The following is a 72,089-nucleotide window of genomic DNA, read 5'->3' on the forward strand; positions in this document are numbered from 1 at the left end:
TAATTATTTAAAATTTTAATTAAATAAATTGAAATGTAAGTTATAAAGTCATTATAAAAATCTAAAGACTTAGTGCTTGTTTGTTTTTATTTTTCGAAACTGCTTTTTGTCTTTTAATACTAAACAGGAGATAGAAAGTGTTTGGTAAAATTTCGAAACTGTTGTTTTTTTTTTTTGTAGAAAAACAATTAATATCTACTACCTATCAGCAACCAGGGGCATAGACGGGGGCCTGGGGGCCCGGGCCCCTCCGGCTGCTGGAACCACCTTGACCCTGGGTAGTTTCGGCCCCCTGTCTCAAAAAAAATATATCGAGTATTGAATTAGCCCCCTTAAAATGGCCCATTACGTGTTATGCTTGTTCAAAATTCAAAATTTCAATATTTTGGACCTATTAGGTACTCCCTAAATCCAAATTTCTATTTTTTTGGCCTGTTAGTCCTTCCTAAATCCAAATTTCTATTTTTTTTACTAGTTAGGTTTTCCTAAATCCAAATTTCTAATTTTTTTTCGGCCTCTTAAGGTTCCTTAAATCCAAATTATTAATTTTTTTGGTCAGGCCATCTGAAATCAAAATTTTAAAATTTTTTACCTGTTCATCCCTCCTTAAATCCAATTTTTTTTTACATGTTAGGACTATTAAACGAAATCTAGTTTAATTTTGAGAAATTATACATTAATATTAAAAAATTGGTTATTGATCATTCAAATTATAACACGCATATATATATATATATAAATAAATTGAGCAAGTTCGATTTAGCAAAAAGTTTTTTTTTTTTTTGCAAACGCACGAGTAAAATTGGCCCCCCAACCGAGTAATCTTGTATTCGCCACTGTCATCAACAACAAACAACTAATAATAACAGCAAACAGTTGAAATAAACGGTCACTTAGAAGTTGTTTTTTTTTCTTTTTTGGGTATATTTAGAAAAATAATTCATTATTTCTAATGTGTATATATATATATATATTGGTCACTGAAATTTATTATAAAATAAAAAAGGCAAAGTTAGTAAAACAAAATGTGAGTTAAGATTCAGAACTTTTTTTGTTCTTTTTATTATATAAGTACTTTTTTTTAGAGAAGAAAGATAAGGATGAAAAAAAAGGAGGGATGGTGCATTGGTTTGCATGATGTTGAAGGAGTATGGGTATGACTATGCCCCCTAACGTAGAGAAAGGGCAAAGTCATAGTGTGAAAGATAGAATGTTACATGACAACACAAAACTTAATGCTCTCAACATTCTTTCTCTCTCATTTCTATTCACATTCTTACTCAAATTTACTTTCCCCTTAATAGGCATTTGTCACGGGGTCAGTCCGAAGCCCGAGCCGAAGCCCCGTGTGGCGCCGAGGTTTCCCCAAGACTTAGCTAGCCAACACCATCCGAAGAAGTCCATCTCCTTTTAACATCAGACATCCCATCAATTTATATATCCGTAATCTATTCTGGAGGGATATACCATGGTTAAACCTCGATATAAGAATATTTCGCACTATGGCCCACCCAAAGTGTCCGTCGGGATTCCACCCGAACAGATGACATCCGTCTCCCTTCCCGAAGGCCGGACGCCCGACTTTCTTAATCCCTAGTGGACTAGAGTGGATCGCTTAAGCCAATCCTGACAACTGACCCAGGTGCTGGCGGAGATCCGACACCAGAGACCATGTAAGATTTATTTGTTGGACTCTTATATTAAAATTTGAAGAGTGGAAATTAAATGGTATGTATATGATTTTTTTTTTCCGATTAGGAGAATGATCGTTAACGTCCTCAAAATGAAAATTTTGAACAACTAAAATTGTTAGTATCATTGCTTCAAAAAAAAAAAAAAATTGTTAGTATCACATTTACTAATCAATCAGGTTTTTTTATTTTCCAAAATCATAATTTTTGAAGTTTTCTTTTTTTAAATATTCACTTTCTCTATTCTTACTAAACAACACCTAAATGACATTAAAATTAAAAAGTCAAAAATTTAAAATTATTTAAAATATAACCAATTCTTGAAATTTTTCATTTTTGAAACTATCTTTAATGTAATTTTTGAAACCATCTTTAATTTTAACATTGTCAACCTAAAACATCCATCTAAAGGAAAAAAAAAACTAAACGCTTGCAATGCAATTGACAAAAAGCAATGTTATTAGGTTCGGATCTGATCGGCCGGTCGAACCAGGAATCGGCTAGGCAACCAGTCCAAACCTATCCGATTATATGATTATTCAAAAACTCGGAGAGACCTGGGCTTGAACCGGGACCCGACAGTCTGGTCGGGAACCGATGTGACTCCGAGCCTTTGACAGTTTAAAAAAAAGGAATAAGGTACCAAAATAGGCCTAAGGTTTTTGGGGAAGTACCAATTTAGGCTCAACGTTCAAAATAGCACCAATATAAGCTTAACATTTACAACATAATATCAATTTAGACTTAATGTTTACAATATAGCATCAATTTAGGCATCACATACAAAATAGCACAAATATAGGCTTAACGTTTACAAAATAATATGAATTTAAACTTAACGTTTTACAAAATATATACAATTTAAGCTAAACGTCGTAATTAAATTAATCATATTATATTCTTTCCCTATTAACTTTATATGTTATCTTTTTATTTAGTTCTATATTCTTATTTATTATAATACAATTAATTAGTTTTTTTTTGAATAAGTACAATTATTTAATTAGTTTTCTTGCATATTAAAACCTTATATTTGTTTTTCATCAACCATTCTATGACTCCTAAATTTCATTGCTCATGTAATATATGCAAACTAAAAGTAATTGAATATCCACAATATTTTAATATTATGAATATTCAATTACTTTTAGTTTGCATATATTACATGAGCAATGAAATTTAGCAGTCATGGAATCATTTATGAAAAACGAATATAAGATTTTAATGGGCAATAATACTAATTAATTGTATTATAATAAATAAGAATATAGGACTAAATAAAAAGATAACATATAAATTTAATAGGGAAAAAATATAATATAATTAATTTAATTATGACGTTTAGCTTAAATTGTATATATTTTGTAAAACGTTAAGCTTAAATTCGTATTATTTTATAAACATTAAGCCTATATTGGTGTCATTTTGTACGTGAGACCTAAATTGATGCTATATTGTAAACGTTAAGCCTAAATTGATATTATGTTGTAAACGTTAAGCCTATATTGATGTTATTTTGAACGTTGAGACTAGACCTGTTCATGGGCTGGGCCGGGCCGGGCTTGAACCGGACCTAACTGGGCTTATGACATAATTACTTTGTCCAAGCCCAACCAAGCCCGCACTATATTTATATCGGGTTTGGGCGGGGCTGGGCCAAGCTAAAAAAACTAATTCACAAGCCCAACCCGGCTCAACTAATATCTTTGTATTTTTTAAAAATTAAAATTAAGCTAAAAAATTATACTATAAATATAAATAATAAAATACAATAAACTAAATTTTAGAGGATTATTTCAATAAAAATCAATTAATGCAATCCTAAATAAAAAAAATACTTTTTTGATAATAATAAATAAAATGGTAACAAAAATATATATATGTTCCCAATTCTAAAAAATATATGGTCTGGAAATTTTAGGTTGAAGAAATTTAAATTTTTTATTGTTGGAATATAAAGTTTATAAAACTATAAAAGTTATTAAATTAAAATTAGAATTATTATCAAAATTTCGGGCCGGACTGGATTGGGCTTGGGTTTTGAGACAAATCCCAAACCCAACCTACTCTATGTACGGGCCTAAGCGGGTTTGGACCGGACCGGACCTATTACGAAACATAAATATCCAAACCCAGTCTTTGAAGAGTGGGCTTGAACGGGTTGGACGGGCCAGTGGACTTTTGAACAGGTCTAGTTGAGACTAAATTGATACTTTTTAAAAAACCTTAGACCTATTTTAGTACCTCATCCAACAAAATAACTGCAGAAAATGTTTTTGTACAAAATATTAACTAAATAAAAACTTAATAAAAAAAAACAAAATACGGTGTCGTTGTAGCAATCGATGTGCCGGGGAGTAGACGGAAGGTGAGAAGTGAGAAGCGAAGGAAAGAGAAGATGGCGGGAGCTGGGCAATTCATAGAAGCAGACAATGCAGAGGCCATAATCACCAGAATCGAACACAAATCTCGCAAGATCGAGAGCTTACTTAAACAGTATTCTTACCTTCCTCCTCACCTCTTTCTCTCTCTGTCTAATTTCTAACCAATTAACGATTTGGGTGTTCCTTTCAGGTTCAAGCCTGTTGAAGCTCTTAAAACTGCCCTCGAAGGATCGCCACCGAGTACTGGAGATGAGCGATGCAAGGTTTTTCATGTCTTCAATTTACATTTTCATTTTTTTCTTTCAATTATCATGAGAGTCTCAGGTTCTATTCATGCGTACATCAATTTTTTTTTTCCGGTCAGCGGAAATTGACCTAGAGTTCTTGCAGTCTGCGAATTGGATTGTGGTGCATAGAGCGATTATGGCTATTAAAGATGTGGATGGGATGTTATCTTCCTTGGATCCCGAGTACCACGATATGCTCATGAAGTAACTACATTCTCTTCTCACTTATTTTCAATATTAATCTTGATTTTTGTTATCTGATCTAGTTTTTTTAATTCCCTACTGCATCAATTGACGATGGCTTTATTTGTTGCTTGATTTTTTTTTTTTCAAATGTCAACTCAACTAATTCTTCCATTGGAGTATCCAAAATTTCTCATCGTATGCATATTAAAATAGCATATTCAGTGAAAACAGTGGAGGTAGAATTAGTAGACGACAATGGTTTCAGTTGAACTTTACACAATCTATTTTGATGCAAATGCATTGTGCTATGATGTTTATTGATTCTTCTAATTGTGATTTTAGTTTTTTTTTTTTTTTTTTTTTTTTGATTAATGCCCTATAGAACTTATAACTTTCTTAAATATGAGAGGTTGAATCTGGTGAGCTCCCATTTCTAGCTAGAGAACTGAGTAGCAATAGAATATTTTATTCCTGTATTTAAAGGCCCTAATAATGCTCCTAAATTTAATATATGTTCTAAAACATCTCTACCTGGGGAAAGAAGCTTATTTGACTGGCCTTGGTTTGGACATTGTTTCTTCATTTGAAGTTAGTATGCCTCGTGTAATTAAAAATGTTATTGACTTGAGTATCACTCTGCCATCCTACAAACTAGAAAACCATAGGCAATATAACTTTAGCTTTAACAGAAATCGTTGTACATCTGCACCCTATGCTACATACATTCTATGCCAATCTTTATTGGTTGGAGGGGATACTTTTTACAGGGATACTTTTTACAAGTGTCATGCTAAACATACATTCTGTGCCAATCTTTATTGGTTGGAGGGGATACTGTCTTACAAGTGTCATGCTAATTGCCTATGGACAGTTCTTCAGGCAAATTATTCTGACTTGTCTGGAAAAAGTTTCTCTTTTTAAAGCATGCCCATTTTGAACCTTTAAAATTGTAGATGCATAGACTCTAATAGGTGCAAGACAAGGCAAAGGAGAGAAAACTTAGAACTCTTTCCAGTTTTTGGGTTCAAAATGGTTAGGATGATCTTCAAGCTATACTGTAATTGCCTACGGACATTTCTTAGCTCTATTGTAATTTCATGTCATTGGTGTGTATTCTAAGTTACCATCCTTAGGATGATCTTCAAGCTATACTGACCATTAATTTTGTATTCCTGTGAAGGAACCAAAAGTAAAACAACCTCAATAATTTATTCAAGATGCATATGAAAATTTACATTGAATAATGATTTAAGCTGTGAGAAAAATAACATACACCAACAGAAGCTGATTGAAGAAAACCAGATAATAGTTCCATTGTTTGCAACTGATAATACAGAGCAATCTGTTTTGTATCAAAAGAATCAGATAGTGAGTACAAAGTATGTGAACATTAAACATATAAGGGGTAGACTAGATAATAAGTCGACTAATTCCAGTGCTATGCTAAATGCATATTTTGCGTCCTATGATGCCCCTATAATGATAGAACTGTTGGAGTAGGCATCCCCTTTGCACCATCGTAACTTCGCAAACATCAATGGATCCAAAAATCAATTTAGGTGTTATTGACTGGAGTGGAAAATAAGACAGTCAGCAACATCATTTTCTCTTTGGCAGAAAAGTGAATTGGTTATATTATTGAGTTGAGAAGTGGAAATTGAACACAGTCAACAACATCATTTTCTCTTCGGCATGAAGCATTCGTTTAATGGCATATTGTTTCAGTTTTACTGTTGTTATGCTTTCTGCTTATGTGCAAGTTCTTGAGGCATATTATGCTAACCTATCTAAGAAGTTGTTAAAAGCATTCCACTTTGAGTTTTTAAAATTGTAGCTACATGACCTGAAGTATTACCTAAACCATTGGGAACAATATTACCTTATGAAATATTCTTTTTGCTCAATTTTCTTATCAGGTAATATAGATTTCTTAATCATAGAAGGATCTACATTATTTGAGCCACGAGATCCTGTACCATTGTTAGACCTTGTTGTTGTGGTATTCTTTGCACTTTGACAATTGTTAGATCTTTACCATTATTTAGTACTGCCTGATTTTTGGAATCTCAAAATGGTTTAATTTGTTGAAAATATAATTAGTTATATCTATTATGATAATCTGCAGGTACTTGTATAGAGGATTGTCTACTGGAGATCGGCCCACATGTGATCAATGCCTACGAATACATGAAAAGTTGACGGAAAAAGCTGGCTTTGGTTGCATATTGCGTGCCCTAGCTGACACTGTTAATACTGTTTGACTCCGATCCATTGCTCTGTACGTACTAATATTTTGTTTGAAAGACTTGACTACTTGCTTGTTTATATTATAGTTCAAAGCTAGGATTGCAAATAGGACAGGGTTGGGATAGGTACTAGGTGGGGAATTCCCATTTCCATTTCCATTTATAAAATGGGGGAATATATAGTCCTCATTCCCGTTGCCATGGGGGAGGGGATATCCCCATTTCCTATTTTTTGAATTCTCAATAATATTTTTTTGATTAGAAAGTAATAAATCAATCTACAAAATATAAAAAAAATCAATCTAATTACAAATTGTTTAAGGCAAAAAGTACATTAATCAATTAATCCACTAAAATAGTATTAATTTCTCGTGGTTACGGGGATAGGGATTCATGTGGGGTTGAGAGAAGTCTCCATCCCCGCCTCTGGAGATTTTTTTCCCCTAATAAAGGGGGATTGTTCTTCTTAATTGGGTGAATTCCCATCGAGAATGGATAATTTCCGGCTCATTTGCAACTTCACAGCGGAATCCTTGACTTGATCTGACATGCTTGTTTTTGTTATAAATTTTGGAATCCTTAACTTGATCTGACATGCTTATCTTTGTTATAAATTCCATGTTTCGTGTTGCCACTGGACCATATAATTTTCAGGGATGTAATGAAGCTTTTGATGTGTTTATATGGGCCTATTATTTATTGTTCCTGCAAAAGTTAGTTCCCATTTTGGATTTTGCTTGAAAACTCTATTTTTGCAGTAATTAATTCATAAACAGACTGGTTGTGGTTCTTATTCAAAGGTTATTGTTAACCAATAAAAAATCAAGTAATTTTCCAACAAATTAGTTCCCGAGATCGTGGAATCCTCTCTCAGTCAGCTCTATACAATTTTGCGATCGTGGAGTTCTTTCTTAACGAACTCCACTGTTTCAGCAAGGTAGGTGAGGGAAGACTTACTTCTAAACATTCTTTTCTAGAAGATTATGAGGTATAAGGTTCCGTAACAAGATCCTAAACCCGTGTTCATAATAACATGGTATTAGAGCTTGATTTTATGGGAGATCTCCTTGCCATACAACAACAAATTAAGAACTTCATGGCCATGTACAAGTCTGATTGGGAACATGACAAGTTTGACAGTGAAGCAATACAACAAGAAATTTCAGCACGACTACATGATTTTTCTCAAAAGATTAATATCAGTTTACCAATGACAGGTTTGAAAACAGAGAGTATTAGCCGTGATCGTCGTGGAAATTCAGCTCATACCAATGATAGTGGCGCTTTTGGTTTAAGGTATGCAAAACTTGACTGTCCATAGTATAATGGACCTGTCATTAGGTGGTTGAGTCGATGCGAGTTGATGCGAACATTTTTTTCGGTATTGTTTCACTTGGAAGAAAATGCACAATCATGGTTTATCAAATTGAAGGAAGATAAGCCTCCATCTTCCTCGGGACGATTTGAAATAGCCTCGCAATTTGCGGCATTTGGTCCTCCAACATGTAGCAACAAGTTCCATCTGTCTCAGCATGCTCAATATTTTTAGCAAGTTCCATTTGTCTGGGTATTATCAAGTTCCTGGGAGTCCAAAATCTATTCCTAAAAGGGTATTCAGAATTCATCATGGCCACTTCAAGTTCTTAGTTATGCCCTTTGGGCTCACGGATGCACCATCAGCCTTAATTAATGGCGTTTTTAAGCATCGATTACTACTCGACTTGATGATAAAGTTGGCTCTGATCGGAAGGCGGAAATTACAGAAAGGTTAGTGGCAAAAGGGTTTTGTTAAAGGCAGTGATTTGATTACGAAAATTGATTTGAACTAAAAAGAAATGGCAAAGGTCCGATTTCAATCTCCAACAACAACAAAGAAAATAACTCCGTTTGTTCAATTGCGACAAAACAAAATTCTTGTAAACTAAAGTTGCCAAGATCAAATTACATTCTCCACAAACAAGGCTTCCATTTCAATTTGTTCAATCATTTGAACATCTAAAGAAGTTTCAAATTTAATTTCAATGATATTCGAAGTCCATTTAACCATTTATTACCTAGTAAAACTAATGTTGGACAATTATGGTCCTTATTTAGGGATACGGTCCAAATTTATTTTTTTAATATTTTTGAAAAAGTGCAGATTTATTTTTAGCCATACAATTTTACCTATAATATCGTCAAGCAAGTTCAATTTTATCAATATACAACATAATTTGGCAATTATTTGGATTTTCTAAACAAGTTTATCGATAATGTGTATTTTGACGGGTTGTTTGTACTTGTTTTAATAACATAGTAAGAGCTTTATGCAGTTTTTACAATTAACTTATATCTGGCAGACTTAAATATTTATTTCGGGATGTTATTTGTAACTGTGTTAGTAATAGAATAAATATTTTAGACATAATTGATATTTGCAAAGTTTGATGTGATAATTAAACGAGTTAAAAAATAGTAACACAGTTTGTTTAAATTTTTAGTTGGCTAAGGGTAAAATTGATCTTGCTTGACAACGTTAGGGGTAAAATTGCATTATTTTATACATTAGAGGTAAATCTGTATTTTTAAAAAATGTTAAGGGAAAATTTGCAAACGTAAATAAAAAGTAAAGGATGGATTTATAATTAAGCATTCAAATAAAACAAAACCTTTTTTTTTTGAAACAGTAATCTTATATTAATGAATAGTAAGTCTGACATCGTTACATATAAGGTTCCAAATTGGGGTAGGACAGTCCTCCATAAATACAATCGGTTCATTTATATCAACAACCCATGCAGCAAGGGAATGAGCTACTCTATTGCCTTCTGTATGCACAAAAGAGAAAGTACAACTACGAAAAATATAACTCTATTTATGAACATCTTCGTAGAGGAAAAAGAGATAGGACTTCGGGAAATCATCTTTATGTAGAGCTTGCACGTCAATTTGACTCAGATTCAACAATGATATCATTAAAGCAACAATCCCTTGCAAGGAGTAATCCTTCATTGAAGCTCTGCCTCCTCCACTGAAGTGCAACCACCAAGAGGAACTCTAACAGTCGCCATAATCTCACCTGCTGCATTTCTAATGACCAACCCCGCCCTACACGCATGGCTATTCATTCCAATTTTGGCATCACAATTGATTTTCATAACGCCACTCAGAGGAGGGTTCCATACTCTTGCAGGTCCATGGGTTAGTAAATTAAAAAAGCGGGTCATTTGTCGGCTTAGTAGAAGTAGCATTCATACCAGTTCCGTATTCTTGAATAAAAGCATCAACCTTGTTAATTAATATCCTTGATTCAATTCACTTGTGCTCATAAAGAAATTTATTCTGTCGATACCACATCCATTAGAGAATGACCACCACGCGTCTGATTTCCGCCGCAGGCAGCCCCTTTCCACAAATGTCCAGCCAACTCCGAACATTTTCAGATAGGATCTTGTCTACCCGTATAGACAAGTCCGCCATCTTCCACAATGGAAATTAAATGGCCTTCCCCATGTTTCTCCGTGGAATTATCAACCCGACCAAGTTGTGCAAAAACTGGGCTGGTTGTTCCTCTTGGGTTTGTTTCTGCCCATGACCTGCTTAGGGTCGGTTCCTACAACCTAAGCTGGTTATGACTGGTTGAAATAGCTCCATAACCAGTCCTTAACCGCCCTCATTGTTAGGTCCGTTTGATCTCCCGTAGCTCTAATTGGTCCGTTTAGGACTCGATTTTCGTATCTATACTCCGTGCAACTCGAAAGTGACTGGATTGTTTCATTTTGAATTTTGCACTCTTCATAGGATTATCAAGCAAAAGACTAAATTCTTTAATGCTGAACTTCACATGCTTAGTTGGTTTGTCGAACAAATAAATTGGACTAGTAACAGTGATCTTATTTTCATTATGGATCTCATATCATTTCCCATATCTTTAAGATGACTGGTCATCGAAATGTATTGTTTATCTTCAATTGACATGAACACATGTACATTAGAAAATAAATAACTAAACAAACATGTGTCGAATTTATTATTGTAAGTACATATCGCTTCAACAACCACAAATCCAACAATAATTTTCTTTTGAAAGACACATGAAACTAACATCTTTAAAATAGGGGATTGGCCGAACTCAGATACTCGTTGAGCCTTAACCTTGTCTTCACCAATCTCAACTCAACTTCCCATTTCGACTATGTCGTATTATGGTATTTTTTTCCTCCGTCACCTCTTCACTTGTAGGAAGACCATCTTCTTTATTCTCTACCATGCTCTCACTCTCTTCCTCTGCTTCATTTATCTCATCAACAACTTCTCTAGTTTCTTCATTGTCAGACGAAAGATTTTTATTGGCATGAATAAGGTTTCTGTTCTCACTTCTACCAACATCCTCCACAAATTGCAATAACTCATTATAAAATCGTTAAGTCAACAAACCAGCAAGCATCACTTTCTTACCATTCGCGAGGAATGAATATCGACCTTCTTTAATTCCATTATACTTAATTTATCGATATAGTTGTCAAGAATTCCCCGAAAGAACATGTGTAGAATGCATATGCACAATATCGAGTAAATTACACCAATGGTACCTGAACTTACTCTAGTTTACATTTTGGTACCTAGATTACATTTTGTCCTAAAAATATACCTGAAGTAACGATGACCGGACAATTTAGTATATTTTACCGGTGAATGGCCAGTCAATGCGAGTGTGACGAGTAAATTACACTGATAGTACCTGAACTTTATCCTAATTCACGTTTTGGTACTTAAATTTTATTTTGTCCAAAAATACACCTCAAGTAAAGATCACTCAATATTTTAGTACATTTGACCGATCAGTGATCAGTCAATGCGAGTTTGACCATTTTAAATTAAAAATTAAGACCCATCAAACACATAACTAATATAAAATTACAATACTACCATTTATCTCTCTCTATATATATATTGTAAGTTTATGTTAATTGAGTGTATGGTGAGTCTCAATATTCAGTTCAAAATGGTTAAACTCACGTTACCCGATCACTAACCGATCAAATGAACTAAATTTTAAAATAAAATCCAGGTACCAAAGTATAAATTATTTAAAGTTCATGTATCATTGATGTAATTAACTCATAAAACTCGCGTTGACCGGTCATTAACCGGTAAAATATACTAAATTATTCGGTCATCGTTACTTCAGGTATATTTTTGGGACAAAATGTAATCTAGGTACCAAAGTGTGAACTAGGATATAGTTCAGGTACCATTGGTGTAATTTACCCGCACAATATCACACAAAACAATATCTTTATATTGACTAAAAGAGCATTCTCGAATGAAAGAATCAATTAATGTCTACGTTTATGCTTTCTCTTATTATCTTTCTGTTACTAGAGGGCACCCACACGAGCAAGTCTTTTCTCTGGGCCAATACTGAATCATCCAAATTTGTAAAGAACATATACTTGTTCATTAACTAACACTTTTCCATTTCTAGTCAATAATTAATAAGGGTGTGTATTCAACAATACTCAATCTCCACTTCTCAACAAGAATGATACTAACATAATTCATATGATAACTAAGGCCAATAGTCATATTGCATATCTTTCCTCCCACACGACACCTGGTAAAAGATAGAGAAATATATATTACAGGCTAATTACGTAATTATACTATATAGAGTTTGGTATATCTTAGATAACTGTATTGTATATATGCTGTAATTATCATCAATATAGTTCACATTGCCTCCATATTCACATGGTATCAGAGCCCACCTCTCAAACCTAATTTTCTTTTTCACCGATCTCCTCACCGGCCACTATATCAACTATTGCTGCTCTTCAAACCACAACCACTACCCTCTCTGATGCTACCATAGCTTTGCTTGATACCTTCCATGCAGCGGCTTCATTCGCTCCATTCACTACCACATCTCAACCTTATATTTTTTTTTGTTAATCCATTCATAAATCAATCTTCCACTATGTCCATGATTTCCCATATTCCAGTTCCCACAACATCGGTTCCTGCTGCCTTATCAAGCGCGCACACAACAAATCTCCACAATCAACTTATTGTCAAATTAACACCTAGTAATTTCCTCATTTGAAAAGCACAAACCATGTCTACCATATAGGGCAACCGATTGGCCCATCATTTGATTTCCAGAATCATCAACGGACATGGCTTCTGAATATGTTAAAGGATCACCAACTCTTCTAGTCTTTTACGCAGCAACACATGCAAAAGTGACATAATCTGCTAACCTCAGAGGCTATTTTCTTTCTCTTTTTGACATGCTTTTAGCAACTGAATGCTCCTCTTCGATAGTTGTAGATTCTTCTACTTTAGTAGACTCTGTCAATTGGTCATTCAATGGAGATAATGAATTCTCCACCTCAACTTGAACCTCCACTTGCTTATTAGAATTCTATATCTTGGTGTCAGAAGCAACTGAAGACTCATTTGGATGAAGCATGCCATATTCATCGAATACAACATTTCTACTGATTATAGATTTTGGTGACTTGGGATCAAGAAGCCAAACTTTATATTCCTTTACACTAGGAGGATAGCCGAAAAAATGGCTTTTGTAGATCTAGGCTACAATTTTCCATTATTAACATGGACATAAATAGGACATCCGAAAATTCTCAAATCAAAATAATCAGCAGGTTTTCTAGCTTCACTAGATAAGATACTGAGCTACCTGATTGTAGAATATGAAATGACCTGACCATACCTTTTTAGGAGTTTCACAATTCATTAAAGAAAACGGAGAACGATTCACCAAATGACAAGCTGTTAAAGCTGCTTCAGCCAAAAGTCTTGAGATAAGCCAGAATGTGATAACATACAATGAACCTTTTCCAATATAGTTCTGCTCATCTGCTCAGCTATACCATTTTGTTGTGGTGTTCCTGAAACTGTGAGATGTCTGTAGATGCCCATATCTTTACAAAATGTGTTGAATTCATCATTGCAGAATTCCAGACTATTATCAGTGTAGAGACGTTTAATCTTCTTACTAGTCTGGTTTTCCACCAAGACCTTCCATTGCTTGAAAGTGGCAAAGGCATCATTTTTCTGCTTCAAGAAATAAACCTAAACCTTTCTAAAGTAATCATCAATGAAGGTAAGCATATATCGAGCACCACATTTTGAAGGAACGCATGCAAGCCCCTATAGATGTGAATGGATATAATCCAAATTGCATTTTGTTTGGTGAACACCAGCATTGAAACTGACTCGTTTATGCTTGCCAAAAATGCAATTCATAAAACTCCAACTTGTACGTATGTTGACCACAAAGAAGACCTATTGACTCAACATGGACAAACCTTTCTCACTCATATGGTCGAGCCTCATATGCTATAATTTGAACTTTATAACACGTACAATCTTCCAACTTTTATTGGTTTCATTACAACTAGAGCACCTTTCAAAACCGTCAAGGCTCCACCTCCACCAAAAAATCTGAAACTGTTGTCGTCTAAAGTAGATAAGGAGATCAGGTTTTTCTTCATGTTAGGAACATGCCAAACATCTGTCAAGATTCTGACAACACCATCATGCATTTTGATTTTGATGGTACTAATACCAACAACTTTAGAAGGAGAATAGTCGCCCATCAACACAACTCCTCTGTTTACCGATTCATAAGAGGAGAACCAATCTTTATAAAGACAAATATGAAATGAGCAAGCAGGGTCAAGGATCCACCCTTGTGCTGATATAGCACCATCGTCGGATACGACATAAACTTCGCAATCTACTTCATCTTTAGCGACACTGGCTTCGATAAGGTTGTCTTCTTTATGAACCTTTTATTTATTTTTCCTTTATAGGTTGAAACATTCAGCTTTGATGTGCCTTTTCTTTTTACGGCAATTGCATGTCAAATTACCGTGTGTAGATTTTGAGTTAGATATGGACCAGTCGTTGTTGTTGTTGCTGCTGCTGTGATCTCTTGTAGAAGATCTCCCTCTAACGACTAGACTTTCTACATGACCATTTCTATCACAGAAAGCTCTTTGTCTATCAAATCTTTTGAAAGTAGACACCTTTTAACCTCATCCACAGTTAGAGTGCTTTTACTGTAGATCATGATCTCCTGATTTTTTTTGGAAAAAGGAGGTAGAGATCGTAATAACGTAAGAGCTTTGTATTATTCTTCATATTTAATATCTAAATTTTCTAGATCCAACAAAATGCAACTGAAATTATCAAGGTGTGACTTTAGGGGTGTATCTTCCACCATATTGAGCATGTGAAGGCCATGTTTCACAACAAGTTTGCTGGTGAGGTTTTTGGACATGTACAAAGACTCAAGTTTCTCCCATAAGCCTTTAGGAGGCTTCTCATGGATGACTTCACGCAGGACCTCGTTCGACAAGCATAACTGAATGACAACTAAAGATTTCTCCTCCAATTCTTGTTTCTTATTACTGTGGCAGATAACTCATCTACTAGCACATTGTGCAATCAGTTTTGTGTCAAAATAGCTTTCATCTTGACTTGCCAAAGTTGATAAATGATCATACTTCTCGATATCAAATTTTGTTATCGCCATACTAGATCCCAAAATAGATATTAATTAGCTCTGATACAAATTTGTGAGGGAGAATCCGCAGCGAAACGAAATATTTAATCTTGGTAAATAATTTGACAACAAAATAAAAAGAGAACAACAATATAAATGACATAGAGATTTACGTGGTTCGGCAGTGTGCCTACTCCGCAGGCGAAGGAGAACCGAAAATTATTACACTGTAGAACTGAAAGCAGTACTAAAGAATGGAGAAAATAACACTCAAAAGCCATTAACCCTAATATACCAAAAACCTCACAATTATACACTAAAATTAGTAATTGAGTGTCAGTTGATTGGATGGTCAAAACATATTCCATTGCATGATATTTATAGGAAAAATGTGGAATATGAATGAGGGAAAAAATCATATGCGAACAAAAAGAAAGAAAAAGAACTAATGTAAATTTTGATAAATTTATATAGCTTGTATTAAAAAATTCAACAAGATTTAGTTTGAAAGTTGAATTTCAAATCATCCGGGTAAATTACATACGTTGTGTATAACTTTTACCAATTTTCACACTTTGGTGTACAACCAAAAATTTGTCACACTAAACTGTACAAGCTTCAGGTGACCTGCCACTAAAGTTATAGCCAGTTTTTGTAACCGGTCAACGCTGGTTAACTATGTCATACCAGCATTTTTCATCGTAGAATTTAAAAAAAGTGTGACCCACTCTTTATGTAATGATTAATATATCTTTGTTTCTTATAAAATTACTAAAATACTCCCGTCTTCTTCCTTCAACCCCTCTCTCACTCCTCTCTACCATTTCTCTCTCACTCCTCCACCCGTGTTCTTTTCTTACAAAATCACCGCCAACCGTTTCAACACAGGTTGACTTCTTATTTTCTACTGTTACAACACTTGGATCTGAAAATTCTAAGAAAACATTTTGCTTGTCTGAGACGGTTTCTTATTCATCACAAAAGAAAAGGAACTTCAGTTGACAGAGGTGAATCTTTTAATGGCCAAAGTTGGATTTCTTATGTAATTTATCTTGAATCCTTTCAAATGCTGCTACTAGTGCTCTTCTTCGTAAACCAGCGCCAAAATCAATTTAATTTTTATAGCAACAATGAACCAACAATGGATGACCTTATTTTATGTATGGACTTTTATTTAAATTAAACCATTTGAATCAGCAATGAAGGACCTTTCTTTTAAACCATTTGAACCAGCAATAAATGACTTTAGTCTTAGTTCCTTTTAATTTGCATCTACTTAAATCATTTGAGTTGCTTTTAGATTTAGATGTAGTTTTAGTTTCCTGTAAATAATTGTTGCAGTTAGTTGGATTTTTATACATGAATTTTATTCTCTTTCACTTTTATGCAGCAAAAAGAGACATGTTAACTTTCTGTTTATTTGTTCATAATTCATTAACAAAGGATAGAGAGAAGTTAGAGAGAGGGGGAAAGATAGAGAGAGTCATCTTTATCCAATTTCTAAGATATATCCATAAGAGAGAGAGAGATTTAAGGAAGAAGATAAGAGTATTTTAGTAATTTTATAAGGAATAAGACTATATTAGTCATTCCATAAAGTGGGTTCCACTTTTTTTAACTCTACGATGAAAAATGCTGACGTGACATAGTTGACCAGTGTTGACCGGTCACAAAAACCGGCTGTACGTTTTTAGTGGGAGGTCATCTGAAACTTGTATAGTTTAGTGTGACAAATTTTTGATTGTACACCAAAGTATAAAAATGGATAAAGATTGTACACCACGTATGTAATTTATCCCAAATCATCCCTACAAGCAATAAGGAGGTGTGGATCATCTTGCGCTTAAAAAACTGTTAATGTGAGTCCTATCAATTTCCTAACCATGTACATCAATGATAGGTAAAATTCATGTTTGAGTCCCTGATTAATTCATTTTTTGATTGATTAAACTTTTACTCTTTAAAATGGATATATTAAACAGTTGATCAATTATTTTTGAACATATTAAGCTTTTGATGTTTTAAATAAATATAGTCTTGATCAATTATGTTTTAACACATTAAACTCCTATTTGACGCGTCAGTTATGTGAATAATTTAAATTCTGTAAAACCGTCAGGGTATCATAGTTTCTCTAAAGTAAAATAGTTAAAGAAATTATCCGGCGTGATATTTTATATATCTATTGACGTGTTAAAAAAGTTGTATACTAACAATTCTATTTGAGCTAAATGAAATTTGAATGATACACATGACTGAATCGTCCAAAAATAGTTTAATATATTAACAAATAAATGATCAATCTCAGCTTAAAAAATTGGATGCTAAATATGTTAAAAAATAATTGATTAAAATCTTAATGTACCTATTTAGAAGATCAATGTCTTAATCAATAAAAATTAAAAAGCTTAATCGATAAAAAAAATTAAATTGATTAAGTAGTTAAATGTGCATTGTTCTTTGTGATATTTTATGATATTTTGGTGATTGGAACTTTTGGAATGAGTGTTGTCACGATTTGGGAGAAGCAACCAAATTTTTAAGATTCGTATCTATCGAGAAATAATTGGTCTTCCTCGTAACTATATTTTGAAAAGATATTAAAAAAAGTAAGGATTATGGCGATAAATACTAAATCAAATCATGTTGAATATTGATTAGACCTGTCTATGAATTTGGGTACTTGTCTAGTCCGATCGAGTTCGTATCTTTACGAAAACTAGTCATATGTTATCGAAAATTAGAAAAAACTAGTTCTACTGTTATTTAATTTTTGATATTGAAATATTTGAAATGACGGTTAAATACCACTCAAACTAGTTTTTTTTTTCTAATTTTCGATAATGTAAGGTTAAAATTGATCTTGATTGAAAACGTTAGGATTAAATTTGCATCATTTTATACGTTAAGACTAAATTACACTTCCCTTAAAACCTTAGATTTAAATTAGACCATTGTTGTATTTTAATATTTTTTTATGGCTATATTAGTAACACATCTTAGATATAATTGATATTTGGAAGGTCTAGTATGATAATTAAATAATACTCAAACCAGTTTTTTTCAAATTTTCAGTAAAGCATAATACACATTTGACTCCCTAAATTAAGGTTTCAAAATCAATTAAGACCTTAAACTTTTAAAATCATCAATCAGGTCCCTGAATTAATAAAAAATCATCAAACCAGTCACATTCTAAACTAAAATCATTAATTGTGGTCTCATTGAATATCATTCGGTTGAACAGTTTCAGACATTCTTTTCCAAACCTATTTTGAACCAACACAAAGATTATTACAATCTATATCAAATATTCACAGTTTCTAATTTTAGGTCAAGATAGAGACTCAATTGATGATTTTTGCTTAGTTTAAGAACCTAATTGATGATTTTGATAGTTTAGGATCCTAATTGATTTTGAAGCTTTAGTTTGGGAATCAAAATAGATGTAATGCATTTCAATAACATAGGACTAAAATTGATCTTGATTGAAAACGTTATGATTAAATTTGTACCATTTTATATAATAAAACTAAATCTGCATTTTTTTTTTCCGAAAACCTTGAGATTAAATTTTGATCTATATATATGTTCACTCTATCAACTTCTCAAAACATGCAAGTAATTCAATTAAACTAATTATTTACAACTATCCATAAAAACAAAAAATGGTTTTACATCAAAATAACAGTATATTTGACAAAATTGGCCTAATCTAACACTTAGGCTTGTTTGATTCTTAAGCAATTATGCGAAAAAAAAACACTAAAAACGTGAAAACCCTAACCTAACCTAGTACAAAATAGTGAGCTAGAAAAGCAATGGTTTTAAATTAACTTTGAACAATGTAAACAATGGTCAACCCTTCAAAGCATAAATTATTAAGGGAAACTATTTCCCAATTTCAATTAACCAATTAATTAATTAAATCAAACCATTAATTAATTATAATTAATAAAACTAATCAACTAAAAGCAAGTTATTTAAATTAATTAATTAATTTAGTCAGTTATTTTTTTTGGTAGAACAGGAAGGAAAAAGACACCAAAACAAAAGAATTAGCCCGGGATCAGTCTAGGAAAACCGACCCCCACCATATCATCCCCCAGGAGAGAAGAAAGGAAGATAGGAGGAAAAGAGAAAGTAGAAACTCCCAAGATCCTACTGTGGCCTTCTTCAGCAAGGCGGTCCGCCACCCTGTTTTGCTCCCTGAAGATGTGACAGAAACTAATGGTCTCAAAAGAAGAACAATACCTTCTAATCCCTTTGATTAAATTCTTGCTACTTAGACAAGTAGTGTTCATATCAGAGATCATTCTGATAGCTTCCATATTGTCAGTTTCAACGATCAGTTTTTTCAAACCCAGGTTAATAGCTAATTTGAGACCAGAATAAATCCCCCAGAGCTCCGCCGAAAAGGAAGATCCCTTACCCAAATTTTGAGTAAACCCATGAACCCAGCCACCTTCATCATTTCTCAACACCCCTCCAGCAGAAATTTTACCATATTTCAGGCAAGAGCCATCCGTGTTTAATTTCACCAAACCTTCATTAGGCCTACTCCAGCCAAAGAGATATACCTCCCTCCTCTGAATAGATCCAGCTAAAGTGTCCACTTTAAAGCTGTCCACAATAGTCCAAATCTTTCTGGAGAAAAAATTAAACAGATTGGGAATAACTACAGTTCCACCTCCAAAAATCTCCTCATTTCTCCATTTCCAAATCTGGTGACAAACAACAGCAAAAATGGTAACACCATGCTCAAGATCAGCCAACAGCTTTCCACTAACACCATCAACAAACCAATCAGGATCCGAATGGGATAAGAATGCAGGCAACAACTGGTTAGGGATAACTTTTCTCCACACCTCTTTGCTCTTAGCACAGTCTCTAAGGGCATGGAAAATGGTTTCTTCAAACCCACTGCATCTACTACAAACTCCTGAATCCACCAAATGCCTCCTTCTCCTATCCGTATTAGTAAGAAGCCTATTTTTAACCCCCAGCCACAAAAAGCTCCTAATACGGTAAGGGACTTTCAGGTCCCAAATAATTTTCCACAGCTCAGGGTGCGGAGTCACCAAGCTTTGATTAAAAGCCTCATACGCTGATTTACAGGAATAAACCCCATTGTTAGTCAAAGACCAACAATGACCATCTCTATCCTCCTCCTTATTACTCACTTTGATCCCTCTAATCTTCAGCAGTAAATCCAGATCGAGAAAAGACTCAAACCTCGACCAAATCCAATCACCCTCAGAATCAACCACATCCGCAATTTTACAATTACGAACATTAGTAGGCAGAATGGAAGCGCAAACCTCTAATAAAGGTTTCTCACCAACCCAGATATCATTCCAAAAGCTAATAGACTTTCCATTGCCCACATCCCTGCCGATCCCAGAGCAGAATTCAGTGAACACAGCACTGAGACCTTTCCAAAGAAAGGAACAGTTACTAACTCTCTCCTTAAGACCCCCAAAGATCCTATCTTTTCTATACTTTCCGCATAACAGCCGAACCCAAAGAGCAGAAGGAAGCTGCCACATCCTCCACAAAAGTTTCATCAATAGCACTTTATTGTTCTCTCTAGCTTTTCTAATCCCCAGACCTCCTTGATCTTTAGGTTGACAGACCTCATTCCAAGGAACGAGGTGAATTTTTTTCCCTCCTCAGATTCCCCCCACAGGAAAACGACGATTAATTTTATCAAGATCATTAAGCACATGTTCAGACAGCCGATAAGCCTGCATAATGTGGTTAGGGACCGCACAATTAACTGACTGAATAAGCGAAAGGCGGCCAGCAAGCGAAAGGATCTTAGCTTTCCAACTGGCACATCTACTATTAGTTTTGTCCAATGTTTCTTTAAAAGAAGCTTTAGAGACTCTATCACTATGGAGAGGAATCCCCAGATACTTCCCTAGAGAACTAGCCAGAGGAATGCCAGAAATATCACTTAACCTTTTGCAAACTCCTTGGCTCATATTTTTTGAACACAACATTCGGGATTTTTGGATATTCAGCTTTTGGCCAGAAGCAGAACAAAAGCAGTTGAGGATATCCATAATCACACCAATTTGCTCCTCATGGCCTTCCACAAAGATTATAACATCATCATCGAAGAACAAATGGGTAATCTTAGGACATAATTTATTGATCGACACCGGGTGAAAAACCCCATTACCGACAGCATCTTGGATAAGGTGAGTCAGTCTCTCCATAGAAATTACAAATAAAAAGGGGCTCATAGGATCCCCTTGGCGGATACCTCAGGAAGGAGAAAATTCCTCAGACATATCACCATTAATCATAACTTGAAAAACAGGAAAAGAAATGCAGACCTCAATTAAACTCCTCCAACTATTTGGAATCCCAGCTCTCTTCAGACTATCCATAAGAAAACTCCAGTTCAGACGATCATAGGATTTTTCCAGGTCCAATTTAATAGCCACAATACCCTTCTTACCTTTCTTGATTTTCATAGAATGAACCATCTCTTGGGCAATAACCATATTATCCATCATCTGTCTTCCAAGAACGAATCTGCCTTGATTTTGGCTAATAATATCAGGGAGAACACTCCGGAGTCTATTAGCCACAATTTTTGTGATAGTTTTATACAACACATTACAAAGGCTAATAGGCCTCATCTGAAGGAAAGAAGAAGGCTTCTCAATCTTAGGGATCAGGACCAGAAGAGTTTTGTTCACCAAGCTAATATCCTCAGAACCACTAAAAACTCCTTTAATAAAACTGTAAATAGATTCTTTAACAGTCTCCCAGTGTTTATGAAAAAAACCAGCTGGCAGGCCTTCAACTCCCGGAGCTTTAGTAGCCCTAATACTGAAGATTGCCTGATCGATCTCTTTCTGGTCAATAGGATGGAAGGCTTCCCGAATTTTATCATTTCCCAAACTGGGAAACATAGTCCAAGACAGAGCTTTATTCAGGTCCACATGGTCTTCTTTGAACAACTCTCTATAGAAACTAAGGGCCATACATCGAATGTCCCCCTCCTCATAAACCCACTCTCCATTAGGATCTTTGATGGCATCAATTCGATTCTTCTTCCTCCTAATCACAGTAGAGAGATGAAAATACCTGGTGTTGCAATCCCCATCTTTGAACCAAGCTTTCCTAGACTTTTGAAACCAAAGTAATTCCTCCTGTCTAAGAACAGCTTCTAATTCATATTGGAGTGATCTCAGAAGCCCATCCAAACTGTGATCAAATCTAATCTCTAACAAACGTTGGATGCCCTCCATTCTTCTCAAAATTTTATTTTTTCTTCTGATAATATAGCCACAAATATTCTTATTCCAACCTACCACATTATTCCTAAAACCCCCCGCATCTTGAAGGACATTAGAATGAGGTTTCCAATTATCTTTAACAAAGTTTTTAAACTCCGGATGGGATTCCCAAGCCACCTGATACCTAAAAGGCCTATCCCCTCTAAGCCGATGACCTCTAACCAATTTTAATAAGATATGACAGTGATCAGAGTGACGGAAATGGAGATTTAACACTGAAACTTCAGGAAATCTACTCTGGGCAAAAATATTTGCATAAACTTTGTCTAAACGAACAAAGGTACTATTTCTTTTCCAAATAAACTTATGACCAGCAGCACCCAAATCCGAAAGACCACACAAATCCATACATTTTTTATGGTTCAAACAACGATTGATATAATGATTACCACCCCCTCTTTGATCACTCATAAGGGCAATAACATTGAAATCCCCCGCCACAAACCAAGACTCATTTAAGTTAATGCTCATAGAATAAAGAGCCTCCCACAGCCTTTTACGATTGGCCTGGATAGGGTCAGCATAAACAAAAGTGATAAGGAAAGGTTTATTACTAGGGAAACTCACTTTACTGTGAATAAACTGCTTGTCCAAGGTAATAATATCAATATGAACATGATTTGGCTTCCAAAAAAGCCAAATTCCACCAGCCCGGCCAGTAGCTTCCGATCTGACACAATTCCAGTTCCTAAACTTCTTAACTACCTCATCTGCTTTAACTCCACTTATCTTAGTTTCCATTAAGGCAAAACAAGAAGGGTTAAATTGTTTGATTAAATCTTTCACATGGATACGGGTAGCCTTGCTAGCCACTTCTCTAACATTCCATACAAACAAATCCATCAAAAAAGGAAGACTACTGACCCCCGGCCCCAACCCTAACTCAGGTATTTATTAAGGGCTCCTAGGAGCCTCGAAGCGGTACCCGCAGGCCCCCTCCTGTCCAACAAATCTATATGATTGTGGATCTTTTTCTGAATACCTTTCGGTTTCTTCATACTCATTTTATTAACCCCCATAGTGCCCCCATTACTGGGCTCCACACAGGGTTTAGAGATACTAACCTCTTTGCTCTTCTCATTTGCTTTTGAAGTGTAACTCTTGTTGCCTTCCTGGGCCTCTTCTTTGGAAACAAAAAGAGGATTAACTGCCTCCACTATGTTAATCATTGGCTCAGCAGATTCTAACCCTGACATGCTCAAATCAATATTCTCAATAGGATGTGCAGAGTCATGCTCATCCTCAATAGAGAGAGCCCCAAATCTGGAACCTGAAGCGATAATCGGAGCATCCCCAGACCCTTCTTTCCCCTTTGGAATGGAGCAGACTTGGTGTTGATATCCGGAGGGCGATTCTGAACCACAGAAGCACGTGTCCTTCGCATCCCTGACCTCTTAGCAACCATCCAGGGGCCAAAATTCCTCCCATCTCATTGGATCCCACCTTCTTTCCCTTTAACAGTTTCAATAACCTCTTCCCTCACCTTCTCCCTTTTAGGGCACCCCTCAAAAGTATGACCAAACATACCATATTCATAACAAATATTATGTAAACCTTCATACTCAATAAAATATATCGTATTCTGAACACAGAATTTAGACAAGAGGGGTTTAGCCAGGTCAATATCAATGCATACTCTTGCAAACTTGCCTCTGACAGCCCCTATAGTAGTTTTATCCACATGGTGAACTTTTCCCACTAACCCCCTATCTTATTAAGAAAGGCTTCATTATAATATTCTATTGGAAGGTTAGGAAACCTGACCCAAGTCAGAATTCTACTCACCGAACAATCATATGGATTGAAATTAGGGGCCCATGGCTTAAGGCCAAAACTTGATTAGAAATAATATAAGGTCCTCCATTAATCACTGCATTATAATCCTCAGCCCGGGTAAATTTGATTACATAGTAATCATTTTCCAAGTCAGTAATACTTACTTTTCCTTTTTTAGCCCACTGTGTCTGGATCCGCTGGGCGAAATAATTAAAACTAATGTTTCCCAAGCACAGTTACAATTAAAGATAACTTCCATTTAGCCCTGAAAGCCCGCTTATCATCCGAGGAGAGCCTAATCACCGGGCATAACAGATTGTCATTTTCCTCACCCTCCTCGTCTGAATCAGAACAGAACTCATCCGAATCATCCTCCATAAAACCCTCATCTAAACACAGATCCTCCTCTACCACTCCTATGACAGTATCTTTCCACGACATTCCCCCTATTCCTGGAACATGATAATTCTTAATTCCCAGACCATTATTAGACCTAGGAGACCCATTCCCCAAGGACAAGCCTTTGACGGGTTCCTCGTCAATTTGAGCATGAACCCCCCTACTAGTCAGATTTCCATCCGACACTCTGCCGCTGGCCAGGGCCTGAGTCCCTCATACTCTAGCATCCACCAGCTCTTCTATGCCCGCAGCCAGCAGGCCGCGCTTCTCCTACCCCACCAACAGCAAACTCTCCCCTCCCCTTGGCCTGGCACCAGCGCCTACGACGCCTCCCCCCTGACCCGCATCCAACGCCCCTGAACCTTCCATGAAACCGAGGCCACCCGCGCCTACAGCTCTGTCCGCGGCTCCCACATGCCTTGCCCCTTTCTCATCCGGAATTCCGCAACCATCGCCTCCCTTACCCTGCGACTCCCCCTCACCCCCTACATATCCACCAGAAGGCGATCTCCATCCCCACCAAAACCGGATCCGCCAACACCAACCCCTAAGGCCGCCGATCTCCCTCGGCTCTCCTCCCCATCCCTATCCGACCACAGATCTATAACCCCTGCCTTCCCCGCCTCTCGATCCGACCAGCCCGCCCTTAGCCGCTCCCCTCCTCCGCCTACCGGCCCCCTCTCCGATGACCTCTCCCTCCCCCTTTTCTCTTTCATCCGCTCTCTCTCTTTCATATATTTAGGTCAGATTTTTTTAAACACAAAATTGGTTTTAATTAATTATTGATAAAAATCTTGCACATGTATTTAATTTATAAAATGAATAAATACATTTTGATAAAACAACTTTCATGAAAAATCTAAAAACTCAAAGGATCAAAGAGGAAATTTGTCATCCAAAGCTCACTCCATCTTCTTCCAATTTCATTATTTTTTGATAAACAACTTGTTAACGATATTTTTATAATACTACTAATTTCAACCTTGTAACGTGTATATTGGGTGCGGTTGTACCAGATAAATTAATTCCCAATTGATTTTGACAAATACAGTTATACATTATCTGCACGGAAACCTGAATTATAAACGAAACGATTGACGAGAAACGTAAGGATTGAAAAAGTCCATCTTGAGTTTCGAGTCCCGCTAGATGATTTATAGATATCACGAGTAAACTAAATAGAATTGAAATGCGAAATTGACACGAGGATCTATTTTATTGATGTAAAATAGTTTAAATACAAGTGCTTAAGATGAAAACAATAAATTACAATTGAAATTAATTCTATACAAAATAGCTAAATTAATAAGTATGTGGATGCACAGTAAAGGTTGGAAATCTTTCTAATATGCTTTATTCAAGCCCATGAAGTCTACGCAGAGCCGCCACTTGCTATTGGCCTTTTTAACCAAGACGACGTTGGCTCGCCACTTTGGATACTGAATGGGCTCATTGTGACCACAATCTAACATCTTTTGTATATCCGCGTTGATTATTTTTTATCTTTCCGGGCCATGATTCCTCTTCTTTTGATGAACACCTTCTACGTGAAAGCAGAGATATTGTCCTTTTCGTAGTTGATCAGTATGTCATCCTTTATTGGTTCAGGTAGCTCAACAGCTATCTAGACAGGCTTGCCTTCGACTAACTATATAATTTTTAGGGCTCCGACTGGCTCAACCCTTTCTCTTTCTTCCTCTTTTTAGTCTTTGACCTGAGGCTTCATGTTGATGGAGGCCGTGCGCAGGTCTACTGGACGATCATTTTGATAACCAATTCATCATCATGCCACTAGTCTGACTTATTTTTTGGATTACCAAAGTAAAAGTCTCACTGAGTCTTGATAGGGACGTTTTGTCCCTATCTTTTAGTGTGATTTACGGATTAATTCTGAGCTAATAATTAAGTTTAATTATAAAAATAAATGTGTTTTCAAATAAATAATAAAATAAAATAAAACTTATGCTTTTAATGAATTTCTTTTACTTTTGATTAATTTCAGAAAAATAAAACATCAAGCTAATTCAGTTCTCGTAAGTCGTATTTTGCAGGTACGGGTTAAGAATAAATAAAATATTGATGATCCAGTGGTACACGGGGCGTAAACTATCCCACGCAGGGTGTAGAGAAATTCCCACTAAGTCACGGCAGTCAACCTGCGTGTTCCCACACAGTCAACATCTACCACGCATGGCGTAGAGCATAGCACGTAGGGCGTGCAAGGTGTGAAATAGTGACAAATGTTCTAGGAGCTCACCCACGCGGGGCGTCCCCAGATATACGCGGGGCGTAAAGATGCAATCATGTAATATTAAGATCCAGGAGCTCAACCACGTGGGGTGTACTCCGGTCTATGCGGAGCGTGGTTGAGTCAACTCCTCTGAATTCAGTCCACGCGTAAGAGAAATTATCAATGGAATGGGTAAAATTCCAGACACGCGGGGCGTCCTCCCATCCACACGGGGCGTGCCATGTGAAACCTGCATAAACAATGTGAATTCTTACTTGTAACTTGTGTATTACGATTTTACCACCGAACTTGATGTGTATAAATAAGAGTGATTAACACTCATTTCTTCATTCAGATTTTATATAACCAAACTCTACCATCTTGAGAGTTTGTTCACTTATTCCGTCACTCCGTCGAAGTTCCGTTCCATCCTCTTCCACCAAGCTCGAGAGTTCCACCTCCAAGACCTAAGAGACGGCCTTGAGTCTGGTTAGGTAGTTCCAAGGGCCGATTCTTCCCTTTCTACTTGCTAATTAGCTTGTACTCTTCCTATGTATTAGGCTTGGTTGTATTCCACATTTACGCGTTCCATGTTTATAATATATGATTTGCAATTTCCGTTTCTATATATGTGTTGATATTTACTACTTGTTTTAATATTCGTAATTAATTATTATGTAGGGGGACACGATTACCGACGCCCTTTCGGGTTATCTTTAGGAAACCATATAGGTGCTGCCCTATCGAAAGTGACGCACCAGAAACCGTAGGAATTGACAAGCCACGGAACTTATGGGCCCTAGTTTCTGATCCCCAGCATTAGACACGCCTTTAGGAGGAATCACGTAATCTAAGCACTTCACGGGTCGGTCGGTCTACACGTAGTGGTCTTTGCAAGAGTAAATTATCAATCGTATATATTCGGAGTCATTGTTTATTATATTTATAACTTATCACCACCCGTATCACTTCTTTAGAGTTTTGGTTATATAAATCTGTCTCACCATAGTTTAGGAGTAGTTTGTAGTCGTCACCCAAACCAACCTAAAGTATTCACCGCTTAGATAACGAATAAAACCGAGTAGTTTAATACTTGTGGTTATAAATCCCGTGGATTCAATACCCGGTCTTAACCAGATTTTTACTTGATACGACGGAGTACACTTGCCCCTACGTAGTAGCGTCTAGTAGAGTTTAAAATCACACACACATGTAACGTCTTACTTATACTTATATCCATATACCATCCACACTCTATACCCTCTAGACGACTTACAACATCAAGTCTCTCACACTTTCTATAAGCTGTCAATTTCTCTCTTTTTCTTAGGGCCCGATCCCCTAGTTTTAATGTTGATGACCCCTTTCGACACTCACATTTCATTGTTATTCTCCCTCTAGGAGCATCCTCCATACTTTTTGAGGAAGTGGTATAACTTGCCACTTTCAACCATTTTTTCTAGCTCTAATATTAGCGGCATGCAGTCCTCTGTATTATGACATTCACTCCTGTGGAAGTAAAAAAAGGTTCCATTGCTTCTCTTTGAGGTCTTCTAGCTTGGGTATGCACTAGATATGTAGCTTGTTATCTTCTACCCAGTACAACACCTCTTTCCTAGGAGCGTTAAAAATGATGGAGGGCTTGCCTTTTTCTTCTATTGGTCATTGCCTTTGTGGTCTCTCTCTTTCTCTCCTTTTGAAGGTTTTGATAATTAGTTGGATCAAGTCGATCCTTTAGTAAATTGTTCGGTTTGTGCTCATCCTAGTGGGTGTAACTCCTTGCCCTTTTCACCAGGTCCTAGAAGTCTTGAGGCCTAGATGTGACATTACATTGATACAAGGCCCTACTTTAGTAGTTCTCTGATATGGAATATATTGCACCTCTGATATTAAACTCCTTGAAGCAGATGGCAAGAGCTTGGAATCTCTCTGTAAGGTAGGCCAAAGTTTCCCTATTTTGTCTAGACCATTTGATTTAGATCTTGCATCATTTTGCCCTAGGGAAAAAAAGGTAAAAAAGGATTAGCGAAGGATGAGGCCATCCGTTTTAAGCTCCAAATGGATCCTGGGAGAAGCTGTTCGTACGAGTAGACTGCCGAATCCTTGAGGGTCGTTGGTAAGAGGCGATAAAAAATGACATCGGTGGCCATTTTTTCTTCCATCATTCATCTGAAGTTCTTCACATGGGTTGTTGGATCTATCGCGCCACCATATTCCTTGAAAGTAGGGACACAAACTCCGCTAGGCATTGGCTGATGCCTAATTTTTGTAGAAAGTGGAGTGCATGCATCAATTAACTCTGGAGGTCCCGTCTACTCCTTTACCTCATTCCTATCCTCCTGCATCTCACTTTGTATGATACCATACCTTTCGCACTTACTGATGGATCTATCATTGTTCTCATCCTCTGCCTTTTTCCTTTCTCCCAACTGCTCTTGGGCTGGTTGACACCTTTGAGACTCATCCTCATCTCCCACATCTCTTTCTCTAGAATGATGTCTAGGCTCATGCCTTTACACTATGTCTGGATCTTATTTTTGCATAGGAATATGTGGTGACAAATCCCTATAGTGGTCACTTTAGAACCCAAGTACATACTCATTGTATGCACCATTACCCGCTATTCGGATGGATTGACCGGCCATTTTAGAATATGGTCCCTGAGGTGATAGGCTCCTTTCATACCGCGCTTCCGGTTAGAGGGGATGCTAAATCGTGGCACAAGTATTTTTGCAATTGGTGGGACGTATAACTTCCTTTGCTGGTTAAATTGCGTGTTGATCTCGTCGAGGAATCACTGGTGTTAAGGATCGATAGGCTCTTTATGGAATTGGTCATGGGAGAGCAGTCGAGAATCTGGATGGGTAAGAGATCATTGGTTAAAGAAAATAGGTAAAAAAATTTATATTTCCGCTACGTCCCGTTTGCCAATTTTCTTACAATATGGATGATATACCTTTTCTATTTATAATGACTGTCAAGGTTAATCATCATCATTCTAAGAATTCACCCTAATGAGTCATCAGACACGTGTCAACCTTCAGTTTGCTCTTCCATGCTCAATCTGTGATGCCGTTAGGTAGTGCATCCTGTCATGTAGTAAGTGTGCAACCAGGTGTCCTCGTTTCATTGAGCCTAAGGCCTTCCGGCCTCTAGAGTGTCAGACGACGCACTCTATTCTTTGTCCTCTGTCCTTTGTGCAAACTTTTATCTTAACCCAATGGTTGCTCCTTCTCGACAATTTTAATCCTGTTACATTTTTTGAGTATGTTTTTTTTTTGAGAGAGCATTTTGAGAATGTTTCATTACGAGATTTATCTTAGTATTGAGAGTTTTTGTGGGTTAAAAATATATTAAATACCCATCATACACTTACAATTACTCTAAATGATACCCTCTTTTCTAAAGGAAAGGCTTATTATTATTACACTTACTTATTGATGTTATTGTTATGAATAATAATATCTGTGCCTTCAAGTAATAACCTGATGTGCTTATAAATAGGAAATGGACTAAGGGTTTGGAATGTATAAAATTGAGCTTTAAAAATTCAGTGTAGCCATGGAGATCATGTCTCTTCCAAATTTCCTACCTTATTCCCATATTACTACACCTATTCCATTTCTCTTCTCATCATTCTTCATTCTATTCATGTCAATGCTTTTTCTTACTTCCTTAAAATTCTTCAACCTAGTAGACCACAAATCAACTCAACTTCCATTACCTCCTGGCCCGAAACCATGGCCTATCGTTGGCTGCTTGCCCGCGATGCTTAAAAACAAGCCTTTCTTTCGATGGATTCACAATCTTATGAAAGAACTAGACACGGAAATTGCTTGTATCCATCTAGGAAATGTTCATACAATAGTAGTGACATGTCCTAATATTAGCTGCCAATTCTTAAAAGCACAAGATTCTGTTTTTGCAAGCAGACCTATTAGCATGTCCACACGCATTACTAGCAACGGGTACTTGACAACAGTATTTGGTCCATTTGGGGAACAATGGAAGAAAATGAAGAGAGTTCTTGTATCTGCAATGCTTTCTCCGGCGAAACATAAGTTTTTCTATTCGAAAAGGCGCGAAGAAGCAAACCACCTTGTTCGATATGTGTATAAATTATGTACAAAACTTGAAAACGGTGGTCTAGTAAACATCCGTTTCGTCTCACAACACTATGGTGGAAATCTGATTAGGAATATAGTGTTCAACAAGAGATCTTTTGGGGATGGAAAAAATATTGATGGAGGACCATGTTTTGAGGATGAACAGCATGTTGATGCAATTTTCACTACCCTTGCTTATATATATGCATTTTGTGTTTCTGATTATTTGCCATGGTTGCTAGGATTTGACATTGATGGGCATGAGAAAGTTATTAAGGAAGCTAATAGGATTATGAAGAAATATCAAGATCCTATAATTGAATCAAGGTTTGAACAATGGAGAATTGGGAATAAGAAGGAAGTTGAGGACTTGCTTGACATGTTTATTGAATTAAAGGATGCTAATGGTATACCCTTACTTTCCAAGGAAGAAATTGGAGCTCAAATAACTGTAAGAATATCTCTCTTTGTTTATAATTGCAACATTTATAATTAAATGTTACTTTTAGTTAGGTAAAGCAACACTTATAAAGTGTTGCATTAAATATTTTAATACAAAAAAGTACATAAGAATTTGATATAGAATTAACAGGAAAATTGATGCATGTTTGCAGGAAATAATGTTGGAAGTAATCGATAACCCTTCAAATGCCGTGGAATGGGGACTGGCGGAGATGATAAACCAGCCAAAAATTATGGCGAAAGCCGTAGAAGAATTAGATAGAGTTGTTGGAAAAGAGAGACTAGTTGAAGAATCAGATTTTTCAGAATTAAATTACATAAAGGCATGTGCAAGAGAAGTGTTTCGGATGCACCCACTTGCTCCGTTCAATGTTCCTCATGTTGCCATGACTGATACAACAGTTGGTGCCTACTTCATCCCCAAAGGCAGCCATATTTTGCTGAGTCGTGTTGGCCTTGGCCGGAACCCTAAGGTTTGGGATGAACCTGAAACGTTCAAGCCCGAGCGGCATTTGAAGAAGGATGGATGTGGTCAGGTTAACTTGTCTGAACCTGATTTGAAATTTATCTCATTTACCACTGGAAAACGTGGATGTCCAGGAATAGCAATGGGAACAGCAATGACTGTGATGCTATTTGCTAGGCTTCTACAAGGATTTAGTTGGAGTAAGGAATCTAATCAGACAAGTATTGATCTTACTGAGTCTGTCAATAGTCTTACACTTGCTAAGCCTTTGGTTGCATTAGCAACTCCTCGTTTGCCATCATATGTTTACACAGCTTAATTAGGGCACATTTGACATTACTTTTCCGAACTCTAAAAGCAGTGTTTGATAAATAAAAAACTGTTTTCCTTATAAGCTAGAAAATTCTGAGGGCAAGTCTGTCTGTCGGAATAGCTTGAATATTATTAAAGGCATTAAAAGGATTGGGTCCTCCTTTGAGTCTATTAAGTTCACTCATATTTATAGGGAGCAGAACCGCGTCGCAGACCGTCTTGCGTTGGAAGGGCACTCTGGTTTGTTGGGCCTTTCTACCTTTTCTTCTCCACCGGTCTTCATTTCTTCTTTGATCTTGGAGGATGTGGTGAGGGTCAGTTTTCCTAGGCTGATCCCGGGAGGACCCGAGTTGGTATAAGAAACACTATAGGGGGACAGGGACTACCCTGGCGTATGGATCTCCGCCGCCCCTGGGGTCAGTAATCGGTACTGGCCTAAGTGATCCGCCCTAGTCTACCAGAGACTAGGAGAGTCGGGCATACGTCATTCGGAAGGAAGGCGGATGTCTCCGTAGGGTGGAACCCTACGGACATTATGGGGGCCGGTGAGTGCCCCATAGTGCGAGCCCATTCTAGGGTGAGGCTTGCCCCACAGGGAGACCCTTCCAGGACGGAATACCGACAGAGGCATTGACGGGACCCTTCGGTAGAAGTTGGCTGGCCGAGACTTGGGGAAGTCGAGGCGCCACACGGGGCTTAGGCTGGGCCTAGGATTACCCCCGTGACATTTGGATTGAGCTGTTTTGTTTGTTTAAAGAAAAGAAAAACTGCTTTTAGAAAAAACCACAATTTGTAGCTTTTGAGGAAATATGTGTCACAAATTATTAAGAAAACTGATATTAAATGTTTTCAGATAAAAATAGTCATAATTCTTATTCAACATTTTCGGTAAATAATTTACTAGTCTATACATTTTTACTTAATTCAGTAAAACCTCTATATAGGAATACATTTGGGACCGGGCTATTTGTATAACAATTAAGAGGTTATTACTAAATAGAGTTTGGTATAATAAAATTTCTCAACACATAAAATTTTAAATTTTTAATAATAACAAGAACTCTCTGATTATTATTATTAAGAAAATATTTATATAAAGTTGTTTGAGACCAGAAGTATTTTCCAACCATTCTACCAATTGCTTTTCATTCCAATTGGGATTTGATTCTTTTATTTTGCACAGCTCAGTACGAATACCTTCCGTTAGATGAACTCGTTTTTTTTTTCTTTTGGAGGCATGGTTAAGGAATACGAAATAATAATACCACTTGAAATTGGTTAAGATTTTTTTTTGCTAGAAATTGGGACGAGACAAAACTTGGGCGGGATGAGCACCCATGGCCCAAGAACGGACAAACCCGCAATATATTAATAAACGAAAAATGAGTACTTGAACAAGAGAAGAGGAAGGAGAACAAACAAAAAGAAGGGGGGAGTTTGTGTTTCCAAAATTTCAATATTTTATAATTTAGTTCGAATTCTTAATATATATATATATATATATATATATATATATAAATATATAATTACTACTATATAGAGGCATAGTTTCTAAAGGTGGGACTTGAAAAGTGTATAAGAAATAACGTTTGGGAGGTTATTCCTATTTATAACTGGTCCAAGTTGGGATCTAGTCTTTTTATAACAAAATAGAAGTTATTACTATATAGAGTATTCATACACAGATATTTTACTGTACACTAATTAATTATCCTATTTTAATAAAACACTTTTTAGTCTTTAAATTTTATTTTATTCAATATTTTAGTCCCTTTAGAAAGATTAAACTGTTTAATCATTCAAATTTGTTAGGAACTAAATATTTGAATAAAACAAAAATTAAAAATTAAACAGTATACTATTAAAATATAACAACTAAAATATATATTATATAAAAATGTTGTTAATCACCCTATTTTTCCTTTCATCCATGAATTGTCAAATCCAATTTCATAAATTGGCCACCGTGGTGGGTTTTGGGATCCCTTTAATTTTGTTCTTTAATAGGTTGAGGATAGTCATGAAATTTTATTTACATTTTGTTTTCTTAAAATTGATTTTTATGAGCCCTCAATCAAATAAAGACATGATATGAAAGTTTGACACACAATTGTTGGAATTTAGTCTTTAAGTTAATCATGAATTCTTTGTAGCGGGGTGTCTAAAACTTATAATTCATTTTGTATGACATGAATAGTTATTATATATTAGAGCATCTTCAATCAATCAAAGATACTTTTAATTCACTCTCAAAAAGCATAATATAAATAATTGATTTTTAATGATTTAAGGAATGACTATTAGGTCCTGTTTTTTATCACTTAATTTTAGTAACAATTAGTTCAGTTCAGTTCAGTTCAATTCAGTTCAATTCAGTTCAGTTCAGTTCAGCATTCAGTTTCAGCATCCAGTTTCAACATCCAGTTTCAGCATTCAGTTTCAGTATTCAGTAATTTATCATTATTTATTATATTATCATTATTTATATATAATTTATTATAATAATTATTATTATTTATCTATAATTTATCATTATTTATTATATTATCATTATTTATATATAATTTATTATAATAATAATTATTATTTATCTATAATTTATCATTATTTATTATTATTATTATTTATAGTTTATCATTATCTATAAATTAGATAAAAGTCAAGAAATGATAGTTTATTAAAATATATATGGTTTAATAAAAAAAAATAAAACTAAAGTATGCATCCATATTTAAAAATTAGGAATTGCATCCATATTATGAATTATTTCTCAAATTTATCCAATTTATCAATGTTAGGGATAAAATTCCACCATTTTAGACGTTAGAGGTAAAATTACTTCTGACCCAAAACGTTATTTTTGCACTTTAACCCTTAATTAAAATAAAAAGTTAAGAGTTTGTATTCATATGAAGATTTGTATTTAATTTCATAGGCTTTAAATTATATATAAATTTGTGTTTGTATGTAATTTGTATTTTTAATTTAAATTAGACTTATTTTTATTTAATTTCATAGGCTTTTATCGAGCCAAGATTTTATCATCCCGGGTTTTAATTTGATATTCAATTTAGTTTTATCTTTAATAATATATTTATTTATTATTGATATTATTAAATTTATTAGAACCATTATTATTATTATAAGTTCATTAATGTCCAATATTATCATGAAAATTATTTTAAAGTCTAATATCAATCATTATTGTTAAGTTCGGTTAAGTTCGGTAGCATTCAGTTAAGTTCAGTAGCATTCAGTTAAGTTCAGTATTCAGTAGTATTCAGTTAAATTCAGTTCAGTATTCAGCAGTATTCAGTTCAGTTCAGTTCAATTCAGTTCAGTTCAGTTCAGTTCAATTCAGTTCAGTTCAGTTCAGTTCAGTTTTTTTCAGCGATAAAGAACAGAGCCTTACTCTTCATACTCATTTATTATTTATTTTTTATCATTAAAATTAGTAATATATTGTTATATTTATCAATAATAGGAGAAGAGAGTACTCAATAATAAATTATTAATAAAATAATTTGAGAAGTATCTAAGAGTAGAGAGATGCTTCTCAATAATGAGGAGGGAATAGAAGATTTGAGGAGCTACTAAGAGGCTGTTGAGTTGGTTTTTAACGCTCACTCCTTAAATTGTAACTTAAGAACCTAACGAATAAGTTTCATGGAGATGCTATAAATGAGTAGAATAATCGAACATTGCTCGAGTTATTTTATAATTGGAAAAATTACAAAACTGGGTCAAATGGAGATCCATTTACATATTTAACCCATTTATTCAACCTATTACATATCTAGACTTTATTTTTGTGACTTTTTCAAAATACCCTAACCTTTCATCTTCCCCTTGTCGGACTCTGTCCACCATTGTCTGCCACCACCCATCGCAACTACAACGTCCGCCGAACTCCACGGGAAAGATTTCGTCCGCCGTTGATCATCATACATGGAGGAAAAGCCACCAGATTCACTCATCGCCGACCAATGATCTTGATTGTTCTGAATCTGAAAACTTAAATAAGAGAGGATGATGAAATAGAAACCGAAAAGAAAGAAGGTTCGAATTTTAAATCCAAACGAGACAAAAACTCAAAGAAAAAGGAAGAGAAAGTCGAAGAAGGAAGAGAGCATACCAACAAAGGCGGACGTGGTTCACTATCGTCGCCGTTGTTGTCATCGGAGGAAAGAAAAATATCGGCAGCCGTGGAAGTAAACGAAAGAAAAGGAGGAGAAAAGGCGGAGACGACACTAAAAAGGCGGCTGAAGTTTCAGAAATGGAAGAGAGAAGGAGGTAGAAATGGAAGGGAGAAAGAAGGAGGTAGAAATGGAAGGGAAACTCTGATTTTGATCTTGAAGAGAGAGAGAGAGAGGGAAGAGGAGGAAGTAAAGGTAAAGGATAAAGAGTCTTTGCGAAGTATGCGAATTAGCATATACGAAGTATGCGAATTAGCATATTGCGAATTTGCGAAGTAAAAGTCACATATGCGAAGTCAGACGGAAGGAGAAAGAAAAAGAATAAGAAATTTCTAAATGTTATATATATATATAAAAGGTATTTTTGGAAAGTCATAAAAATATAGTCTAGATATGTAATAGAAGCAAATGGGTTAAATACGTAAATGGGTCTCCTATTTTATCCAATTTTATAATTTTCCCTTTACAATTTAATTTTATGACTAATAGTTTCAAATAATGTGCTATTAATAATTTTTTAATAATAATATTTAGGTTATTGATATAATTTTTGAATTAGTTGTAATATTATTTAATAGTAATAGATAAATTATTTTATTATTAATATGGTAGCAGATGTTTTATATAATGATTTTTAACGGGTAAATGGTCATAAATTACTATTTTATAGGACTTTATCTCACTGCCTGCCATTTTGAAAATTTGTAGATACATCTTAATAATTAATAATTAGATTATAATTAAAATTGAGATGTAATAAGTTATCTTCACTGCTGCTTTGAGACAAAATACTACATTGATTAATAGTTATGATAGGCAGAGTGAATTCCTCGATACCGCTCCCAAATTATTATTACCGCCTTCATTTGGAATTTTTTGCCCTTCTAAAAGTTTTGATAAAAAACTAAAAATTCTTTTTCTAAAATCACAAACTCGAACAATAATAATTGAAATTATGAAAATAATTGATATGTGACAATCCGAATCCCGAAAATGGATGATTATGAGTCGGAAACAATAAAATGTACATTTTTTTTTCAAAAAAATCATGAATATAATGCATATTTTTTGTGACGATTAGCATTTTTCGTCACAAAAAATTAGAGAATATTTTATTTTCCATCGCTAAAAAGTCTACGATTATGCCCAGGCCCAATTTTGGTCTAGGTGGGTGCTAGATCCGCCCAGCCAATGGACTGGGCGGATCCAGCACCCGCCCAACCACTGGTCTGGGCAGATCCAGCATCCGCCCAGCCAATGGCTTGGGCGTACTGCCCAAGCCGTTGGCTGGGCGGGTGCTGGATCCGCCCAACCTATTGGCTAGACGAATCTGGCACCCACCTAGACCAATTTAAAATTGCTGTTTTTTTTCTTTTAAAATTGTCCAAATGGGAGCGGTAGGTAATTTACAGGCGGTAAGTAGCAACACCCCTAGGTAGATGAAGAGTTTTAGAAATTGAATGTTTAAGCACTGTTAATTAAGAGTAATTATTATTAAATTTATAAAATAAAAAAGATAGTTCTAGAACATAAGAAATAAATAAAATTTTATAATTTAGACAACTGAACTAAAAAAAAGTCATATACTAAAAGAAATTTAATTTATTACTTCACATAGATAAAAAGATAGACTTTTTCTTTTATATATGTCGTGGTAAATTTGTATAGTAGATATTATTATTTATTTTAGAATTTTATAAAAAGATAGAGTTTTTCTTTTGTATATGTCGTGGTAAATTTGTATAGTAGATATTATTATTTATTTTAGAATTTTATTGAGATACGCAAATATTTCTAATGTTAGTAAAACCTGAAAAGTTATATTCCAACATTTTTGTATATCATATTATATAATTTTTATTTATAGGAATTTCTAATTTATCAATGAATTTGAAATATTAAAAGCAATTCAAATTATATTAGAAATTTAATATAGCAAAGGATTATTTGTAGTATATAAACACTAAAAATTATACGTGTTCTTCCTATTTTAATTTTCTATTTAAAATTTAGTTTTTACAATAATAAATTTAACATTTCGATTTTGTAAAGTACATACTGCCAAACTCATCAAACATAGTTTTTTTTTATAGTAATACTAATATTTCATTAAATCATAAAATAGCAAGTACATAAGAGACCAGTAAGGAATATAACCTTACATACATATAGGCAAAGCCTAATACATAGTCCATGAAGGCAGGAAAATGACTATTAAAAGCAAGAAAATGACTATTAAAAGCAAAAAAAGCCATTAAAGGTACATTAAATATAAACAACGTTTGAACTATATATAGACCGTAACTCCAAATTCGCCGCAAAACAACTGTAGTTCAATCTTCAGCTTTTGAACTGAGTAAAACATAGTTAATAGTAACTATAAATTAACTTATTTCTTTGAGTAAAACTAAAAAAAGATATACCTCATCCTGCTCAAGAAAACACTAAAAAGCTTAATTCAATATAATTCTTCTTCATTCTCATCCATCATACTTTTGATTATTACCTGTTCATTCTCATAGCAACAATAGATATTTCTTCATAAATGTATATACTTTTGTTCCTCTTTGATATGAAATAACGATTAAGAGATTATTGGTTAAAAGAAATAAGAAAAAAAAAAATTATATTTCCGATGCGCGCTGTTTGCCTATTTTCTTATAATATGGATGATATACCTTTTCTATTTATAATGACTGTCAAGGGTAATCATCATCATTCTAGGAATTCGCCCTAATGAGTCAACTAACACATGTCAACCTTCAGTAAGCTCTGCCATGCTCTGTCTCTTACGCCGTTAGGTGGTTCATCCTGTTATGTAGTAAGTGTGCAATCAGGTATCCTTGTTTCATTGGGCATGAGGCCTTCTGGCCTCTAGTGTGTCAGGGGGCACACTCTATTCTTTGTCCTCTATCCTTTGCGCAACCGTTTATCTTGGATTATGGTTGTTCATTCTCGACAATACGGCTATTGGGACGAATGGTGGAGATTCTTCCACGTAGTTGGAGGGTGTCGTTCACATCTTTAGGGAAATTTTTTCTTATAGATGGGACGGTATATGTGAATCTTTCAGATCCGAATGATGATATTGGTCCACGTATAAAAGATTTTCCATAAAATATTCTTAAAGTATCATATATCATGTTGTTAAATTATTGACCCAGTGTACAGAGTAAATAGTACACAAAGCGTTTTGTATAATTTCTCTAGAGAGCATTTTGAGTATTTTCATTATGAGATTCATCTTAGTAGCATTGAGAGTTTTTGTGGGTTAAAAATATATTAAATACCCATCATACACTTACAATTACTCTAAATGATACCCTCTTTTCTAAAGGAAATGCTTATTATTATTACACTTACCTATTGATGTTATTGTTATAGATAATAATATCTGTACCTTCAAGTAATAACCTGATCTGCTTATAAATAGGAAATGGACTAACTAAGGGTTTGGAATGTATAAAATTGAGCTTTAAAAATTCAGTGTAGCCATGGAGATCATGTCTCTTCCAAATTTCCTACACCTATTCCATTTCTCTTCTCATCATTCTTCATTTTTTTTCATGTCAATGCTTTTTCTTACATCCAAAAATATGTGAGGATCCATTTAAATTCCTTTTATTTAACTTTAATAAATAACATTAAAACCAATATAACTAAAAAAAATATATAACACATTGACAAAAAATATATAAGGATCCATTCAAATTCTATTCATTTAACTTTAATAAATATCATTAAAACCAATATAATTGAAAAAAATTTATATATATATATATATATATATATATATATATATATATTGAATAAATATAATAAAATAACTTGCAAAATATCCCAAAAAAAATTATATAACGATAAAATATGTATAAGGATCCTTTCAAAATCCATTCATTTAACTTTAATAAATAGCATTAAAACCAATATAACTGAATTTTTTTTATAATATATTTAATTTTTTGTTCTAATAATTAACACAATATTTAAACCATCAAACTACTATATATTTTTTTTAAAAAAATTTGCGCACAATGCGCTTACATTAAAGAAGAAAGAAAAATCCACACCAGACCCGGATGTGATTCGAACCCATGACCTCCCTGATCATAGGTAAACTTTTAACCACTAGGCTAAGAGCTTCACCACCATCAAACTACGATATAAACGAAATAAAATTTAAAATAAAAGACATACTTATTTCACCTTCATAGATTTATCAAAGATTTTAGAAAGCAAGAGAAAAAAAAATTTGAGGAGGGCTAGAATTTGATTGAAAAAACATTTGTCAAATTCTACGCTTAACGACATCAGATATGAACGGTAGAGAGGATAACAAACTTCTAACAGTAATAGAATAAAAATTTATTTGGACTACCCAAATGTTATTTAATTATTTAGCTTGGACTCGATAATTCTATCAAGCTTCCTACGTATCCTGAATCATCTTGCACTATAAGAAATTTGTTTTATAACGACCAAATTTAACGACAGGTTCTTTGATACCCTCGTAAAAAAGTCCTTCTAACGTAGGTAAAAAATTACCCCCGTTAAAAATTACATTATTAATGACCGTATATAAATACTATTGTTATTAACATATATTACCCTCGTTATATATCTATCATTTATTAACCACAAAAAATTAGAGTCGTTATTATTAAACTCCCCTCGTTAATTGATACCGAATATTTTGGCTCCAACATTTCCCTCCAAAATAAATTTTAATTATGCTAAAGCAAATAAAAAAAATCTAACTTCCCTCTCGTTGACTCTGTTCCACCAATCGCTCCTCTCACCATGAAACCTAAACTTTATCTAAATATGGGTTTGTGCGGTAACCGTTTGGGTGGTGCCCATCTCAGATCTGAGAAAATCGCAGCAGCGTTCATGCTTCTTCTCTTCTCTCATCTGTGGTGGCTCATCTTCTCGCTCAATCTTCAGGTAAACTCTATTCAAGAATATCGTTAGTCGACTTCTTTCTTCATCTCGTTTTTCCGATTGTTATTGCTTTTCTCCCTTTTTAAACATCTTCGACCAGCTTTCATTATCTGGGATTGGCCATTTGGGATCAACGATTTGCCCATTTCTAGCTTCTTCAATTGTATAACTTATTCAAAAAGATAAAAAAATAACAGAAGAAGAAGACTAAGAAAGCGAGTTTTTGAATGTGTTTGATTGATCCCCATATTGAATATAGCAAATTTTTTGAATGTGTCACAGAAAGGAACTGTGCTAGTTGTAGGTGGAAGTCAAGCTAGTTTCTTGATTCAGGCCTTTACTTTAACTAAACGTTCATTCATCAAAATATCAAGAGATTTCGGATACTATTGGCTCAGGTTTGTGATTTACGTATTGGTCACCATCTGCATCGGGACTACCTACTTTGTTGGTCCCGTGTAATTAGTTCCAAGGGGGGGGGGGGGGGGGTTAGGAACTAATATAACTTTTTCGTTTTAATTATGCTGACTTGATATAATTCTTTAAGTTTCACAACTCAGTTTTGGTCAGCATGGCCGAGTGAGGCATAAGACGGGTTTAGTCAGATACTGACTAGAACTGTTTTACTTGCGAGTTGGGAAATGACACTTTTGTAGTCAGCTTCCAACTCAACACTCTGATTTACTCAGTGTCAGCTTAAACAATTTATATGCTGAGTAAATATAGCAAGCAACACATATAGATATATATATTGAGAGAGAGTTAGAAATTACTCAGCATGACTTATCCTGGTTCGGCCTCTCCGCCTACGTCCAGTCCCCAGAATCCCTCCGGGCTTTTTCAATCCAATATTGAGCTTTTAAAGGTAGAGCACAAACCGTTTACAAGGCAGTTGAATATGCAAGAGTACCGTCCTCTATTCGTCTACTCAACTCCTACTAAGTGCTATAACCGAACACCTAGATTTCTCTACCGCTGAGTACTTAAAACCGAGTACTCAGCACCACTCTCTCAATTTTACAATTGATACAAACTTGTTCTTTTTCAAACAAAGAACACTTTAGATGATTACAAAATCAATCTAGCTTTTACACAGAAATGGAAATTTGGTGTAAGATCTTTTTCTTGTTTTGATGTGCTTTGTATGTATATTCTTTTTCTCTTGTATTTCGGCCAAGGATCCAAGAAGTGTACTTGTCCTTTTATAGATGAAATCTGAAGACACAATCATTTGAATTCGGATCTATCCATTGAATTCAAACGGCTCTTTGCTTACATCATTGTTCTGGTCAGCTTCAGATTTGCAGGCCAATCCTGTCGTCTGAATTCGGCAGGCACCAGGCTTGTCTCTTTCTCACAGGTTTGTCTTCTAGCACAGATTTCGCCTTTTAGTTAGCGGACAATTGACCCATGCGTCTCGAAACTGTATACATGCATATTTCCAAAGCTTTCTGATTTAGCGCAGATCTCTGTCGGATCTTGTCTTTTAGCAAACAGATCATTAATGCTGTCCTGAAAAACACACAGCTTGACTTTGATAGCCATTGTCTTTGATCATTGCTATTTCCGATACTGAGTTGCTTTTTCACTCAGCTTCCAAGGTTTGCTTCGTTCTGCAAGATATAGTTCCAAAGAAGACTTCTCTTCTTTCATGTTGAGTTGATTTCTACTCAGCTTCTGTGATCATCTTCATTTGTAAGCTTCGATACTGAAGAAGACTTTCCTTCTTTCGTACTGAGTTTTTCTTTACTCAGCCCATGCTATGCTGACTAAGTTCTGTCTTACTTGATTCCTGTTCTTATAAATATTTTTATACTTAACATTGAACAAACCCATTAGTACAATTAAATCAAAGCACTTAAATTTAAATGTCTTAATCATGGATTAACTTAAATCATTTTGTCAAATCAAAATTATGTGGAAAGGTGTTTCAACAAACTCCCCCATTTTGATGTTGGCAAAATATTTAGTTATGGAGCTCAGTTTTGAAATTCCCCATGATTGAATTATCTTTCATTCTTCTGAAATTACTCCCCCATAAGGGTTGCATCCATTATCTTAACTCTAAACCTTCTAAGATTTAATCGAGTAAAAGGTAAGACATGCCTATACTGACTTAGTTCAATTCTAGACCTTCCAAGATCTAATTCAGATAAGCCTAGGTCTGCTTTCAGAAGAGTTTAATACTTGGAACATGTATTTACTCATTTTGATACACGATCAGTTTAGGTATTAGAGAGATTACATATATGGATTCATGTATTAGAGCAAATGTATTCATGTATCAGAGTAAGTGTGTGTTGAGCATTTTTCTCATGCATATTCCCTTTTAATTTTAGTGTGTTTGTTCTTTTAAGATAGTTCAGCATATAGCACAATAAATAAGCATCACATGTAGATAAGTCAGTTTGAAATAAAAGATGCTTTAAGATAGATACTTAGTCAACATACAAAAAGATAGAATACGCCAAATAAACATTACAAGCCAAGTTCTAGGATTTAACTAATCTATTTCCTCCTGTTGACTTGGGCTTGGTAGCAATGCCTTTTCCTTTGGCGTTTCGTTGTTGCTGACTACCGGATGCTTGCCCCAAGTTTTGCTGAGTTCCATCAGCATGGTCTTTCTCCCCCGTTTTGCCAGCATCGGGCTGAAGAGGAGCGAAGGTGTCATTAAGAACAACACGAGTCAATCTCACTGAGTACGCCTTAAGTTGTTTCGTGCTCTCCCTGAGACCGTCGAAAACAGGAACGCCATCGTCTATAACGGATCCGGGGACTCGAATGGATGCACTAAGCATACTGAGTATATATTCTTGTGATTTCCCGATCCAGGTGAGCGTGTCAGTCATCTTGGCATAAGCTTGATGATACATTTTGAGTAAAGCCGAATCTTAGAACTGACGTTGGGCATTGGTATAGCGGACGTGTTTGAATGTGGCTTGCGAGTATTGTAGAATTTCATTAGTCTTCACCAGGTCAGTATCCATCCCTTCTTTACTCAAGTTGAGTAGACGGATGGCTTCGCCAATTTGCTCGATGGAACACTGGGAAGAGGAGGAAATTAACTCACTAGCACCGGTCAGCTTAGAGTGCAGCTTGGTGAAGTGTTGATTCAACTCAACAGAAGTTGCATATGCCGAATTCACAGCTGAAAGATTGTTGATTTGTCCTTGGAGGGAATCCATGTGGTTTACCATCATTAACTGGAGTTCAGCCAGCTTCATTATTGAGTCTTGCTTGGATTGTTGAGATTGAAAGGTGGTCATGACACTCACAAGATCTTTGAGACCCTTGATCTCATTCAGGAGCTGAGTGACAGAAGAAAGTTGTGTTGACTCAACATTAACAGACCCAACAGCATCGGCATGAGATTGGTTAAAATCCTGGAGTAGGGATTGAGCTGAGTCAATGATTTTGCGCCCAGACTCAGTTGCATGTAGGTAAGCATAAGTTGTCTCAGGATTTTGCTCAGCGGCCGGAATTTGAGTAGTACCAGATGGTGGAGGAGTAGGTTGTTTTCCAGAACCAGATGGGCCAGCTTGGTCAACAACTGGACTTTTGTTTAAGTCAGCACCAGGAGCTGACTGTTCAACATTCTGCGATACTGGGTTAGGAAGAGGTGGATCGACAGAGATGTTGACCTGCTCAGTATTAGTCTGAAGTTGAGTTGGTGCAGGAGGAGACACTTCAGAACTTACTTGGACAAGATTTTGCTTTGCTCGCTCACCTTTTTGAGCAGCTTGAACTTCGAGCTCTTGCTCGGCAGAAATTGGATTTTCAAGAGTCTTGGCTTGTTCCTCAGTATGAGTAACAGAGGCTTGCTTTTGTGTGAGTTTATCTGGAGTTGGCTCGACGACGGAGGAGAAGAATTCATACTGAAGTACAGTTAGGTCAGTGATTGGTTCTCTAAGTGGAGAATCAGCCAATAGGTCTAGGGAGTTGGACTTGTGAGCTTTGCGTTTGAAACGCTTTTCAGAACTGACCGTTCTGGTTGGAGGTGAGGGGTTAGCAGCAATTGAGTCAATAGACTCAGATGAAGAATTGAGCCCTAGGGTAGCATTAACACTCCTCACAGCTTGAACTCTCACTGCTTGGTCAGCTTGTGGTTCAGTTAGCTCAGCATCAATTGACTTAGTTTGCTCAACAACATCCTTATCTTGCTCATCATCAACATTACCTGTTCTCTCAGCATCGAACTGACTTCCAAAATCTCCCAATTCATCTTCCTGGTCAAAGGGTGTTTTCTCAAGATCAATCTCTTGACTTCTTACAAAGTGTGAATCTTCAGAGATTACACAGTCAAGAGGCAGTGCATCGATCGGGGTCAGACCAGATGCTTTCTTCTTCTTCCTCAGAGGTGTCTCCGGAATTTCCTCAATTTCGACTTCCTCAGGCTCAACTGGCCTTTTCTCTGTTGACTTAGGTACCTGCTGACCGTGCTCAGCATCAACTTTCTTAGCACTAGATATTATTCTCAGCTTCTTCGGAGCTGTGTTGACATCCTTTGCTGACTGGTCAGCTTTCCTCTTTTTATCCTCCTTAGCGCGGTCAATGCGGGCTTGGTTTACTTTCTTTCCCTTTCTGGTCAGCATGCCCTTTGTCCCTTCAGCCACATTATCTGCTTCCTCTGTTACAGCCCCCTTTCCTTTCTTGGGTCTAATGGGTTGGTCATAGGCCAAACCGAACAATACGGCCGCAGTAATTTTTGTACCCCAAACATTTATTTCCTCAACTAAGTTCACCCTGTAGTCTTTGAGTATCTTGGTGATTAGTGAACCTAACCTGAGTGTGCCCGTACTTCGTTGGAAAGCACCGATGAGGAACACATGCATGTTGAGTGGCTGGTAGGTCAGCATGTGCCAAATGAAGCACTGCTCAAAATTAGATGCTGAGGATGTGGAATTGACCTTTGGGAAAATGAAGTTTGTCAGAATATAATGGGCCATCTTCTGATTCTGACCCATAGAAGTGCTAGCGATTTCTCCTTTGTGATCTATCGGTTTACAAAACTCCACGGGATAGTCAATTTTGGTATGGTCATTCGTGGTTCTGAGTTTGGCTCCTCCATTGGTCAGTTTGAGGAGTTTAGCGAGATAGGGAGGATTGACGAAGATTTCTTTCCCTCGGACCTTCGTGACCATGTAGTCAGTGTCATCATTAGCAGCTTGTAAATTGGCGTAGAATTCCTTTACCAATTCGGGATAAGTGGGTTCTCAAAGAGAAAACAGTCTGGCCCAGCCATTTTTCGAAATCCATTCGCAAAAAGGTTTTTCGGCTTCTACAAACCCCTTAGAGAACCAGCAAGAATGGTCGATCTTCCAGCCCTTTACACTACTGAAGACAAGAGAGTATGTTCTTTCGATGGGATTCTTCTCCTTTTTCTTCTGTTTCTTTGAGGATGTTGCTTGGTCAGCCTGGGGTTTCTTACTCGGAGTAATGACCTTAGACTGGTCATGCTGACCATGTTCTTGAGACTTGGTGGGAGTCTCGATGTATTCCTGCTGAGCAGGAGATGGAGGGTTTTCGTCGGAGCGATTTTGGTCATAATCGGCACCGGAGATGTTTTGAGAGTCCGACATGGTTTTCTCAGAGATTTTTTAGGGTATTTGAAGATTTAAGAGAGAGACGGAAATCAGATGCCAGAGATTTCAAATGTAAAGAGATGTGAGTGGGAATCCGTCCACTATTTATAGAGATGTCGAGTTGATCTGATACGTTGGAGTAGCCGTTTTACCTCGAGATGATCAAACAACAATAATCTTGCATTTATGACATGTTCGGCGCATTTATTTTCTAATTGTTACGCTTGCATCATCCTAGGTGGCTATTTATGGCGCGTGTGCTAGCATTTAATGTGAAATGGATTTTGCTCAGTATTTGGAATTCTAAACGTTTGAGATACTGAGTGCTCAGTTTTACGTAGAAGAAATTTTCATACAAAAGTAACTCAGCCTATAGTAATCACACAACATGTATGTCTAGTCAGCATAGGGTGATTCTATGTTATACAGTTTAGCTCAGTTTGAGTGAGTTACTTAGCATGCGATAACTACTCGGCATATAGTATAATCATTCAACATTTGATCAAGAATTTATTAAACGGGATTGCACATACCGATAGCTTCCCTTAATATGCTGAATTGCTCATGAGCCAGAGGCTTAGTGAAGATATCCGCAAGCTGTTCATCTGTTGGTACATAGGTCAGCTTGATCTCACCCTTGAGTACATGGTCTCTGATGAAGTGATGCCTTATGCTGACATGCTTCATTCTGCTGTGGGATTGGATTTTTGGATAGGTCAATAGCGCTTTTGTTATCGCACTTGACTTCAATTGTTTCTGTTTTGACTCCGTAATCCTCAAGCTGTTGCTTAATCCATAGGACTTGGGCCACACAGCTTCCAGCAGCAATGTACTTAGCTTCAGTTGTAGACAGGGCAACTGATGACTGCTTCTTGCTGAACCAAGACACTAGACAACTTCCAAGGAAATGACATCCTCTAGAAGTACTCTTACGCTCTAGCTTGTCCTGTCCATAGTCAGCATCAGTGTATCCAATGAGTGTAAAGTCATTTGAGTTTGGATACCATAAACCTGCATTAACTGAGCTCTGCAAATATCTAAAAATTCTTTTCATAGCTATAAGGTGTGATTCTCTGGGGTCATCTTGGTATCTAGCGCAATAGCATACTGAGTACTGAATATCAGGTCTACTAGCAATAAGATAGAGTAGAGAGCCAATCATACCTCGATATAACTTACTGTCTACTGACTTACCTTTCTCATTCGTGCACAAGACAGTGTCAGTACCCATTGGTGTAGATATGGGCTTGCATTCTTCCATATCAAATTTCTTTAACATTTTCTTGGCGTACTTAGACTGACTAATGAAGATGCCATTCTTCCCTTGCTTGATTTGAAGTCCAAGGAAGAAGTTGAGTTCGCCCATCATAGACATTTCGAACTCAGTTTGCATCTGTTTACTAAATTCTTTGCACATAGATTCGTCAGTAGCACCAAATATTATATCATCTACGTAAATTTGTGCCAGTAGGGTATTTTTACCCTTCTTCTTAATGAATAAGGTTGTGTCAGCTTTGCCTCTGACATAGTTCCTGATCAGCAGGAAATTGGTCAACCTTTCGTACCAAGCACGGGGTGCTTGTTTCAGGCCGTACAAGGCCTTTTTGAGTTTATAAACGTGGTTTGGAGACTTTGGATCTTCAAACCCAGGAGGCTGACTAACATATACCTCTTCGTTTATAAATCCATTAAGAAAAGCACTTTTTGTTGGAAATTAGGCTAAGGTATAGCAGCGGAAATATAAAAATTTTAACCTATTTCCATTAGCCCTAGGATCCGTTAATCGTTATTTCATATAAAGAGGGATAAGAAGAATTACCTTTTGATGATCAATCTACCGTTGTTAATGAAGTGTCCACAACTCTTCTCCGAGTTCCCAAGCACAAAATAAAACACAGGAAGATTAAGTTAGAATCAACCGTTGAATAGCAACCAAAATAGATTGCCTCTAATTAATCAACACAAGATCAATGATAAAAGAAAAAGACGAAATCAATTGATCGGAAGGAAGCCGTAGAAAATCTCGTCCTTGAACTGGGGGTCGAAAATTCTCTCTCTTGCACTATAGTAGATTTCGAAAATCACTCTAGGGATTTTAGCTTGTGTTAGCCGAAATTCCTATATAGGGGGGGGGTGTATTTATAATCTTTTGTATCTAATCACTAGTTAGATAGAATTAGGTTACTGAATAGGAATTCAATTCGGAATAGAATTCCTAATTATTATCTCATTATATATCTAATATATTAAGGATAATAATAATAACCTTATTGGATAATAATAGGAGTATTATAATCTAATTAAAACTCCTAACTTATTTATCTTTTAATAATTTAATTCATAATCCTAATCTAATTAGGATTGATTAAAATCAAATTAATCATTCATGTATTATACATGAATTTTGACCCCCCCTATGGTCCATGGGCCTCATTGGGCTCAATTGTGCTTCCATCAATTAATTAACATCTATCTCTCTTTTAGGTTCCAAGTCTTATGTGTGACCCATTAGGTTCCTATTACTTCTTGCCGTATGCAACTATTAAATTAACTTTCAAAGAATTATATTTAATCTTTGCATAACGGAATGATGTACAGAGTATGTGATTAGCAAGTCCGTAATCATTCCCCCAGAGCCATAAGAAGACAGGTTGATTCTGTCGTTAACCTTTCCGTATTAGTTACAGTATAATTCGATCCTTTATCAACTACATCCTTGAACTGAATCTTATGACTATGGATGATGTCAAGTCACATATAGCGAGACGTTCGTTTTACTTGTACAGGCCGAGTCAACTCAAATAGATAGGTTAAGTGAAATCTGTATTTCAAGTCTTAAGCTATCACCTTGCAAGGATTTAGAGTCGAGTCTTTCACAAGCGATCCTTGGATGTATCTCCCATTTATCGGGAGTGATAAATGCTCAATCCAATGTATAACTATCCTGAAATTACCTCCTGTGACACCCAACCTTTGCTGTTCACACCCCAGAGTCATCTCTGTTAAGGATCGTGTTACAACAGGATCAAAGTCTCACATTCAGTAATTCAGAATGACCAATTAACATTCCTTTGAGTCTGAGGATTAGTTATACCTATTAATACCAATGAGATGAACATATGACCAAGGATGAATCTACCCATCCTGTTATCTCAAATCGGATCCCCAATCCTAATGAACTCCCTTTCATTGGATCCACGTAACTATCCAGATATTTGTATATATAAAGCTTGTGAGATCAGCTTTCTGTCGGACAGAAGACATTGTTACATGCAAGTCTCAATAGTGATATGTCAATCCTGGGCATATCACTTGACTTGGGGTGGTTTCAAGTTTATTAGTTTATCATAAAGTTTAGTCTCACTTCATGCTTGTATGAACACTTTATGATCACTTTAAACAAACTTACGGATTTCCTTTTATTAGACTTTATTTAGTTCGTAAAAGGGATTGCCTTTATATAGTTATAAAACATATATCTCATTAAAACAAATGATATAAAGAACACTTCATTTACATTAAGTCCGTATCCTAGAACAATTGTCTATAGGAAACTAAACCCCAACACTTTTGACATTCATTTGATATAGTTTGAAGTTCATGAAACTAGGATATGCACACAATATACGTATAGCCTCTAACCTAGCAACAGGAGCAAAGGTCTCACCATAGTCAATGCCCTCTTACTGACTATAGCATTGGGCTACAAGTCGGGCTTTGTTTCTGACTACATTGCCTTGCTCATCTAGCTTATTTCTAAAGACCCACTTAGTTCCTATGGTCTTTTGATTCCTAGGTTTTGGTACTAAATCCCATACCTCATTTCTTTTGAACTGATCAAGCTCCTCTTGCATAGCATTGATCCAATGTTCGTCGTGCTCAGCTTCAGCGAAATTCTTTGGCTCATGAACTGAGACGAATGCAACATTGCTAAGATATTTTCTAAGCTGATCTATTGTCATCAGCTTGTTGTCAGCAGCATCAAGAATGGACTTCTCCGAATGTCCTCTTGTAATTTTTATTTCTTTGGGTAATGTTGAGTTGTCTGGAATAGGTGTTTCTACAGTATCTGCAGGAGTAGATTGGTCAGCAAAGGTAATTTCTGTTTCATGTTTACCTTTGGTCAGCCCTTGTACTGATGACTCAGCGGCTCCAATTTGGTCAGCGAAAGCTGAGCTTGGTTCATCTTTGGCAGACTGAGTTGTCATTCCTGCAGGGTCAGTTTCATCGAACTCGATATGGACAGACTCTTCTACAACTTGAGTTCGTTTATTATACACCCTATATGCTTTACTGTTATTTAAGTACCCTAAAAAGATTGCTTCGTTAGCTTTAGCATCAAATTTAGCAAGGTTATCTTTTGTGTTGAGTATAAAACATTTACACCAAAAGGCACGAAAGTAGCCAATGTTGGGCTTTCTTCCTTTCCAAAGTTCATAAGGAGTTTTCTTGAGTATATGTCTAACTAAAGCCCTATTCAGTATATAACATGCTGTGTGGATAGCTTCACCCCAAAAATACTTTGGAAGCCTATTTTTGCTCAACATTGTCCTAGCAATTTCGACTATTGTTCTATTCTTCCTTTCAACAACCCCATTTTGTTGAGGCATCTTAGGAGCAGAAAAGTTTATGGTCAATGCCACTGACTTCACAGAATTCATCAAACTGTTGGTTTTTGAATTCTCTGCCATTATCACTTCTAATATGAGCTACTCTTAGGTCTTTGTCATTTTCAAGCTTTTTAATCAATGTTGTGAACATCTCAAATGTTTCATCCTTGCTACTCAGCAAGATGATCCAAGTATACCGAGAGAAATCGTCTACAATGATTAAGGAAAATTTCTTACCTCCCAAGCTGAGTGGCTGGACAGGTCCGAAAAGATCCAAATGTAGTAATTCCAATGGTCTCTTGGTTAAGACAATGTTTTTATTTTGAAAAGACTTTTTCGTTTGTTTACCTTGCTGACAAGCATTACCTAATTGATATTTTTCAAACTTCAATTTGGGCAATCCCTCAATTAGTTGCTTTCTAGCTAATTTGGCGAGGAGGTCCATGCTTACATGACCAAGTTTCCTATGCCATAGCCAGGAGTTGTCCTCTTTAGATACTAAGCATATATTTTTGGAAAACTGTTTTTCTTTAACTCAACATATATACATTGTCAACACGAGGGGCAGTTAAAATCAAATCGTTTGTTTTTCCCTCGAGTATCCGACACTGAGTGGCATCAAATACAACCTTTCTACCACTGTCACATAGCAGAGCTACGCTCAGTAGGTTATATTTGAGACCTTTAACTAAGGAGACTGACTCAATAGTAGGGTTACCTCCGATAGTACCTGAACCTACTATCTTACCCTTTTTATTGTCTGTAAAGCTTACGTTTCCACCTCGTTTAAGCTCAAGTATGATGAACTGAGTTTCATCACCGGTCATGTGCCTCGAGCATGCACTGTCAATATACCACAATTTTGATTTCTCCACGCATCTCAGTCTCACCTGCATTTTAAACTATTCATCTTTAGGTACCCAATTCTTGTTGGGTCCTCGTTTGTTAGTGCGAACAGGTGAAGCATCATATCTTATCTTGTGATGACAGACATTTATGATGTGGCCTTGTTTACCACAGAAGTCACAGTAAGTTACCCTTTTAGGGTGACTTTGTTTTGGTCAGCACCATTGTGCTGAGCATGCCAACATACCTTAGTGGTATGACCTTTCTTTCCGCAGAAGTCACATTGGACAATCCGCTTATTATACCAACACACATCTATTGTGTGTCCTCTTTTCCCACAACAGTCACACTGAGTGAACTGTCTACGCTGACCAGTGCCTGAGTACTCAGCGTGGGATTTATTTTTGGTTGAACCTTTTATTTGGTTCTGTAGGGTTATGACATCCTTTCTCAGTTTCTTTGAATCTGATTGGACTTCCGAGACAAACTTGTGCATGATTTCCATGTTGTTATGCAAAGTTGAGTTGTCTTGGAGAAGATATCGAAGGTCACTGAGTTTGACCTCTTCAATCTCGTCACACCACCTGCTGAGTGCCTTTATTTTCTTGTTACACTTTTTAGTGAGTGTATATAAATCACTCAGGGCGTTAACCATTTCATTTCTAAGAAAGTGTAGAGATGTTACCTCATTAGAATGTTCCTCTTGGTCAGAACCGTTAGAGAGGTCAGCTTGCTCAGATTGACTTTGGTCAGCAGCGTCATCGTCCATGAAGCATATATTTGTTGTCTCATTTGCATCAGCTTCTGATGAGGTTGACTCATCACTGTCACTCCATGTGGCCACCATTGCCTTTCTGCTTCCCTTCCTTTCTTTCTTTAAGTTAGGGCAGCTTGACTCAAAGCATGTGACAGGCTTGGAGCTGTCCTTTTTGTATTTGTCACTAGACTCAGCTTTGTACCTATCGCCTCTTTTGTATGGCCTCTTGCTGTTCTTATCCTTTTTTTAACAGCTTTTTCATCTTTCTTGTGAACATGGCCATCTCCTCATCATCTGATGAGTCAGCTTCGGTTGAGTCAGTTTTCATGACAAGTGATTTCTGCTTCTTGTCCTCTGACTTTTCTTTAGCTTCAAATTTTTTCATAGAGATCTCATGAGTCAGCAGAGATCCGATCAGCTCGTCGTATTTGTATGTAGTCAAGTCCTGAGCTTCCTCCACAGCTGTCTTCTTAGCTTGCCAGCTCTTAGGGAGACTTCTTAGGATTTTCTTCACCTGCTCCTCTTCTGTGAAGTTCTTTCCAAGTCTCTTAAGCTCATTTATAATATTGGTGAACCTTGAGTTCATCTCCGAGATTTCTTCATTTTCATTCATCTCGAACAGTTCGTATAATCTCATATGTTGGTTCACTTTGGACTCCTTGACTTTTCTTGTGCCTTCATAGGTCACTTCGAGCTTCTTCCATATTTCCTGTGCAGACTCGCAACCTGAAATCTTATTGTATTCTGCAGCATCTAGCGCACAGTGAAGCATATTGATAGCCGAAGCATTGTTTTGTAATTTTTTAAGGTCATCTTCTGACCACTCAGTTTCACTATTGACAACCTTTTCGTTGTCAACAGTTTTGTAGGGCACATATGGGCCTTGGACTATTGCAAGCCACGCACTCATATTTGTAGCTTGAATAAAGTTCTTCATCCTGTTTTTCCAAAATGTATAATTTGATCCGAAAAACAAGGGTGGCCGACTAATTGATAATCCCTCAGGGAGTATCTGTGTTGTTTGATTTCCTGGAAGGAAACGAGTGCTGTTCTCAGCCATTTATCGGGATCAGCTCAAGATAGTTATATCTTTGAGTAGTGAGCTACTTAGCTCTGATACCACTTGTTGGTCCCGTGTAATTAGTACCAAGGGGGGGGGTTAGGAACTAATATAACTTTTTCGTTTTAATTATGCTGACTTGATATAATTCTTTGAGTTTCACAATTCCATTTTGGTCAGCACGGCCGAGTGAGGCGTAAGACGGTTTAGTCAGATACTGACTAGAACTGTTTTACTTGCGAGTTGGGAAATGACACTTTTGTAGTCAGCTTCCAACTCAGCACTCTGATTTACTCAGTGTCAGCTTATATGTTGAGTAAATATAGTAAGCAACACATATAGATATATATTGAGAGAGAGTTAGAAATTACTCAGCACGACTTATCCTGGTTCGGCCTCTCCGCCTACGTCCAGTCCCCAGAATCCCTCTGGGATTTTTTTTTTCAATCCAATACTGAGCTCTTTAAAGGTAGAGCACAAACCGTTTACAAGGCAGTTGAATATGCAAGAGTACCGTCCTCTATTCGTCTACTCAACTCCTACTAAATGCTATAACCGAACACCTAGATTTCTCTACCGCTGAGTACTTAAAACCGAGTACTCAGCACCACTCTCTCAATTTTACAATTGATATAAACTTGTTCTTTTTCAGACAAAGAACACTTTAGATGATTACAAAATCAATCTAGCTTTTACACAGAAATGGAAATTTGGTGTAAGATCTTTTTCTTGTTTTGATGTGCTTTGTATGTATATTCTTTTTCTCTTGTATTTCGGCCAAGGATCCAAGAAATGTACTTGTCCTTTTATAGATGAAATCTGAAGGCACAATCATTTGAATTCGGATCTATCCGTTGAATTCAAACGGCTCTTTGCTTGCGTCATTGTTCTGGTCAGCTTCAGATTTGCAGGCCAATCCTGTCGTCTGAATTCGGCAGGCACCAGGCTTGTCTTTTTCTCACAGGTTTGTCTTCTAGCACAGATTTCGTCTTTTAGTTAGCGGACAGTTGACCCATGCGTCTCGAAACTGTATCCATGCATATTTCCAAAGCTTTCTGATTTAGCGCAGATCTCTGTCGGATCTTGTCTTTTAGCAAACGGATCATTGATGCTGTCCTGAAAAACACACAGCTTGACTTTGATACTGTTGTCTTTGATCGTTGCTATTTCCGATACTGAGTTGCTTTTTCACTCAGCTTCCAAGGTTAACTTCGTTCTGCAAGATATAGTTCTGAAGAAGACTTCTCTTCTTTCATGCCGAGTTGCTTTCTACTCAGCTTCTATGATCAACTTCATTTGTAAGCTTCGATACTGAAGAAGACTTTCCTTCTTTCGTACTGAGTTATTCTTTACTCAGCCCGTGCTATGCTGACTAAGTTCTGTCTTTCTTGATTCATGTTCTTATAAATATTTTTATACTTAACATTGAACAAACCCATTAGTACAATTAAATCAAAGCACTTAAATTTAATTGTCTTAATCATGGATTAACTTAAATCATTTTGTCAAATCAAAATTATGTGGAAAGGTGTTTCAACATACTTGAATATTGGGACGGGATACAATTCAATCTTGGTACTACTCTTTCTTTCGCTGTATCATCTTCAATAATTAAAGCGTTCTGATTGTGAATTTTGAATATTAGTATGTATATATAGAATTGTCTATGAATTGCTTTGTTTATAAGGAGGGGCATGTTTGATTGATCCCCAAATTTTTATAGGTATTCCAGAGAGAAAGGCTGAATGCACACTATGGTGTGAGTGCTTTTGTGATTCGCAACACAATCTCAGCAATGCCATTCTTAATAGGCATCACATTTATCTCTGGAACTATTTGTTACTTCATGGTCCGCCTTCACCCTGGTTTTGAACATTATTTGTTCTTCGTATTGTGCCTTTATATGAGTGTCTCCGTCGTTGAGAGCTTGATGATGGCCATAGGCAGCATTGTTCCCAACTTCCTCATGGGCATCATTACTGGAGCTGGAATTCAGGTTTTAATTTGCATCTTTCGTTCTTCCTATGTAGCTGTTTGTGGCAGAAAAAACTACATGAGATCTCGGATTTTATGTCAACATTATTGATATTGTTGCCAGGGAATTTTCATGCTTGTGTCCAGGTACTTTAGTCTTCCAAATTGACACACCAAAGGCTGTTTAGCGTTATCCGATGTCATACATTAGATTCCACTTCTGGGAATTACAGGTATATATGATGATTCCAAGTTGTATACTCTTGATAAGATAACGACTGTTGAAGCCATATGAACACTTATGGACTACCATCGTAGCTCTCAGACAATTATTCTGCAAGAGAAAAGGTTGAGGGGATATCCAAATTTGTAAGTTGTTACTAAAGTTTGCATTCCATTAGTCAAGTCATTAGTCTAGCATCAACCTATGCTTAATTTAATTAATAGGTGTTTAAGCCACATACTGAGTAGCAAAGTTTTTGAATGTGTTACATAAAGGAACTGTGCTAGATGCAGGTGGAAGTCAAGCTAGTTTCTTGATGCAGGCCTTTACTTTAACTAAATGTTCATTCATCAATATGTCAAGAGATTTCGGAGATACTATTGGCTTAGTCTTGTGATTTACTTATGGGTCACCATCTGCATAGGGACTATCTACTTGAATATCGGGACAAGATACAATTCAAACTTGGTACTATACTCTTTCTTTCGTCTTACGATCTTCGGTAATTAAAGAGTTCTGATTATGAATTTCAAGTATTCATTGTGTAACAGACGAGGGGTTTTTGCATTTTCCATAAGTCTTTTGTAGTTTAAGTTAAACTATATATGTGTTTAATGCTCCTAGCTGATCTTAATTTCTAATAATAAGTTTTTCATTCATAATCTTGCTATTATGATCATTTTATGTGTGTGTTTGGGGTTTCAATTATGATAGTTTTTTTATTATATCCTTTTGCATTGGTTCTCAATTTCAGAATTTTCACCTCCCTGGTTAGTTTTCATTATTGTTCATGTGCTATATATTGTTGTCATTTCTTTAAACATACTTCATTTTTCATTTCGTCTAAAAATGATTACATACAGCATTTATATAAGGCACTGGTCTTAAATTTCAAATTCTGATTTGTGATCCTAGTTTGTGGAATAACTCTACATGATACATGTTGCTCTTGTTTGAATTGTTGACAGCTTCTAGGTCCTTATCATATATGTAACTATGATAATTAATTTGTTCTTCAGTTTTATTCCTCTCCGGCGAACGAGAGCCTGCAATGCAACAGATTAGAGAAAGGAACATAAAACCAATCTCTTCTCTATCAACCATTCTGTATTTTATTCTGTCCAACCCTTTTTTAGCTTTCATTAACATATTACAGTGACCCTTCTGGAAAGCAGCTTTTTTGTACTATTTTTTTCTAGTTTTACTGAATCTGTCCTGTTCTTTGCTAGTGCTTCTAAATCAGTTGATGTTTTGCAGGTTATTGTGAGGAAGATATTTGATGTTGGATTGCAATGTACAGCTAGATTGTTCTTTTAGATGGGATTTGGAAATATTTGGTTAAATAGCAGTTTTAGATGTCATGGTGATTGACTATGCCTTTGAGTCTATCATGTTATGATATTAGATGTTCGAATAAGTTAATTTGTTTTGCTATGTTTGAAGAATAATTATTTAGCTACGTAATTTATTCTAATTGAGATGAATTAATTTATCTTTCTTTTGTAGAGGGTTGTGAAAAAGGCAAATTGGATTTCTTTATTTCGTTGAATTTATTATATATTTCAATCATTTATTGTTGTTGTACTAAATATTTAGTTAATTTTATTTTTTGAGGATGATTTTTCTGAAACATAATTAAAAAAAGCGTTGAACAAAATGATGACAAAATTTCTTAATACCAAATACAATCTTTATTGCCAGAAAATAACAATCAAGATTCTTATTAGTAAATATCATTATATTGTACATATGAAAATAACACAGCATATTCCCATATTAAAATTTTAACTATAATGATGGTAGACATTGAAAATAACCCATTTGGATTAATAATAACGACGGTAAAGACAGAAAAAATGACTGTTTATTTACTTATTTAAATGTCATAATAATGACGGTGAATTATGTAAATAATGACCGTTTATTCACTCATTAAAATGTTTTAATAACGACAGTGAAATCAGTTAATAAGGACGGTCATTACTGTCCTAATTATTGAGTAGTAATGACATGTTGTATACAGTCGTTGTTTATTTTTAACGACGGGACACAGTATACCGTCGTTAATACTTTTAACGTCAAAGGTTTTAACGAGGGTGGACGACGGTACATACGGTCGTTATAAGTTAATAACGACGGTATTTATATAATTAACGACGGGATTAACTCTCGTTATAGACCGAATTTCTTGTAGTGTTGCAATCTTTAAATCGGGAATCAAAACAACGTAGTTCTAGAGTAAACTATTTTTCATATATACTTGAATCTCCATAACTTAATTCAATTGATAAAATTATTAATGCCATTAATCTTTCGAGTTAAATTATTCACGGTATATATTCAATTACATATTCTCATATATTTATATTCACCGTTATGTGTGTATATATATATATAGATATATATAATTTTGTACTATTTTTATTTTATTTATAGTACTTGCTATTCTCAAGTGATTAAACGAACTTATTTTACTTTATAGATAATTCTTAAACCAATTCAACTTAAGGTCCAAACATTTCTTTAACCCAAACCAAAATTTTAAGTCTACACTACTCGTTATACCGGACAAACCCGATTCAGAATCATCGTCTTAATACGACTGGTCAATGAATCAAACTATAAATCTAATCCGACTATTTTTATCACTTGATTCATTTTTACCAACGAATTAACCCAAGGTCTAACACGAGTCTTTTACCAAACGAACCGATTTAGACGTCTACACCACAACGAATCCATTTTTCTCAATTTATCAAACGAAACCAATTTAAACGTCTAAGTCTCAAACTGTATAACCCTAAGATATTAATTTCTGAAAATTCTTTGATTATACATATATCTATATACATAAAACTCGAAATATAGTTGATAGTTACTTACCTTGGCTACTAATTGAAGAAAACACATCCATTCAATTCTCCTCTAAATTCTATCTAAGACGTTTCCCCTCCAAACACTTCCGAAACTCAAAAACTCTTCGGTTAAGACTTAGAACTATGCATAAGGATGCTATGGTTTAAATTTCGAGTGGTTCAGACGGTCGAAACTCCGTAAATCAAAGAAACAATTGAGATACGGTCGAAGAACAACGAAGATAAAGATGAAAGAAAAAGAAAAGAAAAAAACAAATGACGATCGTCTATATATTATCCCAAATCTGATAAATATCCACTTTGGTGCTCCATATTTATATAATCTTTTAAAAATTATCCTAAACTTTTTAATTTACACATAAAACCATCAAATTAACTCCAAACTTTCCCTATAGCACCAAATAAAAATCTCACATCCAAATAATTATAATATATATTAATATCAAGGTATAAATTCTAATGTCAACTTATAAAAATTCAAAAATTTTGGACACGGACGTGAAAACATTACCACAATGTGTAGTAAATATTTTAAAATTACAAGATTATATAGAAAAAATATTGTACAAGAACAGAAAGGAAGGGCCTTTGCAACCATGTAAATAGGGACAATAGATTATGACTTCAACAACTTTCAAACATTATTATCAAAGAATTATAAAAGTATGTTTGTTAATTTATTTACAATTTGTAAATTGGCTTAATACATAAATAACCCCCTGAACTTGTCCAAATGTTGCAACTGCCCCCTCCAACTTTCAATTGTAACAACTTACCCCTCGAACTTGTCTACTTGTAACAATTTACCCCTTAAACTTGTCCAATTGTAAAATATAACCCCAAATTGCTAACATGGGCTACAATTGAAGAGACACGTGAAATGCAAAATCTGCAACGCTCGTGGAGTGATAATCAGATCTTTGGTGTGATACGAATACGGGGAAACGCTTTTATTGTTGCTTCAAGTACATGATAAAAAAATTCCCAATTTGGGGTTATGTTTTACAATTGAACGAGTTTAAGGGGTAAGTTGTTACAATTGAAAGTTGAGAGGGGCAGTTGCAACATTTGGACAAGTTTAGGGGGTTATTTGTGTATTAGGCCAATTAGTTTAAAACAAAATATTAATATCACTATATGTAGATGATATTAAATTTAAAAAATATTAAAATGTTAAAATTTTGTACAAAGAATTTATCCACCTGCGCAACGCGCAGTCACAATACTCCCCTTAGGTCGTCCTCGAACGTTAATTTTCACATCTGGTTTAGTATATTTCGCTTGATCCGGGTTCAGTTGATCATGGATAAGTAATGAAATATTCCGCATAAAGGATGAGTCGCCTTTAACGACCTCATCAACTAGAGAGTGAAAGTATCTCTCATCCTCCGTCTGATCATTACACTGTACATTGTCATCAGTGTGACCAGAACTAATGAAAAATGTCTTCCAAAAGACATGGACACTCTTAATACTGATCATATATTTAAGTTCATAAGGTTTCCTGAGCTCACATGCACATGGGATCTGATGAGAGGTTCTCAATATACAACTGCAATGCACATTCACTTCATTACTCAAACCTCTCATGCGCTCTACCTCATTACTGAGCAACTGCATACAATGGTGGGACACATTCTAGACTAGGTAGTTCAGTGGAAATACGGAGTACATGACTGCTTTAAGAAGGCTTGACTGCTCAAGCATGTACCTGATAAGAAGAAAAACATACTATCAGTTAAAAAATATATTCATAAATGCAAATTAATTAACTACAGTACAACAAATTGCAAATGCTAATACCTGATATTAGTTGCTTGAGATTCTATTTGCTTGTGAACCTTCTGGCATACCGTATCGAGGGAGCCAGAGGAGGTATTTAGCCATTGCTTTAAACTCGCATGTTCGCTCTCCACTCTACAAGAAGTTGTGTTGCGAAAATGTAGGAAATTCTTCGTCCAAGCAATAATGAACTTCTCCTTATGCACCAACCACGTCTCCTCAACGTAAGAGATAATATTTTGGTACCTACACATCGCATCCCTCATCTTGCTCAGATTTATCTCATATTCAGCAATGGTTGGGGATTGTATTATCGTTCTCCATCTTCCATTCTTGAATTTACCGGCATGTATCTTATCAATTCCCATTAGTCCGTAGAATTTATCTTCTACATCCTTATTTATATGCCAGGTGCATAACAAGTGTGCTAAAAGTGGAAAACCTCTTCGATCGGCTTCAACAACCCCAACTCTGTTGGTGTGCCCTAGTTCATAGGCATTGGTTCTTATAAAATGTATTTGTGTCACATAAATAAAGGCATTAATCTAGTTCATTTATATCTTGTGCTATAATATGAATAGAGAATCCATTGATTGATAATCGTAAAACCATATCCCAAGTCTATTCTATCATGGGAATGATTAGGACCACAGACTTGTATATTCGACGACTGTATGGTAGTAATTGATACTAGCCATAGCACTTGATAAGTCAGTTGTGAATATGGGTACATGTTGTATACATGTGACTGGATCGATCCGCCCGAGAAAACTACATGGTGGTTGTGTCATTAGTTTTTCTTAAGTAGGTCTCTAACTGTCTTCAGACCAGATTTCATTATAATATCAATGTGGGATCCGGTTCACTTTGACATACACCTAACAGGTCTGTAACAGGATGCCAAATACGAGTATGATTGGGTGAAAAGGTGAACGCGTTGGTATTGATAGTGAAGTGATGGAATTACCACTCACATAATATTGAGATGATATCACAGGCCACTTGATAAATGAGATTGATAAGTGTGTGGCCACACCCAGGTAAGTAGTTTACTTATCTGATTCATTAATCTACTTAAGATCAAGAAATATCATAAACAACAGAGAGGATGACAGCCGCCATGCCTCTAGTTTATAATATCGATATCAAAAGGTAAAAGACGTTAAGAGATAACTACAGGGTCTCTGCATCTTTAGACTGCTGAAACTCTGTCTTAGTTAGGGGCAGTAATGGTTTGCTAGAACCCACTTACTGTCTGTGAGTCATAAGCCCACTGCTAGCTAAGGACAGTCCCATAGGATCGTGCACATCGAACATCTGAGTTAGAACTTATAGAACGGTACATTGGAGAGATAGAATTAATAGATTGATTGACAGTAAAATGTCAAGGTAATTAATTGGTGGTTAATTAATTGATTAATTGATACTTTGTATCAAGGTAATTAATTAATGGTCTTAAGTGTTGAGTATTTAATTAATTAATTAGTTTGCGCGATGTAATTAGTTAATTTGTAAATTAATGAAATTGCATTCGGTGAATAATTAATTAGATCAATACGTTAATTTATTAATTAGTGTTATTCATTTAATTGGGGTAATTAAATTTAATCTAATCATAATTAATTGCATAGAATAAATATTATTGGTATTTATTTATGTAATTAGATTAGGATTGGATTAGTTTTGTAATTAACCAATTAACCCTAAACCAATTAGGTTTAGGAATACACTATATATATAAATTAAAACACTAAAACCCTAATCTAATCTAATACATATTCGGCCAAAACTTATTTGCTTTGCTAAGCAATATCTCAATTTCGCCTCCCACTATTCAAAGGTGGAGGAAGCTTTGGCTAATTACATAATCTCTCCCGTTGTTCTTCCGTTCTTCGGCTAGCAACGGTTCCGGCTTGATAGCTGTTCGTGCACCTGACTACGGAGATCTTACTACTTTGTGAATTTTTCAGCCGTCTCTAGAAGAGACAGTCTGGGTAAGTTTTTACTCTTAAACGGATCCAAAAGGTTTTATTCAATGAATGGTTAACAGACAAAAATCAAGCTATAAGGGATTAGAAATAAATTTTAAACCGCAATTCCGCTGCGCTACAGTTGATTAACTGGCAATAATCCCTAACAAACTCCCTATCACATACAATAACAGTCGGGTTAAGATCAAACCCTATCAAAATCCTCAGCCTCTCCATGACCCAAGGATAGCTCCGTTCAGTCTCATCTTTAATTATCATATACACTATCTTAAAGTTGTTGTTGCATGGAGTCATCCTAACAATTTCAATAAATGACATTTTGTACTTGTTAGTTTTGTATGTTGAAGCAATATCGATATACCAGTAGTAGGTCCTGAATAATCCACTGAGTCTGGATGTGCCATAAACACATGCATTATCACACCAGACTCAGGATTAACAAGGGTCCAATTAACATACATGTTCTCGACAGCAACGTGAAGGAATTGACTAGCCAGGTCTCTACCTTTGAACCCATCATTCCTCAACTTATCCATGTAATTATACACGTGTTTAATTATTGGGTTGTCTGCTAGATTCTTTTCTTTAACTATTGCCAATATAGCACACGACTTTGCTTGAACCGAACTCATGTCACACACAATTATTTTAGATGCGGTACTGAGTCCTCTTATCTGCCGACTTCCCTCTGCATAAACACGTAATGTACGATTATGCATACCTATTGACCTTGCCTTAGCCTGTATCCCCCAACTAGAAAGGTCTGCATATTGAAAGGCTTTAATGTGAAATTTACAACGACACATTTTAGTTTTACTTCTTCTTCTTAAAGCCTCTTCATCAATTTTCATAATTCCTCTATAGCGTTCACCCCATGAACATCTCAACAGCTTCTGCTTTTCTCCATGTTTGTGCGAAGATATTATTGGCTCAAACCCATTCTAAATAGCAACAATTTTTGCCCATTCAACAAGATCAGAACATGAAGGGCAAACAGTGTCCATTATAAAACATCGACTGTAATCAATCCCATCCAAATACCAATCTTCTAACAGTTCCAGAATATATAAGAAATGCATAACAATTGTTAAAAAAGCCGTTAAAAATTACAAATGTAACATTTTAGTGCGTTTCGGCCCAATTTTAAGGGGGTAGGCAAGTCACCAGTTTGACCCTAGGTCTGAACGGACACCGTACACTTTCGATCCTGGGTTCTAATGAGTAGCGCACTCGCCCGTCCCACGGGAGAAACGAATGACGCACCCGTTTCACCTATGACCTAACGGAAAGTTCATATGTTCAGCTAGTGGGATGGGTGACTGCGCCACCCGTTCAGGCAAAAATCATATAAAAAATTTAATCCATTGATTCCGCAAATTTAGTTAGTTGTAGGATCGAAATATTACCTCGTGTTCGAATTCGTCCACTTCCGGAATGTTCGGATCCATTCTTTTAGAATTCCAATTTCTTGCTCGGGAGAGAGAGGATTTTAGGTTTTTGGATAGAAAAATGAAAAGGGCGGAAATTTCCAAGAGGGGACGGTGATAAATCATTTAGAGGCGGAAATTTCCAAGAGGGGACGGTGATAAATCATTTAGAGGCGGTATTTAGCAAAACCCAACTTTTTCCAGGATGGGTATTTAGCAAAACCCAACTTTTTCCAGGATGATCAATCATCCACCATAATACCAAAAAGAGAGGACACATGTACTTATATATTACAAGTGTCTTTTCTAATCACTTTATAGCCCAAAAGAAAAACATAATTATAGATAACTATATCCTAAGATTCTAACAAGTGTTTTGAAATTCTCCATGACATGCCACGTTATCTTCCTTCTTATTATTTAATTTTTTTTAATTAACATATGATATTAAATTGTAAAATACAACTCATATACTTTGTAATAGAAAGAATATTTATTTTGATCCCTTAATTTATAACTTCTATAAAATTTATCCAAAACTTTTAATTTAGACCTAAAAATATTAAATTAAATCACATAAATTAAACTCAATAGTATATTTAAACTCGTAATTAATTAACATTCCAAAAGATATATTATAATCTTGTTAAGCCCAAAATATACCTAAAATATCATCAATATTTACATTAGTTTTGCTATGAAATCGTGCTATTTATATTTATTTAGAGTACTTTTACGTTCGAATATGTTTGTTTCATGCAAGGTACCTAAATATTTGGTAAAATCCAAATAGGAGCAAAAACGGATCAAAAACGAAGAAAAAACCCTAAGTTACTAGAAAAAAAGATGAGAAAATTCAGCGCACTGATACGAGGAAGACGGGAAGCAGCAGACTCGGGAAGAAAACCCTGTGTCGCGACCGAGATTCCCTAATCTCGGTCGTGATACGCCAATTTCTGGCACCTTTCCCTTTCGTTCCGAAGACCAAAAATTGCCCCCCTCATCTCGGCAGAGATTCTATGATCTCGGTAGGATCATCAGTTTTTTCAGCATTGATTTCATATGTTTTAATTTAGAGAAACACGTGTGTTCGGGTGGATAGAAACATCTCTTCACAGCGGACACGACCCTTAAACACGACTCTTCAACATCTATAAATAAAGAGTTGATTTCAGAGTTCAAAGTTAGAAAAATTTGAGTTAGATTAATTAAGATTAGAGTGCAGAAATTCTGAGTCAGAAACGATTCAGAGTTAGATTTCATTCTTGTAAAAGCAATCTGTGGTACACAAATTGTTCTTAGATTTCTTACAAACACAGCAGCAATTAAGTTTAGATTAAGAACTGTTCGAAGACGAGTTTACATTTCGGTAGAAGACACATCATCTCTATTCCGAAGATTCAGCGAGAAGATCAAGCAGCGGATGTGACCCCGGAGCCTGACAAACTCTAACGAGGTTTGAGGAAAGGATTGACGATCCGGAACTCGAATGTCGTTTCGAATGCTTTCATGTTTTCTGTTCTCTGTAAACTTGTATCAATTCACAAATCATATAATAAAAGTTTATGCATTTCAATATATCTTTATGTAGTAACTTTGGCAATTTCTCCGAAGTAAGATTCTGGTGTTTTCATTAAAACGTATTTAATTCACATAGTTACAAGGAAACTTTGTTGAACACTTGAGCAAGTTCTTATTTATGGATGATATATGGGCCAGCTTATCAGAAATAAGTAGCAATTTGATTAAGGTAGAAATCTACTCAACATCAGGGGATTTATACGGTTCAAAGCCTTTTAATTGAAATAATTTACATTTTATTACACACTTATAATTTTTACAAAGTTTAAAGTTGATATCTTTGCTTAATGCAAACGAGTTCAACACTTCTCTTACTTTAAACACTAAATGTTTCTGTCTTGTAATCTAATCTCAAGACATAATTGATTTCTAAATTTCTGACATATAATACTAATCTGATTCTTATTAACTTAATTCAATCTCAATCCAATTCAATTAACGATTATCTATAAAATAAACCTAAAGACGTATTTAAACTGTATCAAAATAAGTTTTTGTGAAAAAACGTTCCCTGTTGGATCGATATCTTTTTATTACTACAAGCGAAACCGTGCACTTGCGGAAATCGCTCAACAAATCTATATTGAAAAATAAAGATTTAATTTTTTTTTGACCCAGACGTGACAAATAAGTTGAAATAATGTGTTATTAATATTTTTTATCGATAATATTTAGATTATTGTTATATTTTTTTTGAATTAGTTCTAATATTATTTAATAGTAATAGATAAATTAGTTTATTATTAGTATGGTAGTAGATGTTTTATATAATGATTTTTTTTATTGGTACATAGTTATAACTTAATATTTTATAGGATTTTATTTCACTGTCCTTTTGAAATTTTATAGATACATCTTAATAATTAGATTATAATTAAAATTGAAAAGTAATAAAAAGAAGTAATAAGTTATCTTCACTGCCGATTCGAGATAAAATATTACATTGATTGATAGTTACGATAATTGGTAGATGAAGAGTCTTACATATTGAATTTTTAAGCAGTTGATTGAGAGTAATTATTTTTAAATTTATAAAATAAAGGAAATAGTTTCAGAACTTAAGAAATAAATAAAATTAAAATTTTATAATTTAGACATCTGAACTAAAAAAAATTCATATATACAATTATAAAATTTATACAATAACAAATATTTAACTTATTATTCAACACCGACAAAAGGATGTATTTTTCCTTTTGTATATTTCGTGGTAAATTTGTATAGTAGATATTATTATTTTTTTAGAACTTTATTAAGATACAGAAATTTCTATTGTTAGTAAAACCTGAAAAGTTATATTCTAACATTTTTGTATCATATTATATAAATTTTACTAGTAGTATTCCCGCGCATTGCGTGGGATTACTAAATTTCAATTTAATGAATTATTTTTTAATTATGTATCACTTTCATATAATTATATAAATTTTTTATTTTAAAATAATTTAAATTAACAAAAAATAATTATTTTTAAAAATGAGTTTGTACAATTTTTCGTTTGAATAGTTTATGATAAATTTAATCTCATCCATCTTTAATGTATAAGTAGTAATTGTATTGAAAATAATATATTTTAATAGTTAGATTATAAAGCAAAGTAATAAGTATTAATTATTTTATTTTATTAAAAAATTCGAGCATAATGATCCTGGGAGAAGCTGTCCACATCAGTAGGTTGTCGAATCCTTGAGGGTCGTTGGTAAGAGGCGATAAAAAACGATATTAGTGGCTATTTTTGCTTCCATCATTCATCTAAAGTTCTTCACATGGGTTGTTGGATCCCTCGCACCATATTTTTTTATATATTTATTTTTTATATTAAATTTATTAATTTGATATGAGGTTTTGATATTAAAAAATGTTTTTATATTAGTATAATTTTTATGAATATAGTTAATACTATACTATTTTTTTAATAAAGGTTGGGACGAGGTCAAGTGCCCAGACATCGTTATAAGATTAAATATGAATAGAAATATAATTTTCATATGATTCTTGAATACTAACTGAACCCCGGTTACACTCCAGTTAAACCTCAAACTTTTGACCTATTTTTCGGTTTTTTGACCCGTCTGGTTTTGACAATCATGGATAATACATTAAGAAATGAGTTCTTCCATATATGTAATAGGATAGTGATGAGGGCATCCTTTCCCCAAGTTCGAACCCGGAGCCGAGAGACGGAACGCGGGGGAGACCATCCGAAGGAGGCGAGAGCAAGGGCAGCTAGCAGAGCACGCGGGGCGTGCCTCCTCATACGCGGAGCGTGGAGAGTCCCATTTCCAGATGAAAGTCCAGTAGCCTATCCACGCGGGGCGCCCCCACCATGTGCGAGGAGCGTGGAGCCAACCTCCGGAGCAAAGAATGCCCAGGAGGTTGGTCACACGGGGCGTGCCACCATGGACGCCACGCGTAAAACCGACCAGTCCGAGTCTCCAGGTCCAGGGGGTCAAGGATGCGGGGCGTGATGCCGGAGGCGCGGGGCGTGCTCAGGAGAGAAGACTTCTCCACCAAGTTCTTCATTATTGGGGACCATTTTTGCTCCATATGAAATTACAACGCGGGGCGTGATGCTGGAGGCGCGGGGCGTGCTCAGGAGAGAAGATTTCTCCACCAAGTTCTTCATTGTTGGGGACCATTTCTGCTCCATATGAAATTATTGTTTTGCCACTACTCTTTACTTACTAAAACTACCCTTACTATTTCCCTTTTCCATTGTGACCCTATCCTTGATGCTAAACTAGAAACCCTACTTAGGGGCTTTAGGGTCCTTTCCCTCATGTTTAGGAAAGAGTATATAAACTCTCATTTTTGTAATGTTTAGTAACTTTTATGAAATTGAATATCAAGCCTCCATTGGAGCTCAAGGTTATCCTTGTTTGGGTTTATTCAACCTTCCAGTTTAGCTAGAGAAGTTTGTAATCTTTGTGAGTTTACGATTAAAACTCTCAGTCGACTTCAATCTATATCAGTTGGTATCAGAGCCGAGTCGTTTTCCTTCCCGGAGACTTCTTCTCGGAAATGGTTCAACCACGTATCACAAATGAAGCCACCGGATCCATGGAGCAATGAGTAGAGGGGCTTGAAGGTGCCATGAGGCAACTAACAGACTCCTTACGAGTGCTAGACGAGAAACACGACTCAAGTAAGCGGGATATCCTTCTTTCCATTGAAGGGTTAAGACTCAAAGGCCGGAACACTCAAGCTCTTCTCACCGGAGAACCTCACCGGCAACATGAAGAGTAAATTCGCCCCCAACATGAACGAAAACCAACACCACCCCCTAGAAAAAATCATGCACCACAACTAATGGACCCTCGCGTTCAAGAGGTAAGACGAACTAATCCCGTGAACATTAGAAATATTGATAGTTATAGTGATGGGGATCTATTTGATAATTTTGAGATGCCTAGGATTGTTAGGAATATGGGGATTAGAATGGATGATGATGCTTTGAATGATAGGCATAGGAATGATATGCATGCGAATGATGTTGTTGGTCCCGTGCATGTGCATGTCGTGAATATGGATATTGTTCATAATGATGTTGTAGGTGGTTATGAGAGGGAACATTTGGGTTTGAATGATCCGTATGGGGGTAGGGTAATGAAAGAGGCGGATATAAAGGCGAGCCAAATATAAGAATGGCCTATGGGGGAAACTTTGAGAGGGATGATTCCTTCAAATTGAAAGTGGATCTACCGTTATTTGGGGGAGAACTAGAGGGTTTTCTCGATTGGTTGCTAGAAGTGGAATGGTTCTTTGACTATGCGGACATACCGGAGGATCGGAAAGTCTGTTTAGTGGCTTATCGGTTGAAAGGGGGAGCTTCGGTTTGGTGGGATAATGTCAAAAAGGGGAGAAGAGGAGGAGGAAGGGAGCCGATTAGATCTTGGCTTAGAATGAAGTCGATGTTGAGGGAGAGGTTTCTACCACCTGACTACGAGTAATACATCTACAGTTCTTACCAGAATTGCTCTCAAGGTGCAAGGAGTGTGCACGAGTACACCTCAAAGTTTTTGCGGCTTTCGGCAAGGGCTAACTTGTCGGAAACTGAAAGCCAAAAGACTTCAAGGTATCTTGAAGGATTGAGATACAACATTCAAGACCAGATTGGAATGCAAATGGTAATTCGGGTCCAAGACGCTCATAACTTAGCATTGAAGGCTGAGTCGCAATTGCGTTTGAGGGGGCGTGACGGCTATAAGAGAGCCGGGGTTGAGAGTACATATGAGGGAGAGGAGCTCCCAAAGGAAGTGACAAAGGCAAGGGCATTGCTAGCTCAAGCGATCCCAAGGCGCCTAGTGCAGGAAAGGCACCTAGTGGGGATGTATGGCCTTTCAAGGAGATGGAAAATTTTACTTGATAATGTTCCTGGATTAACTGTGAAATACTTGTCAAATACTCATTGGGAGAGTAGAATTAACAGTGTCAAAGCTATTAGATATCAATGTCCCCAAATAAAATTAGCTTTGTGGGAATTATATGATTCTTGTGAAAATGATGCAAAGTCAAAGAGTGAAGCAGAAAGTTTGGCTAATGCACTCTCTAGTTATGAGTTTTTGCTTAGTATAGTGATTTGGTATGAAATTTTATTTGCTGTTAATGTGGTGAGAAAAAAATTGCAATTTAAGTCAATGTGCATAGACACTACCATACAACAAATAGAAGGAGTGATATCGTACTTCAAAAAGTATAGAAGTGAAGGCTTTACAAATACTATTGATATTGCTAAAAGTCTTGCACTTGAAATGGATATAGAGCCTACTTTTCCAACCAAACGTTGTATTATTAGGAAAAAAACAATTTGGGGAGAACAATGAGAATGAAGTAGTTAACTCGCCTGAAGAGTCATTTAGACTTGATTATTTTGTGGTTGTTATGGATATGGCAATTAAATCGCTAAATGAAAGGTTTGAGCAATTGAAGACATTTGAAAACATATTTGGATTTTTATATGATTCGAATAAGTTAAAGTCATTGGATGATAGTGAGTTGAGAGGATGTTGTGCTCATTTTTACTCTACTTTTTCTCATGAAAATTTATCAGATGTTGATTTGGAGGATCTTTATTCTGAATTGAAAATTTTACAAATGACTCTGCCTACAGAATTGTTATCCGCCACTGAAATTCTTATGTTTGTCAAATCTGCAGATTGTTATCCTAATGTTTCAATTGCTTATAGAATTTTATTAACTGTTCATGTAACAGTAGCATCAGCTGAAAGAAGTTTTTCAAAGCTTAAATTAATAAAAACATACTTGAGATCATCAATGTCGCAGAAAGGTTGAATGGTTTAGCAACTTTAGCTATTGAGAAGGATATGTTAGGAGCTATTGATGTTGATGCTATCATTAATGATTTTGCATCTCAAAATGCTAGAAGAACCCGCTTCTTATGAGAAATTATATCTTGTTTTGCAGGTGAGACCATAGGAGGTGATGATTTTAGAAGAACAAGCGATGATTTTTAGAAGAATTTTGTATGATAAACGACGACAATAGTAGAATAGGGATCCGAATGCAAAAAAAATTAATATTTAAAAATCGATTTTTGAAGGATTTTATCATGTATAAATTTTTTTTTTTATTAAAAGGGCCCCGATTGCTTATTTTGCCTAGGGCCCCTGAATTCTCAGGACCGGCCCTATAGAGGTAACATCCCCTATGGAAGGCCGGCTCCATTCAAATGCGTTCGATGCAATGAGCCGGGTCACCGTTCCAATGATTGCCCCAAGAGGAGGAGCACCAACATGGTTGAGCGGTATGAAGATGAGGATGAATATGATGACGAAGGGGATGTTTGTTGTGATCCGATTGATGATGAGTATGATGGGGAGTATGATGGTGGCCAAGCCATATAT

General features: G+C 35.7%; 2 protein-coding genes across 2 annotated transcripts; both read left to right on the forward strand.

The window, feature by feature from the left end:
- The first annotated feature begins 4,010 nt into the window (after window positions 1-4,010).
- On the forward strand, window positions 4,011-7,067 carry LOC136234826 (actin-related protein 2/3 complex subunit 5A-like). Its single transcript, XM_066024312.1, has 4 exons — window positions 4,011-4,187; window positions 4,266-4,338; window positions 4,466-4,566; window positions 6,674-7,067. The coding sequence occupies exons 1-4, from the start codon at window positions 4,090-4,092 to the stop codon at window positions 6,807-6,809; spliced, it is 408 nt and encodes a 135-aa protein (XP_065880384.1). The 5' UTR covers window positions 4,011-4,089; the 3' UTR covers window positions 6,810-7,067.
- A 23,527-nt stretch (window positions 7,068-30,594) lies between these two features.
- LOC136236017 (tryptophan N-monooxygenase CYP79A68-like) lies at window positions 30,595-32,386 on the forward strand. Its single transcript, XM_066026137.1, has 2 exons — window positions 30,595-31,590; window positions 31,754-32,386. The coding sequence occupies exons 1-2, from the start codon at window positions 30,595-30,597 to the stop codon at window positions 32,384-32,386; spliced, it is 1,629 nt and encodes a 542-aa protein (XP_065882209.1).
- Window positions 32,387-72,089: the final 39,703 nt, after the last annotated feature.

This window comes from Euphorbia lathyris, chromosome 7, assembly GCF_963576675.1.
Source record: "Euphorbia lathyris chromosome 7, ddEupLath1.1, whole genome shotgun sequence".
NCBI lineage: Eukaryota > Viridiplantae > Streptophyta > Magnoliopsida > Malpighiales > Euphorbiaceae > Euphorbia > Euphorbia lathyris.

Excerpts from the sequence above, each read along its gene's own strand:
- LOC136236017 (XM_066026137.1), top strand. The coding sequence starts at position 30,595 with ATGGAGATCATGTCTCTTCCAAATTTCCTACCTTATTCCCATATTACT. Across the intron at positions 31,591-31,753 it reads AAATTGGAGCTCAAATAACT|GAAATAATGTTGGAAGTAAT; the intron begins GTAAGAATATCT and ends GCATGTTTGCAG.
- LOC136234826 (XM_066024312.1), top strand. The coding sequence starts at position 4,090 with ATGGCGGGAGCTGGGCAATTCATAGAAGCAGACAATGCAGAGGCCATA. Across the intron at positions 4,188-4,265 it reads ATCGAGAGCTTACTTAAACA|GTTCAAGCCTGTTGAAGCTC; the intron begins GTATTCTTACCT and ends TGTTCCTTTCAG. Across the intron at positions 4,339-4,465 it reads CTGGAGATGAGCGATGCAAG|TCTGCGAATTGGATTGTGGT; the intron begins GTTTTTCATGTC and ends GAGTTCTTGCAG.